Source organism: Melozone crissalis, unplaced genomic scaffold (genome assembly GCF_028551555.1).
Source record: "Melozone crissalis strain CALT ecotype California unplaced genomic scaffold, PUWL_Pcris_2 ptg000039l_1, whole genome shotgun sequence".
Classification (NCBI taxonomy): Eukaryota; Metazoa; Chordata; class Aves; order Passeriformes; family Passerellidae; genus Melozone; species Melozone crissalis.
Window position 1 is genome coordinate 6,779,816 of NW_026535817.1, and position 71,798 is coordinate 6,851,613.

Genomic DNA, 71,798 nt, shown 5'->3' on the forward strand with positions numbered 1-71,798 from the left:
AGAATTGAACAGCACGTAGCAGCCTTTCCTAATACTCTGCAAAAGATGTGGCAAATCATAAAAGATTTTTGCTGAACCCAGCCCCTCAGGTTTTTCCACTGTTACTGCAGACTTCTTAATGTTACAACTTTTTGTGCAATCTTTTCACTCAAGGTTTTGTTAGCCTTAACCAGTTAAATACAAAACCATACCTAAAATCATGCACAACACAAACATCCCATCATTTAAAATCAGGTGCCTCCATGAGGCTCAGATCAACCAGGAAGGTTCCCATAGCTTCAGACCACTGAAACAAAAGGTATAGAGTGTTTTTGAGTTGTTTTTTGTGGGGTTTTTTTTTCCAGATAGGAAATTTTGCTCTGTTTCATCTTCTTTTAGGCCTTATCTGTCAGCCCTGTAGCCTGCAAGGTTGCAGCCAATTAGATCACAGCTTGTTTGCTATCTGTGTCAAACTAAGTTATACAAAACCACAAAAATAAGGTTTGGTTCTTATCCTGATACTGTCTCATTAACTACAATGTTGCACAATTGTATCAGAAATAATCTGACCCTCAGCTATAATAATTCACCAGGGTGATGTCATCTGAGCTGTCACCTTAGGTATAGGAGGTACTACACAAATAATCTTGATAACAAAATGCCTCCCTTGCTTTTGAAGGTTGACTTCAGGGTCTTAGTTTCTTGTGTACAGATGAAAGATTGTGGCTGCTCCTCTTCATGACAACCTTGGGGTTTTTAACCCTTTGAACTTATGTTAAAGATTTTTTTTTTCTTTTTTCTAAAAACAAGGATTTACCACTGAAAGTGTATATGCTGTTGCTTCCTAGTAGTAATTTGCGGGGAGGGTCAGTGCAAGGCCATTCACCTTTAGCTTGTACATAGAAAGTTTTTGAAAGGTCACGCTTTGGACTTTGCAAGATTTTGCCTAATTATACTTTAGACCTGCCACTTTTTTATTTTCTAACTTCTGTTCCTCTCTCCTTTCCCCTCTCCTTCTTCCATTTGTTATTCCAGCAAGTATTTAATACTCCTGATATCAACTGCAGTAGTGATATCCTGAAGGGAAACTTAGCTGAGATGCAGTGGCCACCAGTCAGTTTTAGCGGGTCAATTATTTCATGTCCTCTGTGCCACGCTAAAATCAAATTATTGTCATCTGGTTTGGGATTTATGTATTAGCACAGAAAGGTTAACTATTTTCACAGTTATTATCTATAACTCCATCATGCTAAATATCTGATTTTAGCAAACCATGCTGTTATTCCACCTGCTTCACAATATTCACGCCGGATGCTGTGAAATCTGACAGAATGTTTTTATCTAAATGGGTTCTCACTTGTGTCTTGGTCATCAGAAAGGCAGAAGTTGCACTTTCCCCTGCATCTCATCATTGTCCAATTTCTTTTTTTTCCCTCCTTGGGTCACCAATCTAATACTTGTGCCAAGATCTCCTCCTTAACGTGTTGAATCTGCAATTATTTCTTGTGGGTTTTTACCTTTTTTTTTTCTCTCTGTCAACTTCTGTTTTTTCTCTATCCTGCTCAGCAGACTACAGCTGCAATCCCATCACTCCAACCATTATCTGTCTCTATTCCTTTATTGTTAAAAGAAAAAAAAAATGAAAAAAGAAAATATTTTACAGTTCAAAGTCTCTTGAACTTGTATTAGCATTAGTTTTGGAAGTCTTGAGTTTCCACAACATTTCGAAATGGAAGGGTGGTGCAGCTAAGAAGTAAAAAATAACAAGCCTAGAGAAGATTATTTGCCTAAAGTGTAGGGTTAAAAAAAACCAACCAAGTCAGAAAACTTTAAAAACCCCAAAACAAAACAACCACACAGCATTTCTTACTACTAATCTTATTTCTGTTTCTCCCCCACTCCCCATTGCTCTGCGAATTTGTAATTCACTGCTTCCAAAGGTTCTTCAAACTTGTTCTACTGGTTTTCAGAAGCAGACAGACTTGTTTTTCTAAGCTCTTCAGTACACCAACTGAATTTATTTGATTTTTCATTTTGCTCCTGCAAAGAACCCCGGGATGCTCCTTGAAGGGCCCTAAATCAATCACTCCGTTGTATCCTATGGATATATTCAGTGTGTACTCCACAATGCCATAATTACCTGGTGTACAAAACCACACAGAGCAGTGTTCAAATGAAGGCACTATTTAACAACCGTATAGACCTTGATCCTTGATGGAAAAGTGCTTTATCATAACTAATGCAGCCAGCTGCAAGGGGAGCAAATTTTAATGAAAATCCTTCCCTTGCTCTATCACAGAAAATAAAGGAGGAGAGCTATTGCTTTGCTGTCATGGGTGGAAGGGGCTTAACAAGGGCCTCGTAAAGGCGTCCTGGAGCGAGATCCACCCTGTTTTCTTCCATATCAAAGTTGTCCTGGAGGAAGTCCTACCCTGGTTTCTTCCATATTTAGGTCCCAAAAGTTGGTTGGGATTCCCCAACTGTACAGCTCAAGGGTCAGTTTAACGTGGCAGGATGCGGGATGCCCCTTTGGAGCTGTCAGAGCCTCGGAAACAAGATTTTTGCATGTGTGTAAACCCCGAAGCACAGTTGGGAAGGTAGAAAAGGTTCAGAACTGCTGCTACGATCTGGGGAGGCTGTCAGGGTAATTAATGGGAGTTGTGTCTGAAACGGGGCACGAGCAGGAAAGGCAGTGAGAAAGAAGATCAAGCTCTGAGGTCCGTGCTTGGTTCGGAGATTAGACTGAGCGAAGGGCCCGTGCCAGCCCCGCGGTGAGGGGGGCTCGTCCCCAGCCAGGACCTGTTCCGCGCGAGTCCCGCGGGCTGAGGCAGCGGGGCCGGGCCGGGCCGGATCCCCGGGCCCGCGGCGGGAGGGGAGGCGCGGCCGCCCCCTGCAGGGCCGCGCGGGGAGGCGCCGCGGGAGCGGGCGGGCCGGGGGCGGCCCCGGGGCCGGGACAAAGCCCGGGGCGGCGGCAGAGGCACCGCCCGTCTCCCTCCGCCCCAGATGTCCCCCTCGCCGGAGGGGAAGGGGGGCGGGCCGAGGCGGGGCCGGGGCGGGCGGAGCGGGGAGAGCACCGGGCGGGCTGAGGCAGCGGCGGAGCGGGGTGGCCGCGGCCCTGGCACGGCGGCGCCCGGGGGCGGGAGCCCAGGGGCCGGGCGGAGGAAGAGGAGGGGCGCGGGCAGCGGCGAGAGAAGCCGTCTGGAGCAGCCGCCGCGCCGAGGCGGCTACGGAGGTGAGCGAGCGGCGGGAGGAGGCCCCTGCCCGGGCGGGGCTGACACCGGCCCCGGGGCTGGGGGTCCCGGCCGGGTGCCCGTGCGGAGCCGGGTGTGTGCGCGGCGGCGGGCACGGGGCGCGGAGCCGGGGCAGGGCTGGGCGCTCCCAGCTGCTCGGGTTCCCCGGAGGGAGGGGGTCGCGCTGCCGGGCGGCTCCGCGCCGTGCCTGGCCGGGCGGGCAGGGCAGGGCAGGGCAGCGCCGAGCCCGGGCCGGCTCGGGCGGTGGCTCGGTGCGCGGTGCCGGCGGGGGTGCCACGGCGTGACCCCGGGGCTGCCGGGCGCCGCTGCTGCCGCCGCGAACAAAGAAGCGTGCGGGGAGCAGCGCTGCCCTGCTGCTGCTGCACAAAGTCCCGAAAACGCCCGCAGCCGGCAGCAGGAACGCGGGGTGAGGAGAGGATTCGCTGGTGGAGCCTCGCTAGGAGGAATGTTTCTAGCATGGGAGGATATATTCGGTTCTCCTCGGGAGAAAATGCAAGACTTGCTGTGGTTTTGTGGCCACTGTCATATCTGCTCATTGTTTGTTGTTGGGGATTTTTTTCTTGCATGTGGCTGATCACGCCTCGTAACGACAAATTTTCTTTAAAACGGCTCTCTTGATTAATTCGACAGTATTAGGAAGAATAAGGAATACGAGCCCTTGACTTTGGTCTTTGTTGTCTGCGTTTGCAGCTGACTGAATTATGACTTGCGTGTAGGGTTAAAAGTGCTGTCTCCTTTATTTCAGAGCTCTAGGGGAAGATGTTGTCTCTTCTGACATCTTGCGATTGAGATACCTGAGAACAGGTTCAGTAAGAATCAAGTTCCTGAAGAAGACACTACGAATGTATTGAAATAAGAAGCTGTAAACATTTCCCCCCCCCCCCGCCCGTCGCCTGTGCTGCATAAGAAACCATAATGTGAAGCACTTCTCGGACACTCTCCCAGATGTATGAAGTCTGCAAAGCTCGCCGGCCAGACTGGCTGCTTTAGTCAGTGGTACTTGCCACGTTTCTGGTGTGTATATAGTACTCTGAAGAGAAATCGCTTTTTTTATGCAATTCCCAGAAGGAACATTTTATTATGGACAGCTTTTTCTGTATGTATATCCAGAGAGATTAATGCCTAGAGTTGAAAGGCGTTCAGTATACACTGCAAAGTTGGCTTTCCCTCAGCTCTTCCAGATGCATTGTCTCCCCTGTACGCTGGGAACACGCACAGCTGCCTGAGCCACAGATGCAGCCATGGAGCTGCATGAACTTGTGAGCCACGCCAGGAGTCTCGCCCAGGGCTGGTCCCAGCCGCCGCTGCACGATGTCAGCTGAGCTGTGATGGTGCCGTGCTGGTCCCAGCACAGGGCACAGATGGAGTGACACCCGTCCTGCAGAGCAGAGGCTGCTGAGTTTTACCCTGAGCAAGGGTGCCCGGTTGCTGTCACCTCTGCCGAGTTCTGCGCACAAGATCGTCCCACGCCGGGATGTCTCCCCGCTCCTGAGATGCTGAAGGTGTGCTGCAGCTTATGACACGTCCAGGAGAAGAAGCTTTATAAAATGGCTCAAACCAGCTTGCTGCAGGGAAAGCAGTTTTACTGTAGGGAGTGGGTTTTCCACAAGCTTCAGCACTGCCTCCAGGAGAAAGCGAGCTGCGGCGGCAGCGCTGCCAACAAACCATCTCTTGTAGCCAATCCCGGGAATAACAGCGGTGTTGTCTCCGGGAAAGGAGCTGCCTGGGGTGTGCTGCTGGTAGGAGGGCCCGGCAGCGGCAAGACAGCCCTGTGCACTGAGTTGCTGTGGCCAAGCTCACCTGCCAGCCTGCAGCGAGGCTTGCATCGCCAGGCGCTGGCCTTCCATTTCTGCAGGGCCCAGGACTCGGACACGCTCTGTGTCGGAGGCTTCATCCGAGGGTTAATCACACAGATATGCCGCAGCGGACTGATCCAGGGCTTCGAGGACAAACTGAGAGATCCTGCTATTCAGAGTCTCTTGCAGCCCGGGGAATGCGAGAGGAACCCCGCTGAAGCGTTTAAAAGGTAAAAACAAATTTAAAAAAAAAAAAAAAAACAAAACCCCGACAAAACAGCCCTATTGAAAACAAACCCAAAATAAAACAAACAAGAAAAATCTGCTGTTTAGGTCTTCCTTCCAGTGAGCCTAAGATGCAGAGAGTTTAAAACATGTTTGTTTCATGGCTTGTTATCTCTGTCAGAGCGTGCAGACTTACCATGGAAAAATCTAACTTTGTCGTTATAGCTGACATAAATAAATATTTACTTTTAAAACAAAGTTTATTATTAATAGTGAATTTATTTACATTTGTGTGTTAGTACCCTCAGATGTAACTGGATGTTTTGAAAAGACTTGAAAGTAAGTGACTTCAGAGTGGAAAATACCTATTCCATGGTCTCTGTGTGCCATAAAGGTAGGGCAGTTGTCCTTCACAGACCTGGAACAGACCTTACAGGACCCTTGGAAAAGCTTCCAATAACATGCTCTGTCTAAGAGGAAACTGGGCTAATGGATTTCTGGGTCTCATCCAGCACATCGGTTTTATGTTTGTCTAAAAATATGTGGTAGGAAAATGTCAATTAACTCCTTATGTTTCTTCTCACAATATGCACAGATTGTGTCAAATCTTTATTGCTGCTTCTTCTGTAAGTACTTCAAAGTGTTGATGGGATCGGGAATTGATCAAGAAATTGATCAGCCTGCCCCTTAAGAGGTTTGTCAGCTGTCTAAGCTGAATGGCAAAGAAACAGACTTGTTTTGCTAGTGTTCCCTAGCAAACCATAATCTCCTGAGTGTGTCACTGACAATTCTGTTTCTGTGAGTATAAGGGTGTATGAAAGGATTAATTACATGTATATAAGTGTACATCCATAGATACACTTGGAACAATGTACAGTCTTGAGCACAGCCTGTGTCTACTGGTCTTTATTCCTTTGGGTCACAGTGAAGGAAAATTCATGAAGGGTAAGGCTTGTCTTCATCAACAGAGCTTCAGCTGAATGTGTTGCCAGCATAAAACTTGTCTGCAACATTGGTTAAACTGAATTTTTTTTGGTACTGTGTAGTGGGGTAACTTTTTGTGGTACTAGAGGGTTTATTGCCTGTTTCCAGTTTAAAATTCCTCTCCTCTATTTTTTTCTTTCCTGCCTGCTGGGATTGTGGAGGCAAGCACTGAGGTTGAACTGTGGTGCTTGCTCTCATTGTCATGGTGGTGTAAAAGTGCCTTCTAGTTCTGGGGGCTGTTATGTCCTTGCCTGCTGAATAAACAGGATGCATGTCCACATTGTTCTCAGCGTAGTGTCTTAAAGCAGATACTCTAAACCGAGACTGGTTCTGGATTTTTTTGTTTGCTGCTAAGCGAATATGTAACTCCAACAGATATTAGGGTCCTAATTTCAGAGGTATTAAGCCCTCTTAAATTCTAATGAATAAAAACTGGGTGCAATTAAGTGTCTATAAATGGAATAGCAGGCTGGCCATCTAGCTTCAGGCAGTCTTTTAAAATCATGAAAGTGGATTAATCTGGTGTGTAAGAGCCTGTTTATGTTTAAAAGTCCATTACAGGGAAATCTGACTAATTTAGTACAGCCAAGTTCTCAGTAAGAGCTGGAATCCTTCCTCTTCTGAAAGTGATTGCTTACTGCACTGAACAGGAGCTAGGTGAATGTCTTTAGACAAAAATGCAACCTAGAAATATAAAATACAAGAGATATTTGTTTAGACTGATTTTTATAAACATAGGGTTTATAAATGATGGGCTGGTTTGAAGAGGTCAATATACATGGTTCTTGGATTTGTACTAGAAAAATAAAATGAGCACAAGATCCAGCAATGGTCATTTCCTTCTCAAATTGTGCAGCACTGATTGTGCACTCCTGTTATTACACTAGAGATACTTATGGGGGTAGCACAGCAGCTTCAGTCGAGGAGGTTTTTCTTTTCACCCTTCATGTATTCCCTTACTCCCACTTATCCTGGTCTCCTGCTCTCAAAAGCAGCTGTGGTGGCTGCTCTTGGTGCTCCTGTTTGAGATTTGAGGGAGATGAGGTGTTGGAGACAAGGGAATATAAGTTTTCAGCACTGTGGCAGGGGACCAGGAGGTGGCTGCTGACAGCGGCACCCTGGGCTTGTTCTGCTGGGTGAAACAACCTCTGTCCACAAACAAGGGGCACTTGGCCACCCCCTTGCCACCATCAGACTCCTCAGTCATTTGTTTGAGTGACCTTTTGCTAGTTTATGAACCGTGCAGGGAATGTTTTAACAGAACTATAATTTAGGATGTTCCGTGGTTTCTAAGCCTTGCCACTGAGCACTTGGATGCTGGGCTCCGGTGTGTTGAGTTGAAGTGGAGGTTGTTTTCCGGTGTGAAATGAGTTCTAGGAAGACTTTCCTGTCAGATGATTGCATCCCTCATTGTGTAAAGGCACTGAAGAAACACAAAGTGCTTCATAGATTCTTGCCTTATTTCAGTTTATTCAGTAGAAGAGGAGAAAGATTTTTTTTCTTTAAAGGCACTGTCAAATTTTTGCTCTGCTTTACACAGCTGCTCCAGACCCAGCCATGTATTCATGGCCTAAAATGGAAAGACTTCTCTTCATAAGTGCTAAACAAGATGATACCACTCTATTTTTGTGCTGATTGTCCTGGAAATACTGAGAAAGAAAAGCTTCTTAATGTCTGGTAACATGCTAGTTTATAAACAATGTAAAGTTTGTTAGCTAAAATGGTGACATGTTTTCCTGAAGGATGTTTCTTAAATAGATTTTCAGCAGTCCTGATGGTCTTAGTGATACATGTGCAAGCGATGACCCTCAAAGTTAAGATGTTTCTCACACTGTTTAAATGTCTCCTCTTAAAAACTTCTTATGCGTTTATAAGCTTTAAATGCCCTAAAAATTCTTTCAGGGGCAGATCTTTCAAAGAACCAGAAAGGCTGAATTATACAAATGTATTTAGCATTTTGAGTTTGTTGCTGCACTGACAGCTGAGAGAAAGAACAGCTACTTACAGCCCTGCTCTTATCAGGCACTCAGTGCTGGAGCAGAAAGCAGCTTAAAATGTGAGGGAGAGTGCTGAACCCTCACACTCAGATTTTCAGTGAAAGTAAAGCAGAAGGGAAGGAAAAGATGTTACAGACACCAGAAGTTAAGAAATGATGTGATAAACAAAGAATTTAATTTAAAAGAACCATTAAGCTCTTCTTCCCTGTTGATACAGAAAAGTTAAATTCTGAATGATTTTGTAATGCTGTCTCTAGGGCTGTTTTGGTTTTACTGCAGCAAGTTTGTGCTCCCAGTGATTTGGTAGGAATACAGGCAGATACCACTTATCCAAGGCCATGAGGGCATAGAGCAGCTCTGATATAAACTGTGGCAATGCTGAGATTTGTGCAAACCAGGCTGTAGAAAGGCATTTCCCTGATGTTCCTGGCTGATGTTTTCCAGGCAGAGGAGATGACATTAAACACCCTCAGACAGCAGGGAAAGGCACATCATTCCCATGGGCTGTGCTGCAGTTGGGATTATTGGTGGGAGGCAGAGCTTGCTTCATTCACAGCACAGACAGTGTCTGTCACTAGGAGTGTGGGCATGGTTTACCCTGCAGAGCTGATTCTTGTTTGCAGCCATTGCTCTTGAGTTTTGAAAGGTACCCATGACCAGAGAATTTAGAGGTGGAAGGTATTAAATAACATCATGTTTTTAAACTCCTACCAAACTCACCTTCAGGGTGTGTTGGTCTGGTACAAACTTAAACCAAACTTTGAATTTTGCTTGAGTGTGTTGCTACAATTAATAAATCACCAAAAAATGGTAGATTTCTACATCTCCTCCCTGCATGATGATGCAGGTGGAGTTTTTTGCTCTCACTCAGGTGAAGTTTCTTTCCAGCTTCTGGGTGTCTTTTCAGGGAATTTCAAATCTTGTCAGACGTTTCACATCCTTATTTCTCACATACTGAATGTGGGTCAGTGGTGTCCAAGTGGTTTTTGCTTGTGAGGTATCCTAACATTTTATTACTAAAGTATTTCTCATACAACTATTTTAATGTAAGGGGGTCTAAGTGATTTTTATCTGGAAAAAGAATGAAGCCGTGAATTCAGATTTCCACTCTACTGCGTTGCTAAAGTTGCACTCCCATGCAAGTAGATGTCCCTGATCAGTAGAGACACAGAAAATCCAGACATTTAAAAGAAGTAAAGCCACAAAACCAAATCAGAAAGAGCTGCTGAACATATCTATTACTCTTTTAAGAGCTTCACAGAAGTTCTCTCAAGCTGATGTTACATCCTCTTTACCAAAAGTGAATATAGGAAAGCTGTATCCCAGAGCTTAAGTGTATATATATTTTTTTTTTTTTTTTTCAGAAAGGACACCAGATTCTATGCATGCTGGTGCTAAATTCAGTGCAGTGGTTCCTTTTTTGGATTCCCAGAGTATCAGAGCTTTTCTTCTGTTTCTAACTCCTCATCTCTTCATGAGCATCAGATTTGCCTTGTGATTTAACATGGCCAATAATGTGAAGTGGTTAATAGTTTTATAGTTCTCTAGAATATGCAAATACCTGTAGGCTTGAGTGTAAGAAAGAGGTGTGAGAGGTCATGTAAGGTTCTCTGCTGACTGCAAGTTTGAAGCAGGGGTTTATGTTGATTAAATTTGAAAGCCTTGTGTGAGTTGTGTGAGTCACTCCCTTGGACAGCGTTGAAGAGCAGCAGGGCCTGTGCCAAGTGTTGTTATCTATGTAAAGTTCCTTCTGCCTGCTTGGAGAACTCCAAGGGGTTGAGCCTCTGGTGTTTTGTCTTTGGCAATGTAATGGAAACCTCATAAAGGGCAGAATTCAGAGGAAAAGCCTCGGAGTGTCAGCCAGAGCTAACAAGTATTTCCTTCCCCCAGCCCTTCACCTGTATCGCCTTTCCATGCTACTAAGTTATTTATATTTTTCTTCCCTCTTCCCTCAAAAGTTGTGTATCATCAGAAAGTTGCAAATTGTAGGTGATAGAGTTCTTACTCCTATCTAAATGATATGGGGGTAACAAGTTTTATTCCAAGTTCTGGATTCTTTGTCTGACAATGTACTAAAACAGTGGTTTGTTCAGCAAACCTTCTGTGACTTCTGTCCAGGGACTTTCAATCTGCAGTACTGAAGTGCATTTTTCCTGCTTAGATGAGGGAAAAGATTCAGACATTGAGTTGTAAACGATGACAGATGAAGTGTGAAGAAGCTGTTCATTTTTAGAACTCTTTGTGCCATCTTTGAAGTCAGTAATATAATTAAAATTATAGTGGGTTGTGTAGGCTTTATTGAGCAATTAACTAGTGAGCTTTTTGTTGGTTTGGAGTAGCCTATTCTTAATTGCAAAAATCTGAGTGCATTTTGGAGTAAATTTGAGATGAATTAGGAGTATCCTGACTTTGTAGGGTACAACCCTACAAACATGGAAGTTTCCCTTTGCTAGTGACTTAACCGCAGTGTGTGCTTCTACTGCAGTTTGCAGCACCCCAGTTCCAAGACTGCTGTGAAAAGGTGAGAGGCAGCACATTGGAGACAGTTAAAGATACCTGAGCTTGGGCTACTGGAAACCCAAAAGCTGCTGGGATTTTTATCAATTTACTCTAGAGGACATTAGTAATTCAGTATAATCTTTCGTAGGTGATACATGACTCAGTTTTTGTCACCCAGGTCTCAGACTGTCTGGGAGTGATCTACTTTTTTTCCAATCTACTTCCTTGTGGAAAGGGCTGCTGCAGAGCCTTTCCCTGTGCTTCCAGAGCTACAGTGCAGTCTTGGGAGCTGTAGCTCTCCAGTGGTTGCAAGAGTAAATAGATTTTGTTAGACTCTCTTAATTTTGTAGAGCTACAAATGGTAGAAACAAGGGCAAGCACTGACTGTATCCTGTGTCGTGCCAAGAAGAATCTGAATGCATAATACATTAATTGCAAGATTCTTTAGGAAGTTAAACCTCCAGTGTGTTTGTTATACATTTACCACATGTAAAGTTCAAATGTGCAATTGACAATTGAGAAGGTTGGAAGGGGAGCTCAGGAAAATCAAGTCCACCATCTCCTTCACCAGACAGAAAAAGCTGAGGATGCTGCCTTCATCTGCTCTTATGCTTCACAGTTCTTCTAGAAAAAAAATCCATATGTTACTCTGAGTTGGTTTCTTCTTGCTATAATCCAAAATTTTTACTACTTAGTATGTTCTCCAGAAACATGGAGAATAAATTCTTTCTTTTCTTTTTGGGACAGCCTTTTACATCTTTAAATACAGCTTTTTTTCTCTTTCATCTCAGCCTGAAATTCAATAATTCATTTTGTTAGTGTGTCCTCAGAGGTCACACCTAAGAATGTGGCATTAAAAATCCCTTACCTAAATAAAAGGGTTTGGTTTCTAAAGGGAATTTTTTCTTACCAATGTTTGAGATGTGTAAATAGGCAGCATTCTATTTCTGTACTTTCCCAGATTTTTGTCCATTCCTGCATCTTTCACTTATGCTTGATTAGAATCCTGAAGCTAGTTAGACCCTAGCCCAGCAGATCTTGATCTAATAGAAGACCGAATTCTCCTTTTAGTAGGAGTTTTCAGTTAAAAACTATCTCATTACAGTTATAATCATGTTGTTTTGTTTATCTGGGGTTTATTTAATACTCAACAATGATGGAGGCAAGATACCAACTGAAGATCATACCAATTTATGGGTGAGGTGAGGAACTGTTTCTGTAAGAGCATGCCACAAGAGGGTTAAAAAGGATCTGCCAACTCAGCCTGTCTTTCCAGTGGAGTTGCAGAAGGTAAATTTGCATCTTGACTGTGCTGGAACATCGAAGTATTTCTGTGTAACTGTGTCTTTAGGCTTTTCACTGGTGCTGTGTTTGGTAGGAAACTCTGTGTTCTGGTGTTCTCCAGCCCATTAGAACCGCTGAGCATTGCCTGAAGCTTAAGTACTTTGTGGCATGTTTCTCTTTAGGCTTTTCCCTTAAATCTGTGGAGTTAACGGGTCACATAGCAGCAGTCAGTGTTTCTGCCAGAGCAAGCTGTATGTTCCTCTTTCATTGTATGGAAGCACAGCCTACAGACTGAACATAATACCGTTTAAGGTTTTAACCTTTTCAGATTAAATTACCATAAGAAAGTTTCCCTCAGGCATTTTAATAATGACAACTTACATAGACCTTTTTGTCTTCTACTTCTGTAGGCATTAACATTTTGGCTTTAATCAATGTGGCTCAGACTTAAACCTTACAGGTTTTCCTATAAGCTGTTTAGTTAGATGGACCTTCATAGCAATTCTTACTTGTTAATTATTTCCCTTCCCTTCAGTTTTCTGCGCACATGTTCATAGCTTGTGCAAGGGTTTAGGTTTCTTTTCCTGTCTTCTTTTTCAATGAAAAAATGAAAAGGATTTGGTGGATTGTGAAGCAGAAAGGATGTAGTGTGTCTTAAATACTGGGAGAAGGTAGTATTGAAATATTGCCTCCTGAAAGCCATGACTTGAGGAGGTTTCAGTTTCTTGTGTGTGATGATGTGTAACAATACACTGGGAATGGTGAGAAATCTTCTGTCTTTGTCCAGGAGCAGGACTGTCTCCAATAGTTTATGTCTTTACATTTTGTGATTGAAGAATGACTGCTGAAAAAGAAATAACTAGGCCAAAAAGGCAGGAAAATAATTACACTGACCCAAGGGTTGAGTTGTACAGAGGTGTTCAAAGTATTGCAGAGGAGGTGCCAGAAAGAAGGAGGTGGGTAAGGTTCCTGGTCTGCTTGTTAGCATCAAAATGTGAGAAAAAAGTGTGAAAATAGAACTGAAAATGAGATCATGAAAAGAAGGCAATTGGGGAAATGTACATAATGAAGAAATAAAAGGGGCAAAACAATTGCTATCAAATTCCTCTCTGTCACATTTGCAGATAACTTCACACAGAGTGAGGACCATGCAGGCAGGTAGGAGACATCAGACTTCTGGGCTCAGTTGTGGATGCTGCAGTTTAAATTGATGGGAGAGGAAGGTTGGAATCAAGGATCATATGTGATGAGTGGACTTTGAGTCCACAGACCACCAGCAGTGCCTTTTCCTTGTTTTTTTCCTTTGTCATGTCCTAATAAGAGCTGGTGGTGGTTATGTGGAGAAGGGAAGGTGGGCACCTTGCATAAGATGTGTGCTACAGATCTGTGATATCTTAGAACGTGAGAGAAGGAAGGGGCCATGGCAGCACCTTATTTTAGGTCCTGGAAGAAGGAGAGCTCTGCTCAGGAAAGGAAAGTACCAGCAGTGTAAGGATGACAGTAACAGGCAGGTAGGAATGAACCTCAGGAGGAAAATCTGTTCAGAGTGGGATTACAGCATGATCTCCATCTTAGAGCAGTTGATTAACAAGTCTTGGTGTAACTACATCAGCTCTCCTGCAGCAATAGTGAGCATGATACACTAAGCTGTCTGTCCTTGCTCTATACTTCCCTGGAGTAGAGTTCAGCAGGACATTAGAAAAAAAGCTCAGTTTATAGGTAAAGTGAAGCTGATCCATGATAAGAGAAATTGTGTCCTGTAGGGTCTTGGATTACCCTAAATGATCAAAGTCTAACAGATGGAAACTCCAGCAGTCAACAGCACAACACCAAATAATTCTGTGTTTCTATGCTTTTTTTTGTTAATACCTTCTTTAATTTTAAACGGTGCTTTTCATCCACAGTAAACAATTTGTGTATGAATAATTGGAGGGAGGAAGTGGAAGTTGGGGTTTCTGTCACTTGTTGTAATAAATGTGAGGCTACAAAAGCAGTTCCAGTACTAAATACAACAGTGCAGTAAGATTATAGAATCAGGGTTACACAGTGCTAACCTAACAGTGTTTCTTGAGAGTAAATTATGGTAACGATACAGAAAGCATCAATTGGAGCTTTACAGGCAAAACAGAAAAACTGTATCTGCTTGGGGCTGGGGATGGAAAAAACCCAAACTGCAAGGTAGCTGATAAGACCCCAGAGTGATGCCTGAGGAACATATGCTGTGAATTGTGCTTTGGGGAGTATGGGAGAATAATTCTGAATGGGACACACGAAAGCTGCTCCATCTGTTGCCTCTTCAACTGACTGCAATAAACATTAGGATAGTCTGTTTTACTAAGATGGAAAATGAGATGGATAAAGATACGTGGTAACAAACAGGAAAGCTGTCTTTAAGTGCGCTTGACTAGGAAGGTAAATTCTCAGCAGCTTTTCATCTGGTATTTGTGCAGAGGATTTTCTCAAAATGAGGTTGGGCAGTGTAATCCTGCAATCAGTTCAGCAGTGCAAGTGTGAGGTGCTTTGCGATGGTGTGCAGGACATGAGGCAGGCAGGTGTGGAGCAGCTTGGTGAGCGAATGATGATTTTAAAGTTTCAGGTGTTGATTAGCCTGGTTCTTCCAGGCTGGCAGTTCAGGAGCCCCCTGTCCTGAAGGAGCAGCTTAGTGCTCAAACAGCCACTGCAGCTCCTCTTCTTCCTGCTTCCCAAACAGTAATGTTGGGGTTTTTTTCCCTTTGGAATGCCTAGGACAAATCTAATTAATTTGGGGATTGTCAGACTGAGCTGCAGTAATGATGGTGGCTCTTTTATTGTGTGTATTAATCTACTGTATTCTCTTTTATGGGCGTGGAATAATAGAGCATAGTAAAGAAGCATATAGCCTGACAACAGGCACACAATTGAATTTATTCAGTGCAGTTTTCTACCTGCCTCATCTGGGAGTTTTTCTGTTTCTTTTTGTGCTTAGCATTTCTCTCATGCCAGCAAATACAATCATATACCTGGAAAGAAATATTTGTTCCTTCAGTTGTGTTTATGCACTGCATAAATAGAAACAGAAAAAAGAAAGGGATTTTTGTCTATCTCCAAAATGTAGAATAATACCTACAAATTCAAATGCCTGTAAAGGTACAATAATTTCAACTCTGTTGTGTAGTGATGTGTTCAGATATAGAAGCTTATAGAAGTTACATATTTGTTTAACAAAGAAATATTACTTTTGCTACAACTAGGGAATCAGGTAGTTAATAAGGAAAGCTGAAAAGACTGAATGTATGTGTGTGTATATATATATATTTCACTCACTGTACCTTTAATTTCATAAATGATTTAAAACTAACCTTGTAATTTTGATATATTCTGTTGCATATATAAACTTGGTCATTTTATTATTGTGGTGTCCCACTCTTTCATGTTGCATTTCAACAACAGGCTTTTGAATATTTGCAAAGCAAGTTGTTATTTAACTTTACATTTATGCAAAATGATGTGAAGTATAGGCAATTCTCTCATTTCTACTAATGATAGTTTTCAGTGAGTCTGATTGGATGCTTTCATCTCATGCATTTGATCTAAAGTGTACATTCTTTGGCACCTCCTTTTTTTTAAAAAAGAGATGGATTTGCAGGAAAAAATAACATTGAGAACTTAATTCATGCTTAATAGAAAGAAAAACGTTGATTTTTAACCCTAAGTAAAGAGCTTTAAACCAAAACCTGGTGGATGCCAAATTCCAGGAACAAATCTAAATAACTTAGACAACAACTCAAACTGGGGAGGGAGGAGGAGGGGAAATAGGCTTTAGTCATGTAGGTCATGGGACAGGCATGAAGATAAGTCAGGGAGTAATCAAATGCCTTAGGTGCCTTCATACTAATGGAAAAAAGGCAAGGGGTGAACAAGAAGAACTGGAAATTTTAGTGTACAGTCAAGATTGAGTTCAGTGCTCTAAAAGATCTGTCAGGATAACTTGTATAACAGGTATGTGTTTGAAAAAAGTAGCTTGTTTTGTACATAATATGCTTGCTTGTACTTCTAGACCAAAGCAAAGAAATTAAAGCACCTGGGAAATCTGAATAAAATAAATATATATGTTACATGTAGTGGTACCCCTACATGTGAGATTTCTGTTTGAAGGTTTCTTGGTCAGCCTGTTCTTCCATGGACTGTAAATCAAATTACCTATCAGACCACCTTGTGTGTCTGAGAGTTTACCTGCTTTGTCCAAATTGAGTTTGTGGTAATCAGAGAGATTCCCTTGCCTCAAAACTTCTGTAAAATTCCAAGTGCTTTACCCTACCAAAACAGCAAGCTCAAGTAAGCTAAGCTGCTTGAAGATAACAAGTGGTGTCACCCATGGCATAGAATTTGGATGATAATGTCTGTCTCTGGTAAAGATTTGAATAACAAATAGGAGATAAACATCAGCTGGGAAGGCGTGATACAAGCAGGAGTCTGCCAGTGACCATGCCTCTGATGTCAAAGGACAGAGAATAGTTAGTGGGGAGACACAAATTAGCTTCAGTCAGATTGGAAAAAATCAGCTGGGGAAGTGAAATCTTTTGGACATAGTGACTGTGAAATGATCTTAAATGCATGTGTTGGGTTAATGGTTGGACTCAAAGGTCTTTTCATAGAATCCTAAATGATTCTGTGAGCCTTTGCTTAGAAGGAGAGGAGAAAGAAAAAGAAATTTAAAAGGATGGAGAGGAGATGTTCACCATCTCAGAGGATTTGTGAGTAAGATCTGATGAAAACAAGTATAATGAAAGAAAGGAACTGGCTGGGAAGAGCACTGAGGTCTCAAAGCACTGTATTAAATGTCTGGTTCAGTGAAACTGAGCTCCTCCTCACTCACATGTTAAACTCCAGCAGGAAGAAAATAGAGCAGCCACTAAATGTGAAAGTGAAAGAGTAATGTAAAAATGAGAGCAAGACTGCAAGTTCAAGGTGCATTGATCATGTTTCCTGTGAGGTATGTTTTGCAAGAAGTAACTCCATTTATGTTAGCAGAAAAAAGACAATATCCACCAAGTGTTAGTCTGCTATTCCTTGGGGAGAAAAAACTGATAACAGTAGGAAAGATAAAATTTCAGTGCTCCTGTGTATTGCCCTTTCTTTAAAAACAGTAATTTTGCAGTCAGCTAACATAATTAAAAGTAACAAGAAATAGGTAAGGTCAAAGAAAAACAGCCCAGGCCAAAAACCTCAAACAGATATCTAATATAGAATTGGTGAGATGTTCTCAAACTGTTACTGATTGTCTGCAAAGGAGAGGTTATCTTTATCAGGATTGTTGAAAATTCAGAGTTGAAAGAAAAATGTGTGTATTTAGTGCCTTGATTTAAGAAGGATATAAAAGGCGTGGGGAATTAGAAGTGTGTCAGTCAAGATGAGAAATGCCAGAAGAAATTATCAGACAAACTATTTGCAGACAGCTGGGAGATAACAAAGAGGTGAAAAACAACTAACATGGTATGACGTGGTTTGGTTTTGATAAATTTAATCTAATGTCTGTTTGGCAGAGTCACAGGACTGGTGGATAAGAGATAACCATAAATGCCATCTTGTCTGCAGGAAGGCTTGACTTGCATGGGCCTGGTGCAAATAGCCCATGTGCAAGGTACAACTGTATGTGACTACATGGAATAAGAGACTAGTAACTGTACTTAATTATCAGTACTCCATTTCAAACTGACACAGCACATCAAGTTGGCTTCATACCAGCTTTTTCTTGTGGCTTTTTTTTTTTCTTTTCAATCTGTTCCTTAATTCTGTCAGGTGCCTGCAGAGAAATGGTTATAAATTTTGGGTGCTGCTGGCTTCCTTGTAATCACCCTGGTGTTATCTGTGGGGCAGAAGTTACAGGGCAGGTAGTACAAGGTTGGAATTGCAGGAAAGCAGGTAAAGGTTGGACACAGGAAGGGAAGGAGAAAACTTCCCAGTTTCAAGAATATTGAGGCCCTGGAATGGATTGCTTAGGGAGACAGTATTGATTTGTGGAGATCTTCAGGAGTGCCTGGGCTTGTATCTCAGGGATGGCAGATGTAGACCTGATCCTGCTGAAGGCGTGGCAGTGGACTAGGTGACCTCTCCATCGCTATAAAACAGAACCGTGAGAGTTTGTTTTGAATACATTGCCTTTTTTTTTTAATTACATGTTTGGGGAAAATCTTTTCATTGTCTTGTGTGCTGTTCTTCTCTTTGCCTTTGGGGACAAAGATTTTTGTATGTCAGACTCAGCATAATTTAGAATATATTTTATGTCTTAGGACATGTGGCAAGTATATTTCATTTAAACTACAGTCAGCCTGCTCCTGGTAGCAGTTGTGAGTGGTTTTCAGCCACAGTTGTCTGTGCTTTATAATAGCCAAGTTGTTTGCAAACTGTTCTGGGCAGTCCACTATTACACCAAAATATTTGCTCTTAATGCTTCTATTTTCTGAGGTCCCAGGTAAATGCACAAGTAGATCTGCTGGCTGTGCTTTGTAGCCAGAAATCACCTCTGTATTAGTGTGGGACTGTAGGAGGGCTCTAATCAATACCCAGGGTCCAGTATGGGCTGTTTCTGCGGGACCAGTGGCGCTGGTTCCACCATCAGCTCTGCTTTGTCTGGCCTGATGCCCTAGAGCTGCCTTTTGTGCTCTCCTGCTGGGGCTGCAAGCCTGCCTTACAATTGCAGATAAAATCCAGGTTGCTACAAGACATTGCAAAATCAGGTATTGAGTTGCACAAGACTTGCCTGCTGTTTCTAATTCACCACTTCTGAAAAGGCCAGACCCTCGATTTACATCTGTGTGCTTCACCTAGGGCTTTCCCAATAGGTGATTCTCAGGGTGGGTTTTGTTTGGTTTTTCTGCTTTCTGCCCCTTCCTTCATAGGATTAACCATGGTTGGGTGAAATTGTTAGAGCCAGTTTGTCTTCCTGTGCAGCCTGCAAATAAATAATTTACTAGAAACAATAACGTGTATTACACTGTAGCCCAGGAGCGTGCCTTAATTCCAGTATTACACTTAGTCAGAAAGTGATAATCAGCTGCAGTGCACTTTATCTTGTACTTGAGAAAGTACAGAACAAGTACCTCGATAACCAGATCAGATCTGTCCGTGTATACACAGCTGTGCCCGCATCCAGCTGGGTCACTTCACTTTTGCCTTATTATGGGTTCTATTTTTCAGCTTTTTAAAGTGTGGAATTGTTCTGTGCTTCACAGCCCTAGTATTTCATAAATATTCCCAGTTAGTTAAGGGCCCCATGTGTCTGGTTTTTTGGATGTTGTACCAGTATGAGCAGCTGGGCAGTTAGTAAGAAGGAAAGGCCTGTATTCCACATGTTTATAGTGACAAGAATTGGGGTGGTGATATACAGAAAACAGCTATTGATTTGATCATTAATTTCCCTTTTAATCATTAGCCAGAATGCATTATAAGGCAGGTAAATAACCTGTTTACTGTAAGTCATCCATAAGATGTAAATGCCTTGTCACAGGACAAAATAAAACTCATTCTTCTACAAACAGTGCTACAAGCAATTTGTAAGGATGCTCTGGTTTTTCTTTCTGTGTGAATACAGCTGCTAAAAGTACTTGGAATGAGGGTAATATTTCATCAGCTGAACAGCAGGAATTGTCAATTTTATTAGAAGTTAAATTCACCTTTTCTTTTTTTATTGCGACCTGTGGCCCAAATGCAGTTTGGAAAACAAAAGAGAAAAATGCAGCTATTGGTGTAAGTCTGTCTTTGCTGAAGCTGCTAACAGTCTTTAACAGCTTTATCTTCACTGGCTCCATGCTTTTAAATGCAAATTGAGAACTGGGGGTGGTGGGGACAGACAGCTTTAATGGATTATGCTCCCTGCTAACCAACCCCTGGATTATTACAATATACAAATGAACATGTGTCTGTAAGCATAGGAGAAGTGAGCTCTGGTGTTTGCTGTCACTTCTGACAATTTTTCAGGTAGGGATGATTACAAAATACTTGGAGTTTAGCATTTTGTTTTTTAGGCATTTAGAAGCTCTTGGGTTTACTCCATGAACAGTGGAAGTAGTGAAACCCCTATTGTATAGATTTGTGCCCTTGGGTACCTCTGTACTCAGGTGTCCCGCACTGGCCTGAGCTCCCCTCTGGAGTGTCTGCACAACATAATTCCTTCCCCTTTCCCTGGCATGCAGCTCCTAACTGCCCTGCAGAGCCTTCTCCTTGCCTGTGTGTTCCCCTGGGCACAGCAGAGCTGTGCAGCAGCATCACCTTTCCCCTCAGTGCTTGGGATTTTTGCTAGGTCTCAGTGTGTGGTTTTCAGGCAAAAATCCCACTGCTGCTTATGTCGCTGGCAAAAATTACTGCAACATTATGTAAAAATAGTTGGCTTATTTACAGTCTCACTGTGCACTTTATTTTCAGTTTTTGCCAATGCAACATAAATGGAGGTAAGTGTCTTAAAAATCACATTGTGAAGGGCTGTGATGTATCATTTTGTAAACCACTGACAAGAAGGAAGATGCTTGATAGCTTTTCTGGAAATTGAGATGTGTGCTTGGAGAATTATTTTGTTATACACCAAGTATTGTTAAACTCTTTATATATAAATGCATAAAGACATCGATCCAATATCTACAGAGGCGTATTCCTGATCAATATGCAGGGTTCAGGAATATGACAAATAACTGGTGAACTTCTTCAAGGAATCTGGTGTAGAAACATGGGGAAAAGCAGGAGGAGGCTGTGTGGAGTAACAATATTGTCTGCTTCTTTACGAATTTTCATTGGAAAGAACAGAGTTTGTAAATTCCTGATGCAGACCTCTGGGATGGTGCTTCTCAGGAATACGAGTTGGAAATATTGAGATATAATCCCTTGGGAGGTGTCCCAAGAAGCACTTTGTTAAAATATTGTTACGCTGTTTAGAAAAGGAAAGGTAAGAGCTCAGTAGTAGTAGTACAGCAGATTTCCAAGTATGTCATTTCTGTCATAAAATTTGAAGCGTGTCATGCTTTGCTAAAAGTAGCAGCACTTGGAGTCTGACAAATCAGGGGTAGTGGTTGTGAGTTTTTTTGGGTTTTCTTTTTTTTTTTTTTTTTTTTTTTTTTTTTTTTTTTTTTTTTTTGCCCTGTGGCTGCTGGCCTGCTTAGGAGATGATTTTTGTACCCTTGTTCTGTGTGTTTGTCAGCAGAGAATGCTGGCAGCTGGGTAGAGAAACAGGAGCCCTTCTAGGATGCTGCACTCCCAATTGAAGTGGGACATAGCTTTTTTATACACCAGAGACAGTCAAATATGAGGAACATATTATGATTTCTTTTGCCCTTAGAGCCACTCATTAATTGCTATTTGGCAATGTGCTTGTTTTATTCTTTTTTTCTCTTTTTAAATAAGTATGTGCACTCCTCTGTGACTCTTTTCAGCCTTTGTGGACAGCACTGCTGTCTTTCTGCTCTGTTCTGTTGTGTCTTTGTGTTTTTGTGGATCCAATCAAAATCTCAAGGCCAGCCATAAGCAGAACTTCAGCATAGCCTGTATATATTCCTTTCATGTGTGGAAAATCATGCTTGCATGGGTTGAGTCAACTCAGTAGCAATCCTGAAGAATTCTATGGGATGGCTCATTGTTCTGAGGAATTCTTGTTTGCTGCAGAGCATGTAAAACATCTTTGCTCTGCATAAGTAAGTCATTAGATTGCCATTAAAATGAACTCCATCTTTTAAAATACCTAATCGTGCTGTTTTCTCTGGAGATTTTGTATTGTTACAAATATCCAGGTTAACTTGGGACTTTTTAATGATCACCACTTTATAAATATATTAAATATAAAAGTTGTAAAGATAAAGCTGTTACCCTTTCAGAAGGTAAAGAAAACCAACTTCCAATCTTTTGAGAGGCACTCTGCAATTAAGCAATCTGTTACAACAATCTGCAGATGAATCACCCTTGAGGGAAGTGCTTTAAAGACCTTGTTAATTCCGTGTTGATTTATGTTATTTTCCTGAGCAATCAAGAAATGGTAGGGGAGTGGAATTGCCGAGTCCTGTTATGGAGGCAAACACAGACTCATAGGATGGTGCAGAAGAGACTTTTGAGATCATGGACCCACTACTGCCCAGTCCATCACTGGCACTTGAGCACAGCACTTCCCAAAAAGTTTCACTGCTATGCTCCTTGGCATCTGCTCTGAACTCGTGATGTAAAGTGTCTCAGAAGAACAGAATTTTATCAAACAGTTTCCAAGGGCACTTAAAGAGAAAGCCTGATCAATATCTTGCTAATGACACACTTTTATTAATATTGCTCTAAGCTGGGAGAAATCATTGTGCCTCATTTCTTATGTGCATATATTTTTCCTAGTGTAATTTAAATTATGTTAAGATTCAGAAGTACAAGTTTTGTGAAGTGGAAAGAAGCAGAGCACAGGGAGACAAGGGGCTGAGGAATAGCATTTTGTGGAGCAGCTTCAATATGCTAGGACTTGTCTGCCTGGGAAAAAATAGCTCAGAGAGGCTGTGGTACAAATGGCATAGATAGCGGGAATATGACATTACTGCTCACTGCCTCTTCCAGTCAGAAGTTGAAGAATGTCAAATGGAACAAGGACAATTTAGTTTTTGAACCACAGAAGGAAGGGTTATTTCATGCAGTGTGCAGCTAAGCTGCAGACAGCCTTGCTGTTGTGTGTGCCAGAGCCTTAAACCAGCTCCTGCAAGACTTGGACAGACCTGTGGAAGGAAGTGTGGTCAGTTAAGGGATGTTAAATGTAAAGGCTGAATCTCAGAAAGTCCCTGGAAGCAGTGATAACCGAGAATAATGGTAAAATTTGGTCTTCTAGTGCTTGCCCAGTGCTTCTATTATTCCTTAGACATCTGCTTCCAGCCCTGTTTGGAGGCAGAGGGATTTGGGAATCTTTCCCAGACAAGACTGCTTGCTTTTCTTGGTGGTGTTCCCAACAGGTAAAAACTGACACAAGAATGTTCCTGGATGCTCCTAAAGTATTTCATAGGCATTTTGTATGGATTTTAAGTGAGATTTTTAATTTAAGATAACCGTTACCATTTCTTCATATCTCATAGTAACATTCATTCTCAAAAAGTAATTTCATACAGAGAACTATGTGAGAAGAAAATTAGTTTTGATAGGGAAAGAAATGTTGCAGGAAAAATGCCTTGACACAAATAGCTGAGGGGGCAAGGCAGCATTTTGGTGGGGGAAGGGGTGGAAAATGTGGTCATTTCCAGCTGCCTCCTTTCATTGTGGGATTGGCATCACTTGGGAAAGTCATTTTAACCTCATGGCTACTTTAATTTCCTGTTCTGTAAATTGGTAGCTGCTTAACTTCCCAGCCTGGTGGGCAGTGATTTCACTTGGAAGTCAGGCATCCTCTGAAGGAGTCCCTAGCTGGGAAACTACCAAAGAGTTCCAGAAGTCTTTTGCTTCTGAAAAAAAGCGGGGGAGGCCATGTTTTCAGATCCATGTAATGCCAAATATTTTTAGATCACAAGTATTCTGTATTTCCTTTTCATACCTCTGAGGAAATTTCCCCTCTAGTCTGTTCTGCTAGATTCTGTTGTTACTGTCAGACATGAAAAGTGCACCACTGTTTCCATTTTGCTTTTTTTTCTCTGTCAGAAAACCAGAAAATAACAAACCTCCCCCTAACAAGGCTTATGAATAATTTCTGAAGTGGGTTAAATTCTTGCATTAACAGGCAGGATTTTCCTGTATTCCCATTTGAATGCTTGGTAGGTGATAATGTGTTGGCCAAAGTCTTCTGAAGGTAAATTTGTTCAGTAAAATAAATGAAAAAAGGTTATTATGGTCTTGAGTAAAACAAAAAATACTTATGATGGGTATGCCTTCTGGACATGTGCAAACAGCAAATTTACAAGAGAGTAAACTGTCAGATACTTATTTTTCTCACCTCGTGTCATTTTCCAAATCCTTGTACTATAAAGTCAAAGTTTACTTGCCAAGTGTATTTAAAGATAATTTAGTCAGTGAAATTTACAGGCCTAAATCACTCTGAAGTTTCCCAAAAAATAGTAGTGTAGTGTGGAAATACTGAATAGATGCATGAGGGTTATGTAGTGCTATTTAAAGATACATGTTGATGCAGTGAGGTACATTTTTAAGAGCCACCTGCTAAAGAGAGCAACAGTAGATGCAAATTTGAAATTGTTAGCCACACAATCAGATGTGTTGTTAGAGCTGCATCCCAAGGATGCAGATAATCCTTTCCCAGTAACAGGAGCTTGACAACTTCAATATAAATAAAAGCTAATACATCAAAATTACTACCAAATGCCTCAGTCTGCTACTAATTTGCATTTTATTTGTGAAGATAGGGCAGAAATTCTGTTCTTTGTAATAGTGTTATTCATTCTGACTTGAACTATCTTTGAGCTTTGATATTTCATGTGTCTTTCAGATTTTTGTTTCATGACCAGCTATTGTTCACTATTAGTTTCTGATAAGCAGTAGCAACAGCTTTGGCAGAGACAACAGTAGTGAAGTTCTTAAGCTTTAGGCCAAGTAGCTTCTTAGTGAAGCAATATTTTCCAAGTATTCTAATTGAACGCTATTACATAATTTTAAAGTATTGTTATAAATTAGAAGTTCATGAAAAATAATGCTGCCTAAGCAAGAACTACATCACTACCTGTTCAAAGTATTTCTTTTAGTCTACCTCAGTATTTTGGATGGTAGCTATTTTTAAAAAGTAACTTTGCATTTTAAGTTGATCATAGCTTTGCCCTGGATGCCTGTGACAGTCAATGTATTGTTAAATGCATTTAAAACACCGATTTTGTGCTGTGTTCCTTCCAGGTGCATTCTGCTGCCTCTCTTGGGAGTGAAGCCCCCTCAGCAGAGCCTCTTCATGCTGGTGGACTCGGTGGATGAGGGCTGTAACGTTTCTGAGGGTGAACAGACCTCCACAAGTTTGTCTGGGACCATAGCAGAGATTTTAGCCAGCCACTTCGAGTTCTTCCCTCCCTGGCTGCTCCTCCTGTGTTCTGCCCGCAAGCAGAGTAAAGCTGTTACAAAAATGTTTACAGGTGAGCACAGAGCACAGGAATTGTTTGGCACCTGTACCTAGGATGTTGTATTTACCAGCCCTGGGGACGGTGGGAAGCACTGCTGCATGCTTAGTTCTAAAAAAATGACAATAGCAAAAGTAGTAATTGTAAAAAACATACATCCCTATGTGGTATTTTCGGGATCCTCCATGGCAGGAAGGAAATTATGAATCTGATTCCATGTTCTTAGAAGGCTAATTTATTATTTTATGGTATTATATTATTTATAGAATACTCTACTAAAACTATACTAAAGAATAGAGAAAGGATGCTTACAGAAGGCCTAACAAGATACTAATGGAAAACTCATGACTCTGCAGAATTCCAGCACAGCCTGACCATGACTGGTCATTAAGTCACAGCAATTCACAGGTTGGATAAGCAATCTCCAGCCACATTCCAAAGCAGCAAAACACAGGAGAAGCAAATGAGATAATTATTGTTTTCCTTTTTCTCTGAGGCTTCTCAGCTTCCCAGGAGAGAAATCCTGACGAAGGGATTTTTCAGAAAATATGATGGTGACATCCCTGTTTCCCAGGGACTATGGAAAGCTTAAATCCAAACATGTTAAATTTTACCTTTGCAAAGCATCCATGTTCTCTTCAGTGTCTTAAATTTTCCTCTTGCTTTGCTCATTTTAGGAAGCTTCAAACAGCATAGGTGATGTGTAACTGCAGATTTCAGCTGCATGCACCCATTCCTTACAACCTCAGAAGGTTTTCCTTTCATCTGCCATTAAAATCTCTCCCCATGTTTGCAGAAAGTGGGTAACAATGTCTGAAGGTGAAATTGGAGAGAGGAACAATGTAGATGTGAATTCTTGGACTGTGCTTTTGGCAAAGGTTGCACAGTAAAAAAAAATTTTACAGCTTCTTCATCCAGGCTTTACTGTGTCATGAGAACATTTCTTCACTGAAATGACATTGTTACTGGAAGTTCTCTGAAATTTAATAAAAGGCAATATCTGGACTGGATTCCAGGCCTATGTATAAAGCCTGTGTGTATTAAGGACACAATTAGGACAAAAAATGTGATTATAGAACTTAGACCCATAGGCTTGCTGGTTGCCACAGTGGCAGAAGGTCAATGGGATAATTGCGCTTTGGAATGAAGTACTGTACTGATCAGAGGCAGACATGAAGACTGGTATTTGGGAGTATGTGACAACTAAAAGAAACTTTGGGGTGGCTTCACAGGGTTCCTTCAGGCATTCCTATGGGACTGGTTTTGTCTGAGTTTGGCTGATTAGATATGTTGTTATTGCCAAAAAGCCAGACAAGACTTTCTCACAACAGTCCTATTTCCTTTCCATTGAATCATACAGTGTTTCAGACCAGCCCTAAAAAATTGCTCTTGTCTTTTAAGTATATTTCCAGATGGAATTTCTGACAGGAAAAATCAGCAGAACTAATGGATAAGCCTTTAAAATAAATTTAATTCCAGTGAGTTAATTTTTCATTTCCACAGAGTATGACTTGATGAATAGCATAAAGGAAATTGGTGTGTGATACTATAATCCCATCTTCACTGTGGAAAAGGTACAGCAAAGAAAGAATTGGATATATATTGAGAAGAAAATTTAGGGTCTATTTGGAGGCAGTTGTGGTTTAGCCTGTATGAAAGGAAAATGTGACATTACAGCCAATGTGCTGGCTGCCCATTTAATTCACTGTTGGAGGATTTTCCTGTTACCAGCCAGTATTCAGGTTTGCAGAAGGTGTAGTAAGGATATATGAGGAGCATGGCTGAAGCTTCTATTGACTTCAGAAACTGTGCAACTTGGTGTTGTAAAACTGCAAATAACAAGGATTTATTTTTGGATTCTGGCCTGCAAAGGATTGACTGACATTCACTCTTCTACTGGGGCAAACTCCTCTCCTCCTTTGTGGTATTTGAACGTTTACTTTTAGCTGAGCCAGTTTTTAAAGCTATTTACATTTAGTTGGTGGGCAGGCAGAAGTGGAGATTAACAATAAGTATTTGGACCAAATAAAAGTCAGTTGCACTGTAACTTGGTGAGAGAGATTGGGATCCTTTCAGAATTTATTAAGAAAATGTGTCCCATCTGTACTTTTTCTGTTAAAAAAGTTTTGGAGTATGGTATGAAAAGTACATTGACCAGTATTAATTTGTTTGCAGTGAGTTTGTATCTGTTTTCGCTTAGAATTTTCATTCAGTGAACGAGTCTTCTGAGTCTGTCTGACAAATAGGTTTAGCTCTCGTGTCAGCAAAGTGTTCTGCATAACTGGAAGCAGGCTTGCTGCAGTGGCTTCTCCTGATGATGCTCTTTTTTGGGTGTGCAGTACAGATGGGAGTTGTGCAAGCAGCTCCTGAGCCAAAAATAGTGATGACATGGAAGAGAGAGTCCAGTCTTTCTCATCCACTGTCATCCTGAGGCTGCCAGTGGTGAATAATCGTCCCTAGTGCTCTTAAGAATGAGAAAAAGAGCAGGGTGTTTGTTCTGGTCCTCTTTGTTCTTTCACTTCTGGTGGCAACTAATTTATGAAAACTGAATAGCCGTGCCTGCTTCTGCTGCAGCTTGTGCTCTGGGCCCTTCTGTATTCCCAGATTCTGTAGTAGCACAATGTGCTACGGATTTTTCCCCCTTGCTCAGATTCTCAGCTTTCATTAATTTAAAAAAAAAAAAAAGGAAAAAAAAAGTTTTGCCTCTTGTGGCTACAGAGACAACCTCAAAAATAAGAACCAAATGCGAGATGATGCCTGGCTGAGTCTGCGGTCACCCTCCGCAGTGAGCAAATGCCAAATGAGTTTAAAAAGGAGGGGGACAGATAACTGCCTTCTCTCCATGTGCTCTGTCACCAACTGCCGCATGCTGCCTGCTTGCTCTCCCTAATGGCTTTTCCCCTGAATTTAAAAATTTTGTCTTGCACCCATAGTTATCCACGTTGCCTCCCACATCATCGTTTGTTATCATTTGGCTCCAAGTGTGGGCACTCAAGCAGCTGCATCAACACAGCCTTTCCAACATGAAAGTGGCACAGAGCATAAAATGTGCCAAAAAAATTACTTTTTTTTTTTCCTTTTTAGCTAATGAGCTAATTCTAATGCTTCTTCTAAAATGAGACTAAATCTTGAAAGCATAGGAGTCATGCTTTTCAAAACCTGTTTTGAAAATCCCTCATAGCACTTGTAGAATTTGAGGCATTTTAAAATCAGGCAATTTGACATAGATGAGTTGGAGCGAACAGCAGATAATTTCTCACTAACAGTATAAAGGTAAATAGGAAAAAGTGCATATGTACAAATGGTTTTAAAAGGCTTCTTTTTTTAATAGGCATTTACCTAATTTCTTCTTTTCTGCTAGACACATAAATCAAGTATCTGTGCATGTGGCAGCACAACCTGTGCAGGGTCACATCTCAGGGACCCACAGTTCTCATGAAGTTAATGGCAAATACCAGAAAGATACTGGAAAATTCAATTAAAAAACCAAAAGTGGAGGTGAAAGGGTTCAGTTTAGCCTCAGAGGCAACTTTTAAGGTGCATTCACCCACTTGTCCATAGGCAGGAACTGACAATGTCATCCATTTTTCACTCATCCTTTTATTTTTCATTCAGTTCAAGACAGACAGGAACTTTTAGGAGTTGGTATTTATCTGAATTTGTTCTTGGTTGGAAATCTCAGGAACATGTTTTTCTCATGTTTCTGCTGTTTAAATGTCTGAATAGATGTGGAGTGTTGTTTTCCTTACAGTCTTACCAAAAAAATCAAAAAATAAGCAAAAATGTGAAAAGTTTAGAGAAATATAGTAAAAAAATCGCAGTGTAGCTTCTCTCAGAAACCTCTCTGTTTGGTGATTAGAGCTACTAAGGTAGTTGTATTGCTGAATCCCCAAAGCAAATCAGTTGCCAGATTTGAAGCTGAGCCTTTCTGCCATTCCAGAAAATAAATTGCATGAGACTACTTCAGGAGAGATTGCTTCCAAAATAAAAAATCTAAGTTGTCCTCTAATTTTTCATTGTAGGTTGGAATTTATTTGGATGATTTCATGTTTCTTTGAAGTCTTTATGGGAGTCGGGTTCTTACTGTAAAAGATAAACTAAATATTTATGTGGTTGTAAAATTTACTTTTATAATACTGAAGCTTTGAAAAAGTTTATTTCTTGTTTAGGTTTGGGGTTTGGAAAGAAAAATTCTTTAGAATGCTTGGGAAAAATATAGGGAGCTTTTAATTACTGTGTCCTTTCTTTTCATTACCGCTTTGAAAGCATTGTACTAGGGAATTTCATATTTCCTTGTAAAAAGTTGTGTGTGAACTTGGAGTTTAATTGCCTTGTAATTAAAGAGGGAAGACTAAATTGTTTTGAATGGACTATTACCTGTAGATCTAATTAAATAAACTTCTGTGCAGTGACACGGACCAGTGAGAGCAGCAGATTTCAGCCTCAGTGTCTCGTAGCACCTGCAGAAGAGGCAGAGACATTTGTAATGCACAATATACTGCAAATGCACTAAAAGCCAAGTGTGCTGCCTCAGTCTCCAGGTGCCCTTTGCTCTGCTGGATAAGTTATTCTTTGTGAGCAGGTATGCATAAATGGCCTCAGAAGTACCTAATTCAGTGCGTGTTTAGATCAGCAGCATAAATTATTAATGCCAAATTACTGCCATGTTTGTAATAATTTGGATTTCTCTAAAGCTTACAATTCAGTTAAATACATTAAAATGTATTTTAAACTTCTGTTATGTGCTTATGTAAATCCATTTAGAGATATGAAAGTGGAAGGATATTTTTAAGTATTGAAACTTGCTAGTTAATAGCTTTTTTACTATTAAAATATGAAAAGGTTGACATGCTATAAAAGTATTTATAACCAAGATACTTTTTTCCCCCCTTTTGAATGGCCCTAGGTCTTGCCAAGGAATACATTTGGAACAGATTTGTTTACAGAACTGCCAGAAATGCAATAAATTAGAACAATCCATATTGGAGCTCCCATTGGGTTGAAAGTGATGTGTTGTAAGAAAAATTTTAACAATGCAAGAAGCAGGGTCGTGGGACTGCAAGTTCTGTCTACTGTAACTTCTGTTTTGCTGAGCTTAAGTAGTTCATGGGAATGCATCTGAAACAAAATGAGCCTTCTCTTAATATTTTGGTACTTCTTACCCATGAAAGTGAGTTATTGTATGGAGCAGGGTTGAAAAGCAAGTTTGCAGGACCTTTGTTTGGAAATGTAAAATTACTTCGTTTAGGCAGATATTTGGGAGGAAAAAACATAGCTTTGTTTTCCTTCTTCAAGCTAGCAATAAAAAATTCAGACTTTAAAAAATTCAGTTCTATCTATAAGGCTTCTTTTGAATTATTTGCTTATTATGGTATGGCCTGATGCAGAGGTTAAAATTAACATCATGTTTTGTGTCCAAAAGTCTGTTACAGTGGCAATTTGTTAATCCTAGCCCTTAAAGGGTGTTTCATCCCTGGGATGTGTGAAGGTCTGTATGAGTGTACTGTGCTTCTTGCTACCCAAGCTTAATTTCAGATACAATATATAGGATCTCATTAGTAAAGAATGTATGGAAATACTGCAGAAAAGGTGGGGAAAAGCAATTATTGGCTTCCATTAACATATAGCCAATCAAATAGTTTAAAACTGCTCTGAAGCCTTCTGAAATGTATTTCCCTGTCTGAAGTGTTTAGATATTTGGTGTACCTCAGGTAAGAACAGATCAGGGTAGTATTTTTAGCTCTAGTATGGAATAAAGTAATCAGATCATCTTGGAATGTTTTGTGTTGGAAGAGACCTTAAAGATCATCTCACTCCAACCCTGTGCCATGGGCAGGGACACCTTCCACTCTCCCAGGTTATTCAAAGCCCCATCCAACCTGGCCTTGAACACTGCCAGGAATGGAGCATCCACAGCTTCTCTGGGTACTGATACATCATTTAAAGGGAAAAAACAAATGCCAAACATACATACCCTTCCTTTTTTACTTTTTTATTTGGAGGGCTTAGGGGTTTTTTTTTGTTCACTCTCCCACTCATTTTGGAAAGCAAAATGAAAATTGTTTTTCAAAGAATGCTTGCAAGACAGGCAAGAGTCTTTTGTTTTTACAGCAGGGATGCAGAGACTGAGGCAGAGGCGCTTAAACAGTTATCACTGCAAGTTTTCCTGGGAAGGCTGGGAGTCAGGGGAGGTGAAGTGTAATCATTAGTCAGGCAACACTGAACATCAGCTGAAATCTCAGGATTGCTATTGTGCCAGTCCATGGGGGTTTTCTCATTGCAGGGAAATGAAATCTGCTACTCAAAAAACAAACCATGTAAAAATAAAAACAGCTTACGTTTGCAGGTATATATTGGGAGGCAGGATGTGGGCATGGGATTAATGTGAGGGGTTGGGGATTTTGTGAGCAGGGTCACTTAGGTCTAAAGACACAGAGAATGGTTTTGCAGAGCTCCCTGCCTGTTCCTGTTGAGCCAAGAGATGGGGACAGATCTGTGTGAGGCGAAGCAGGGCAGTTCAGGGGAAGGTGAGAGAGCAGGGTGGCTGTGTCTGCTCCAGATGGAGCAAACCAGAGCTGTTCCCTCTGCACACATGAGCCAGGCAAAGGGACACTTGTCCCTAATTACAGCTCCTTGGGTGCATGTGACTGTGGGTCCATGAACCAAGCAATGGCTTTGGTGTTATTTTTTCACTTCTGTGTCTTCTGAAGGATCCTGACCTAGAAACAGCCTTTCACTTCAAGTGGGAGCTTGGGATCTGCAGAATCACAGGGCACTGTCTGCTCTTACTCAGCAAAGTTTTTTATTTGGGTTGTGTGCAAGAATTTAGGGCTTCACAAAGTTACATACAGAATATTTTATTAAAATACATAGTAAAGCAATGAATTATGCCATTCTACAGGTCAGGTAAGGACATTACATGAATTTGTGGCACATTATAGTGGGTAAAGCTGTTTCTGTGTTTCCTTTTAGAGACAAAAAAAGAGAAGAAGCCTCTGGAATGGACAAAATAAGCTTGCTTATTTGTGGCCTTTTGATTAAAAAATCTTCAAGCAGTCAATCTTGCTTGTGTAATCTTATCCTCTGAACTGACTGTGCAAAAGTGTCCTCTGCAGTGATTTCATTTCATGGAGAAGCATCATTTTGTTTTAGGTATTCTATTGGTTCAGTCCTGTTTGTAGTGCTTCCATAATTACTAAGGGAAGCAGAAATATTTTAGCAACACTTCCATAGTTGGCCTCTCTGTTCTCATCTGTGGTATTTGTACAGTGCTGATGTAAACTAAACAATTAACAGAGTGACCTTAAGGGGACTCTGCTGAAGCCACCAGGCAGCAAAAACCACAGCTCTGTTACCAGCCTGAATTTGCTGTCAGAACAACCTCACAGACTGAGCGCTGTGATCCACAGCGTGTTTAAATACAATAAAAACATAATACTAGAAGGAGCATCCTACAGAGGCTCACTTAAAATGACTTTTTTCTGTGGAGATGGGGCTGGAATTGATCTGAACACATCGATCTACGGTTGCTTTTCCTTCAGTGTAATTTAGAGATCAGTAACTCAGCTTTGGTTTGAAGAGCAGTTGGTTGTGTGTCTGACTAGCTGAGCTGGCTGTAAGGAAGGGATGACAGGCTGTCCCTGGAGAGGTGAGGTGCCGTTCTGGCCTGAAATGCAGTCACTGCAGCCACTGTGACCGCTGTGGTTTTCCCGTAACTTCCGCAAGGGCAGCGTTCAAACACGCGGCGTGTTGTTAATCAGGGAGGGCAGGTCCCCATCGAGTGCTTACCTTGGCCATGCCAGAGCAAATGTTTGAGATGGCAGAGGCAGCCCTGCATCCACACGGCTCTGCCTGGGTTCAGCCCCATTCCTGAGAGTCCTACAGCGGCACAGGGAACTTCCCTGCACGTGCTGCTGGGAACGGTGTCCCTTTCCTTGAGTGGGGAGGGGACAGACACTGTCTGTGTGTATGAAATAATGCCCCTTTTCCCTCTAAAGAGTAAACAGGCTGGGAAAGCAAAGAGATATGACTATGAGAGAACCTATGTCTTTATACATTGAGTCACCTACCCAAGAACCAGCGTGTTTATCTAGAACTCAGTCCTCACTTGCAAAAAGTTGGTAATTTCAGTGTGCACAGGTCTGAAGATGTTTAAAACTATTTCTGAGTGTCTCTCTTGTATCATAAAAGCTTTCAAAAGAAGCTGTGGTGGTCAAGTTAGTAATTTATATGCATTTAATCATGCATATGCAGCAGGTGTGAATACCCTCTTCTGTAATTAAATAAACATAATAATTGTCTTAAGCTAAATAGCTGAAAATTACTTAGAATTCCATTGTTAACCACACTGGAGAAGGGATTATTTCTTTAATAATATAATAATACTTAATAATCTTATTTCAGTTGCAGTTCTGATGGTTTTGCTTAGGTGTTTAGTGTTGTCCAAGGCAGACACACAATGCCTAATTCAGAGTGATTTTCAATATTATTTGTGTTAATAGCACCTATTTTTTCTTACAATAGATGATAACAGTGCATCTAATCATCAAAGTTTTCTGCTATTATAATTAATTTATATTCACTGTGTTTACAGGGGAAAATATTTTACTGTGGGTGTTCCCCAACCAAAAATGTCTTGGCTTTTATTTACTCTTCTTTCAACATTGAGTTAAGCAGAGCGGGATCATAAATAATTACAACTTCCTCTCCTCTCAACAGGTTTTCGAAAAATAAGTCTGGATGACCTCCGAAAGGCTTACATTGTGAAAGATGTGCAGCAATATATTCTGCATCGTTTGGACCAGGAAGAAGCCCTGAGACAACACCTCACAAAGGAAACAGCAGAAATGCTGAATCAGCTTCACATCAAAAGCAGCGGTTGCTTTTTGTACCTGGAGCGTGTCCTAGATGGAGTTGTGGAGAATTTTATCATGTTGCGGGAGATCCGTGATATTCCAGGAACATTAAATGGCCTCTACCTTTGGCTCTGTCAGAGACTTTTTGTGAGAAAACAGTTTGCAAAGGTCCAGCCCATCCTTAATGTAATTCTTGCAGCCTGCAGGCCCTTGACCACCACAGAATTGTATCAAGCAGTGTGGACCAAAAACATGACGATGACGATGGAGGACTTTCAACGCAAATTGGATGTCCTGTCCAAAGTCCTTATCGATGGCCTTGGAAATACAAAAATCTTGTTTCATTACAGTTTTGCAGAGTGGTTGCTGGATGTGAAGCACTGCACACAGAAATACTTGTGTAACGCCGCAGAGGGACACAGAATGCTGGCCATGAGTTACACCTGCCGGGCAAAGAATTTATCGCCGTTAGAAGCGCAAGAGTTTGCGTTGCATCTCATTAATTCTAATTTACAGTTGGAGACTTCGGAGCTGGCTTTGTGGATGATCTGGAATGGCACGCCTGTCAAAGATTCCCTGTCCACCTTAATTCCTAAAGAGCAAGAGGTGCTACAGCTGCTGGTAAAGGCCGGCGCTCACGTCAACAGCGAAGACGACCGCACGTCTTGCATCGTCCGGCAGGCCCTGGAGAGGGAGGACTCCATCCGCACCTTGCTGGACAACGGCGCGTCCGTGAACCAGTGCGATTCCAACGGGAGAACGCTGCTGGCCAACGCGGCCTACAGCGGCAACCTCGACGTGGTCAACCTGCTGGTGTCCAGGGGCGCCGACCTGGAGATCGAAGACGCCCACGGGCAGACGGCGCTGACCTTGGCTTCCCGGCAGGGCCACACCAAGGTGGTCAACTGCCTCATCGGCTGCGGGGCCAACGTCAACCACACGGACCACGACGGCTGGACGGCGCTGCGCTCGGCCGCCTGGGGAGGGCACACCGAGGTGGTGTCCGCGCTCCTCTACGCCGGCGTCAAGGTGGACTGCGCCGACGCCGACAGCCGCACGGCGCTGAGGGCGGCGGCGTGGGGAGGGCACGAGGACATCGTGCTGAACCTGCTCCAGCACGGGGCCGAGGTGAATAAAGCCGACAACGAGGGCAGGACGGCTCTGATCGCCGCTGCCTACATGGGGCACAAGGAGATCGTGGAGCACCTGCTGGACCACGGCGCAGAGGTGAACCACGAGGACGTGGACGGCAGGACGGCGCTGTCCGTGGCCGCGCTCTGCGTGCCGGCCAGCAAGGGCCACGCCTCGGTGGTCAGCCTCCTCATCGACCGCGGCGCTGAGGTCGACCACTGCGACAAGGATGGCATGACTCCGCTGCTGGTGGCCGCCTATGAGGGACACGTGGATGTGGTTGATCTGCTCCTGGAAGGAGGAGCTGACGTTGATCACACGGACAACAACGGCCGGACGCCGCTTCTGGCAGCAGCCTCCATGGGCCACGCCTCGGTGGTGAATACTCTCTTGTTTTGGGGTGCAGCTGTTGACAGCATCGACAGTGAAGGTAGAACAGTCCTGAGCATAGCATCTGCACAGGGCAATGTTGAGGTAGTACGGACTCTGCTGGACAGGGGGCTAGATGAAAATCACAGAGACGATGCAGGCTGGACACCTTTGCACATGGCAGCCTTTGAAGGTCACAGGTTGATCTGTGAAGCTCTTATAGAACAAGGTGCTAGAACAAATGAAATTGATAATGATGGACGGATACCTTTCATATTAGCTGCGCAGGAAGGTCACTATGATTGTGTGCAGATGTTGCTGGAAAACAAATCCAACATTGATCAGAGAGGCTATGATGGGAGAAACGCTCTCCGGGTTGCTGCCTTAGAAGGTCATAGAGATATAGTCGAGCTACTGCTCAGCCATGGAGCAGATGTGAACTACAAAGATGCTGATGGCCGGCCAACACTTTATATCCTAGCATTAGAAAACCAGCTTACAATGGCTGAGTATTTTTTAGAAAATGGTGCAAACGTCGAAGCCAGCGATGCTGAAGGAAGAACAGCGCTCCATGTTTCCTGCTGGCAGGGCCATTTGGAGATGGTGCAGGTGCTGATAACGTACCACGCTGACGTGAACGCTGCAGACAACGAGAAGAGATCTGCTCTGCAGTCTGCTGCATGGCAAGGCCACGTGAAGGTCGTGCAGCTTCTCATCGAGCATGGGGCTCTGGTCGACCACACTTGTAATCAAGGTGCTACTGGACTCTGCATTGCAGCCCAAGAGGGGCACATTGACGTTGTCCAGATATTACTGGAGCATGGTGCTGATCCCAATCACGCTGACCAATTCGGGCGCACTGCTATGCGGGTTGCAGCCAAAAATGGACACTCTCAGATTATCAAATTACTGGAAAAATATGGTGCATCGACTCTGAATGGTTGTACGCCGTCTCCAGTCCACACAATGGAGCAGAAGCCCTTACAATCAGTCTCCTCTAAAATGCAGTCCTTAACCATGAAGTCCAATAGTTCAGGGAGTACTGGAGGGGACATGCAGCCTGGGATGCGGGGATTATCCAATGGGCCTGCACACGCCTTCAGTTCTCCTTCGGAGTCTCCCGATTCTACGGTTGACCGTCAGAAATCATCTTTATCAAATAATTCCCTGAAAAGCTCCAAAAATTCCTCTCTCCGCACCACGTCCTCGACGGCCACCGCTCAGACGGTGCCCATCGATAGTTTCCACAGCCTGTCCTTCACGGAGCAAATCCAGCAGCATTCCCTGCCACGCAGCAGAAGCAGGCAGTCCATTGTCTCCCCTTCTTCCACAACTCATTCCCTAAGTCAAAATCACAATTCACCCAGCAGCGAGTTTGAATGGAGCCAAGTGAAACCTAGCTTGAAATCAACTAAAGCGAGCAAAGGGGGCAAAACAGACAACTCCAGCAAGTCTGGGTCAGCTGGAAAAAAAATAAAGCAGAGTAGTTCCTCCCAACCCAAAGTGCTAGAGTATGAAATGACTCAGTTTGATAAACGAGTACCTATTGCCAAATCTGGCACAAGCATGCCACTGAAATCGATGCCTCCAGAGCCACAGTGCAAGATTTTGGTCCCTCCAGCTCAGCAAGAAGTTGGTCGATCTCAGCAGCAGTTCCTGATTCACCAACAGAGTGGGGAGCAGAAGAAGAGAAATGGCATTATGACAAATCCAAATTACCACCTTCAGAGCAATCAGGTTTTTCTTGGCAGGGTTTCTGTCCCACGAACAGTGCAGGACAGAGGGCATCAGGATGTGTTGGAAGGCTATCCCCCCGCAGAGACAGAACTCAGCCTTAAGCAAGCCTTAAAACTTCAGATTGAAGGTAGCGACCCGAGCTTCAACTACAAGAAGGAAACACCATTGTAAAAGGTAACTTACCCAGTCACAAAGGAACAAAACGCCTGCATTTCATTTAAAATGTGCTAAAATTGCATTTTATTATCATTTACCATCATAATTGCTTACGTGATGGATGTTAAAATCTTAACCTGTTAAGTATTTCCTTCGCTGTCATTTAGAAGTGCCAGCCATAGAGGAATTGGATCGCTGTCATGTTGTCTGTTGAATTCACTCACTCAAATTGTGCCCCACTGTCTTTGATAAGTGAGTTTCAGGTGGCAATGATTTGGAATTGGATTTTCATATGTAAGGACAGATGAGAATTTCAGTTCTTTATATTTTCAGATACAGTCTTTATTTCATTATTTACAAAAATGCTCCTCTGAAAGTTTCTGAAGGTTCTTATAAGTTATAGGCAACCATTTCTCTGAATGTGGATTTCAAGAGCGAGCATAAGTATAAAATACTATTCTAAAGCTTTGATTTTATGTTTCTGTTACTGCAGTGGTAATCCTCCTATAAAAGAGGTGGTTTTTCTTAGTGTAAGATTATAATCTATGTTATAGTACCAATTTTCTGACCATTCTGTTGTTCTCAATCAGTGGAGGTCATTTAGATATCTCACCTTCTCTCCAATATTGAATTTTAAGCTGAAAAATAATTATAAGTCTCTTTTCAGACATGAATTGTCAGTGAGTCAGCTAAAATAGGAAGAGGGAGAAAAATAGAACTGTTGAGGTGTATGTTTTTTAGGATATTCGGGATGTGTTAATATGTTTCCTTTTGGAATTTCGGAGAAGCAGAATAAGAGGTGTGCCCACCTCTTATCGCTTGCTCACTTATTTTTGAAAGCATTTTTTTGTGTGTGAATGCAGCATTTTGGACAGCTCAGGCTGCTCTTCCTTAGAACAAGGATGTTCTTGCCAGTTCTGACTCAGTTCTGCTGCAGGTCATCAGAGACAGAGTGTTTCTAGGACAGTTGCAGGTGGTGCAGAACCCATACATGGAAGGTCTTCAGCTGTCAAAAACACATAAATAGACATTTTCCAAAATGTCCTGGAAATTGATTTTAATAGAATATATCTGTAGACACAGCTGAGGTGAATTGCAGAGCTATAGAATATTGTGCAGGACCCTGTTGGGCTGGCATTTTGGTTCAATTAAAATGATTGAAACAATACAGTGTTTCAGAAACATCTCCACTACAGCCTGCGCATTTGTAAAATGCAAATTTTACCAAAGGGTCTGATGAGCTGTGGGGCAGGACAGCAGGAACAGGCATAGAGAGGAATCATCAGGTGGGAGAGAAAAGTCCTTAAATCTTCATAAAAGTTACAAGGACTTCAGATTCCCATAGTAGCACATCATTCCCAGACAGGATTAGAATTTATTTGTAATTTTTTCCTGCTTCTGTGAAACTTTAAAACATGTAATTAAGGATTGTATTTCCTAACTCTTACGTGCCTCCACCTGATGTTCACTGCTTGCTTTCATGTTATACTTTATTGTAAATCCATTGCGTGGTTCTGATGTGGAATGTGTTCATCTGACCTGACCTGTCATCAAAAGACTGGTTTGGGTGAATCTTTCCATCTTCCTTTATTTTAAAATATAATCAGCATGTAAAGAAATCTGAACATTCCACATATAATACTAAAATTTGGCTTTGCTTTGTCTGGAACAAATGGTGTGTTACTGAAAATTCGAGGTTTCTCTCAGTGAAGTTCTTGGTTGTGCAAATGGCTAAAAAATGAGGTGTGGATAACCAAATGGTTTCTTTTGCTTTTCTCTTGACACTTTCCAGAGCGTCACCATAAAGATGGGAGTTTAGAACAAATCTGTGTGGATTATGAAGTGCTTGGCACAGGCTGTAATTTACCTCCTCTTTTGCCAAATCTCAAGCAGAAAAATGGGTAATTTCCCTGACTGGTGGATAAATGAGTCACCTGTGGGGAATCACATCAGAAATACTCCATGGGAGCACCAGAGGAATGGCTTTCCTTTCCGGGCTGCTGCTTCCCAGCCTTTCCAGGAAGATCTCCTGTTGTGGGGACTTTGTAGGAGCTTGGGTTGGCAGAGGGCACAGGGAATCGATCACAGGACTGGCGTTAGGCAGGAAGCACTTTTCCTCATCAGGTTGTTGTTTTGTGCTTTTGACTTTAATTGGGGATGACACAGCTCCATTTCTGACAGTGCTGCTTGTGTTACAGACTATTTCAAAGCTCAGTGTTTTTATTTTGTACTTCCAGGCCAATTCCATGATGCTGTGAACAGAAGCGCTTCTGCTCCCGATGATTTATCAGCTGGCTGGGATGAAAGCAAACAGTGCTTGTTTAGTCCACCTAGAAATTCAAGAATGTGATTCCTCCAGTTCAGTTACCTTAATTACTGTAACGTGCCTACATTTTCAGGCTGCCTTCTCAGTATAACTCTCTGTGCTTCGAAATTTTATTTTGTGTACTTTGTATTTAATACACAGAATGAGCACTTTTTTAAATTGCAGAAAGATATATGCTGTATTTCCCTGAGCACAGCTGAAAATGGTAAGAACCAGGAATTCTGATTTCCTGTTCCAGATCGCTTGGTAGAGGTGCATGTGCCACAGTGAACTGTGTTATGGAAAAGGCAGTGCTTTTTTTTTGTATTTATTTTTCTGTGGCTAAAGAAAACAAGCAACGAGTTTGTCACATTTGCATTGTTGTCATGTATTGTCAGTTCCCCGTGTACTTCAAAAGGTTCCCTCCAGAATTACAAGTCTTGTAACAGTATTTTATAAATACTGTACTTGTGTGTTCTGTCTGTGTGATTGCTGTTCAGTGGTGGCAATGAAGTCGGACTGCAACCACCTGCAGTGTCTTTGGAATTTTTAAGAGGCAAAAATCTACTCTGGTACTACAGCACCAAATCTGGATGGCAGACTGGGACCACTGAAAGCAATAGGCAAATTTTGGACACTTGGTCTTCAATAGGCTCTGTTATTGCTACGGTGATGAGGTAACTAATATGGGTATATCTGAGGTGCTAAAAGGTCTGATCCTGCTTTCTTGGATATCTCTATACATTAGAAACAGCTCTTTCTCTTTTCCAAGGTAAAGGACTATTTTTGGGAATGTCAGTAAAGCAAACCATGGGAAATACAGACCCTTTGTGAGCGAGGCTGAGAGAATAGCCAGCGGGAGTGCAGTGGAAAAGCACAGCGACAGCGTTGCCTGGGGAGTACAGAGGAGGCTGAGCTAGCCCTGGCCTGAGACAATGACTCCTTAAAGCACAAACTTGTATGAGTGTGGGTACTGCTTCACGGGGATTAGGCAGAGCCAGCGTGTCTCTGTACCTGGAGCACGGTGAGTCAGCAGTCAGGAGAGCCCAGCCATGGACAGTGGAAAGCTGGCTTCCTGCTCCCACAGCAGAACTGTTTTACTGGTGTGAAAGAGAGCAAAGTCAAGGTCAGTGTTGTGAAAGTGAGCAGTGTGGGTTTTCCCTTTGAATGTGCACATCTCACTTGCACAGTTCTGCAAGTGATAAAACAAAACAAGTGGGTTCTTTTCTCCTACAAATGGAAGCTATATTCTACTATATTCACCATTACACAGCCTTGCTCTTTAGAAAATAAGCCTATTTTTGTATGCAAGTGTTTCTTCTAAAGGCTTGGGTTTCATCTTTTTCATACTCTAATTCTGATCATTCCAGAAATAAGATGATGGAGAGCTGAGGTTATTTTTCGTAGATGAATAATTAGATCCTTAAACTTTGATAAATGGCCCCTGGATGTAGATGTAGTGCATATTCTGAGGCACTGAAGGGCTCCATGTCTGATTATTATGATCAACTGTCATCAGAATACTTTTTTGCTTTTAAATCTTGCACCTCCATTCTTATTTGCTTTTTCCTAAATGTCAAAAAAGAATCTTTTATAGTCAGGCATTCAGCGTATAGTAAAATTAGATGTTAGAAGCTGACACACAGCAATATGGATTATTCTGAATGTTTCATGTATTGAATTTCTTGTCCCCGTGGGACAATTATAAAATAAACATAACAGGAGTCTGGCAGAATGGCCTTAAGAGGGTTAGTGGTTTAGAAAAGAGAAAGTACCAAAATGTTCTCAGCAAACTTGTTGCAAACCTCAAGAGTAGGACTTTTGCAATACTGTGCAAGAATATGACTTTCCTTAGTGATTAGATGTATGTTTTGTTCTGTGGAAAGGGATCCCTGAATGCCAACATTTTTTCTACTGACCTTGACTGTCATTGGGATTATATTTATTTAATTTTATTGTGTTGTTATTAGTTGCACCTTGTGGACAGAGGACGTAAAAATATGGCCAATTTCACAAGGGGCCACAGCTTGCAGATAGTCTGGTGGGTTTTGTGTGAGTAGTATTTACATTTGAAACAGTCACTGGGGAAACCCCTCTCTCCAAATGAGCAGAAAGTGACCTGTCAAAAACGTTTTCAGAATGACAGTACTGCCACATTGGAATATCCCTTTGGAACGGGGCAGGAATTGCTTTAAATCATCCATTTTCTCAGACGGTCTGTGTAATCCCACGTTGCTGAGTGTGATTTTTAGCATCGCCATTTGTGAGGGGTTTGTGTGCCAAGCAAAGTTGCTGTTCCCCCATTGTTCCCTCTGCCCTGCCCTCTCCCATCTGTAAATGGAGTGGAGGTGACTCAGCGCAGCTGCTTCTGCCAGGGCAGCACTTCCCACCACCCAAAAAACCCGAATAAAACAGGAATCCTGTTTCTCTTCATCCCATTTCGCTGGTCCTTCCAAGAATTTTGCATCTCCACAAGGCATCCAAAATTCTTGGTTGGGAGAGCTGGGGAAAAAGACTGTTTTGTGGACATGGATATCAATACTGTGTGCATGTGGAAAAACTCATCTGGAGAGAAATGCATTAAGAGATACCGAGGCACAATTGATGCATTTTTGTCTTCTCTGTGATCAGTATTGAAAACATTACCATTTTTTAAAAACTAAAAAGGTGTTTTCCCTCCTCAGTTACTCTGCTATGCAAATGTCTGTTATGCTTAATATTTCCCATCTGAACTCCTCAGTTAACTTGGTTTGCAGATAGACTGTTTTTTCCTGGAGTGGGTTGTAAATAGCCTTTAATGTACATTGAATGAATTTCACATTGTAAAATTTTTATTTTATTCCTTGTATTATATTAAGCGAAAATCCCTGTGTATATTAAAGTGCATAATAAATATATTTGCTTTTCAGCAGACATCTAACTGTTTTAATTTTTCTACCTCATTTCCTGGGACATTTCAAAGGAAAAGGTTATTAAACTTGATTAACTTTCATGTAGTACTAAATGAAGCGTGATGTGTGTTTCCAGTAAGCAGCCCAGGCTAGCCAACCTCAGAGCCTGGCACTAATTCCTGTGGCTTTGAGCATATGCAGGAGAAGATTTGCTGCATGTCCTTCTCTTCAAAGTGACCATTATATACTGTAAATACCACAAGGACCAATAAATTAACTATTTCAGTTGCTGTAAGTTCTTAACAAGTTCAAATGGGTTTTGTTAATTATTGCCTTGATGAGTGTTTCTCTGCAGTATTTTCAGCTGAAGCAAAAACTCTCTTACTGATGGTGGCTACTCATTTTTCTGGAATGTGTTATTAGAAAAGGTAGGGAAGTTTTCTGGTCCTTGCAGTAACAATACCCTTTGGCCCTGTGATCTTGTCTCGCTTCTTCAGATGGTAGAGCCACCATGATTTCTCTGCAGAGTGTGCAGGAGGACTTTGTGCCTTCTGCAAATGATGCTTCATGAAGGTTTCTCCCCCAGGTTTTCTGGTTCACACAGATCCCAGCAGCCGGTACACACAGCTCCACTGATTCCTGAGATTAGGTGAATAGCAAAATTGTCACTATCTGCTGACTTGTTTATGTGGATTTCTGTTGTTTCTCACAGCAATTATTGGCCCTCTTTTGTTAAGTTTTCAGTCTGAAATAACAAAGTATGAGATGCTTTAATTCGGTGGCTGTTTTTTATTGCAGCAAAGAATTTTCACTTAATTGATCTTTGAATAAGTTTTATTATGTCCCAGAGACAGACATTTTCTTCAGATAAGCACTGTAATAATATTTAAATAAAATTACTCAACACCTGTTTTAAATCTCTTTTTCTATGGAACATACACAATCCCATTCAATAATGCTTCACCTCCTCTGTGAGATCCCTGCTACAGTTTGGCTTGTGTATTACATGCATTTTCCACAAGAAGGCTGAGATTGTTTGGCAGAGCAAACTAAAGCCTTTCAGTTGGAGGCCCTTGGGGAGACAGCAATGAGAGTTTGGCCTTGATCTAAATCCTAATCATCTTGTGCTACAAAGAGTCACAGAAACAGGGTATGGGACTCCATATCCTATTGGCAACAGAGTCCAAATATGTGTGTAGGTAATATAAACAGATTGACCTTTAGAATTAAAATGTAATTTGCTGGTTGCAGGGAGAGAGTAAGGCATTGGGGTCTGGTTGTTGTTTTGGTTTTTTATTTTCCTCAATGTTACATTTTTTAATGGAACAACTTTTAAGCCTGCATCTCTTAGGGAAAAAGTTGTTTTGAAATATTAAGGTAAGTAAAAAAATTCTCTCCTCTTAGAGTTAAGGGTGTGAGCAGAGGTATTGTGTGTTGGTTATGTCTTGGTCCGCATTAGGCAGTCTCAGAGAGAGACTTTAAAACTCAAAACTTTATCCATAAATGACAGTGTGGGCCTTTGTTTTGATTTATTCTGTCATTTTCCATTATGTTGGCTATCTAGTTCACATTGTGTTTTCCCCAAGAATAAAGCCCTCCAGTCTTGCTCCAGCTTTAATAAGAGTGTGGTAGTTCTGTTGCTCTCACAAAAGGTGTTACTATTCGCCAGGAAATCCCAAAGCACTTCACAGAAAACACAGGAGGAATACAGAGATGAGGATGCATTTGCTCTGTCAGTCACTGAACAGGCTCAAAACAACGTCAGGAAAAGCCCCTGGGCCTCTCCCAGCGCTAGGCAATTCTGCTGCCTTGAATAACCTGTTGTCTGGCATTAACTCCTCTCCTGCTTTTTTTTCCTTTTTTTCCTTTTTTTTTCCCCCTGTTGCTTTTTTTAGCTGCTTTTTGTGCATTTGCAGTGCAGCTGGCTGGAGGCTGTCCATGCAGCTGTGTGCTGCCAGCTCCAGCTCCTGGCTGGCTGCTGGAGCTGTGGCAGAGGAGTCAGCTCCACTCTGGAGCCTGCCCTGCCAGCAGATTCCTGCCCATTGGGCTGGGGACCAGGGCCCACCTCGCTGCATCTGGCCCGTGGCACAGGGGGACAGCCTGCCAAGCTCTCTCTGGAGCTCTGCTCGTTTTTCCCCTACTCCAATCAGAGCTTTCAGAAAAAAAAATATAAATAGAAAAAATGCCAGGCTTATCCGTGGGCCTTGTTGACAGGTGAGAGCGCTGTGAGAGGCAGTACGGAGAATGCATCCAAGCCTTTGTGTCCTGGTGCCAGTTTTCTGCTAATGTAACACTCTGAATTGAAGGGGGGATAAGGCAGGCTGAATGTTTCTGTCTGTGCTAACATTTCACATCTCCCCTGTGCCCTGGTTAGCTGTCAGCCTGCTGATGAGTTAATGGGGATGCCTGCTTCTGAAGGCTGTCATTTGATGGTATTTATGGTGTGGAGAGACAAGATCCTTCCACAGGCACGGTGCTCAAAGCAGGGAAGGTTTTCAGAAGCTGAGCAGTTGCATACTCTCCCTTCCATCTGGACTTCTCCCTGCAGCAAAAAGCACCTGGAGCACTGATGTACAAGGTTTAGTTACATGGGAAGAAAGCAGGGAGGAAAGGTTCACGTCATCTCTGAAGCCTTCAAAATGCAGCTCACTCTTTGCCACGTCTAAAAACTTCGCTGCTAAAGCAAATCTTGAGATGATTAGAGGGTGCATAATTAAGAGTCCTCATTTGGCTGCCAGAGCTGTTCACTGCAGACCCAGAGCGAGGCAGAGGCGCATTTGCTCTGACTCTGTTGCAATGCTGGCCCTGGTAACACCGAGGTTAATTCACTCTGCTTGTGCTGAGGTTTCCCACAAGAACACTGGATGGAGTTGGTTTTGAAATTAGCTTTTGCTAATTACTTTTTTTTTAACATGTGAAATTAATGAACAATTATTCACAGACATTCTTATTTACATGGGTCAAGACTTCAGCAGTTCCAATCCACTTCCATAGCAGTATTTAAAAAGTCTTATTCCCTTCACCTGAGGAAAGGTAGCAAAATCTGTGCCTAAATTGATACTAAAGTGCTTTTTGGCTCACACTGCTGGCTCATTTACATGCAGCCTATTTTCTAAAAAGGGTAAGTCTTTCCTCTTTGCCAGGATGGGATGATGGATTTAAGAACAGCCATTTCAGGACACACCAGAAATTCATCCAGCCCTGCAATCTGTCATTAGCAATGACCAATATCAGATGTGAATAGAAAAGTACAACAACAGGGTAAATTTTCAATTATTTATTTCCTCTGAATGTTCTCTAGCTGTTTGTGGTTCTGGGATTTCCCAACCCAGAGACAATGTTTTTATCATTAGTATTTTCTGTGTCAATCAGTGCTAACTAAACCAGGAACAAGTGGCTGAGATTGAAAAAGTGCACTGTAATTTATAAATAATATTTGTTCTTTAAGGGTAAGGCCACTGGACAATCAGCTACTGAACACAAGTTTTAAGCTGTGAGTAGATTGATACCTGGTCTCTGTATGTCCAAAGGAATTTGATCTGCAATAAATGTGGAGCAGTTCACATGAGCATTATACAGCGCAAAAAGTGAAGATACTATTTGAAGCATAAGAATTTCATTGCATCTGCTGAAAACCTGTTTTGCAACAAACTAGAAGGAGCATTTCTGTGCCCCAGATCCGTGTAGGGAAGTTGGTTGATCTTTTTGCATGGAGACAAGACGATCCCAAGAACATCAGAGTTGTTCTTCCCTCATTAACAACATGAACAAACTTGAATACTGATTCACCACCTCTCCAACTCTTAGCCAAAGCCATCAGATGCTGGTAATGGGGAATGTTATTTTCTGACTCTTAACATTTATAGTTTTCTAAAAGTGACAGTGTATTGGAGGATGAAAGTGCCACCTCTCCAATGACACTGGACAAGCTAACAGTTTGTCAAATTTCTCTTCTTCTATAAAAGCATGCAAAACAATAAGTTATTTACAGAAAGTGTGTGAGAAAGTTTGCTGCAAGAATGTAAACATCAAAAAACTTAAAAAATCAAAGCAACACAGGGGTGTGTAAGTTTTGGCACAGTGTGGTCGCTGCATCCAGAGCTGGAGCTTTCCTATGGGGATAACTGCAGCCACTGCCCGGAATGCCAGGAGGCTTGGCTCCCCTGGGAACCAGCTGAGGGCTATTCAGAGAGCTCGAATCTCTCTCCAACCATGAAATGCAGCCAGGTTATGACACACAGTTCATCCTCTGTTAGCTGAGATGAATCAGGGAGTCTCCAGGTACACTCCCTGTGCCATCAGCGCTGCGGGGTGTGCGTGGGAATGCCGAGCGCACACATCCACACGGAGAACAGCGGGATTGCCGGCCCCAGGGCAGCGCCGGCTTCTCCTGAGCTGTGCTGGCTCCTACAGGGCACATCCATGCCGGCAGGAGGAGGTGGAGAGACCCAGCGTGTCTCAGCCAGGGCTGCCACCACCGCAGTGCCCATCTCCACCTTCTTGGCAGGATTCCCCCTCCAGCACCAGGTCCAGAACAACATCTCTGCTCGTTTTCCATGCCCTCTTTAATCCCCAAATAACCGTGCAGACTGAAGTTCACTGCATAGTGCAAATTTATTTAGTTTAAGGTAATCCAAACCGAGCATGATGGAATAAACACTGCTTCACTCACTGTTACTGTTTCATCTGGCAGTGGGTGAACGGCTGACTAAAAGAGGAAAGCCACTTCACACAGCAAGAATTTCCATATTGCTTTTAAAAATTAGTTAAATAAAATGAAAGAAAGCAACCCTGAGTCCCTTTCGTCCCAGCAGACTGCAGCATCTCAGAAAGAACAATGCAGTATCATGTGTGAAAGTGCAGGCGTAACTCCCAAATGCTTTCCCTATCTCTGTTTTTATTGCTTCAATGGCAGCTTATGAAACATTAGTGAAAAAAGACTCAAAGCGTGAGTCTGAAAAGAGGCAGAAAACAATAAAGAAAATCCCACGGGAGCAACTGTCACTGTCCTTCAGCATTCCATTGTTCAGTGTACAGGACCAGAATGTCAGTCATTTATCACTTATTGATCACTTTAATACTAGGCATTAGTATAGGAGTTCTGTGGCTGAAATTCCACTGAAAGAACAGTGTTTTATTGCCCAGTTCAAAACCCATGAAAAAAAACTTCCAGAAACATTTATGATTGCATTTAATCTGTGACAAATCACAGCAGAATACGGTTTGGCCAGTCCTTGGCTTTAACCAGATGCAGAGGGATCCAGGCTTCTCCATTGTACAAGAAAATGACTCACATGTTCCCCTTTCATCCTAGGGGACAGATCAAAAACTGATTGCAGGCTTTCTTGCCACTATCCTTTTTTTTGCTCTTGGACCAGTCCTGTGCTCAAGCTGGGTTTAAGGAAAATAAAAGATGTTTATGTCTGAGAGATTAAACATGCTTTGGCTGTAGCCATGAGTTAGTTCCAGCTGTGGCACTGTGCTAAACTTGTGCAGTATCTCAATCCTGAGGCATGGTGACAGGGAAAAACCTTGAGCATTTGCCCCATGCCATTTTAATGCTGTTTTTCCTCCACTAGCTTTGCAGACTTTCATAACCACAAGACACTGGAGATTGTGCTGGCAAATTGCAATACAGATTTAAAACATATCTATATATACACTCTGTTTTCAAAATCCTTACATTCAGTGGAAGTTTGGCCCCGTGAAATGATGTTTATAGTACAGTATTTTGATGACTATAAATGCTGCTGAGACTTGGAGCCCAATACAGCTGCAGTCATTACAGACCCAGAGAAATTGTTTCCAGGCTAGTGCCAACAAATTGTGATTAATTTCTTTGTTGTGGTGCAAGCTGGTTTCTGAACACGTTCCCCATTAGCTCTGTGAGCAGCCTGTGCAGTCACTGGCACGCTCCATAGGGCTCATCCATCCTCCCTTCCCCATCACTGCCTGCAAAATGCAGTGGGCAAAGCTCTGCCTGCCTTCCTTCCCTCCATCCTTCCCTCCAAACTAGAAACTGCTTCTTTTTTAACTCCTCTGAGGAGGCATTTGAGACCAGCAAAGATGAGGGTACTGCTGCTTTTTATAGCAATTACATATATAATTATATACATTTTTGTTATGCATTGCTGTATATGTGAAAATAGCAGCAATTCATCTAAATCAAAACTCTTCTGTGGAAAGAAGACTCAGAGTCAGCTCCAATTTTAATTTTCTGCAAAGTTTGAAATCAACGAAGCGTTTTCTTTTGTGATTTTGTTACTTCAGTTTTTTTAAGTAAAACTTACCAGTTCTTGGGTTTTTTTACAAGTAAAAGGCAGGCATAAAAATGGGGGGCTTGGGATGAGCAGGCAGCATTTTTCGGCTGATTTGGTGCAGGTTCTTCCCCTTTAGATCTCTGGGTCAGGGTGGCTTTTGGGTGTTGAGCCTGAAGTCTTTAAACACAAAAAGTTTAATCTTCACCCAGCTTTAATTCTCCAGTCTTTTCACCACATGAGCTTGTAAATCTGCCATGTGCCAGGTTTTCCAGAGTGTAGGGTTTTACCTGCTTTTAACTTGTTCTATTCATCAAAAACACTCAGAAGTATGAGCAAGCATATTCCAGTCTCTCATGCTCTGTTTCCTGGCTTTCCTCTGGCTGCCATCCATCAGGGACATGGGAAGAGACACAAACACAGCTTTGTGGGGAACAGTGGTGAGGCTTAAAAGCAGGGTGAGATGGCACCAGGGAGCGTGGGGGAGGAAGCTCATTCCCCCCTCTGGCATATTTTTCCCTTGATTTAATCATTCCGAGCACCCTATGGATCTAAAACCTGAGCACGGGCATCTTATCTCACCCTATGGATCTAAAACCTGAGCACGGGCATCTTATCTGCTGAGGTGTAACATTTCAGAGCTTCTGCTTAGAATAAACAAAATAAGGCATGTGTGCTTTCACAGAATATATTAGTTTGTATTTTTGGAGCATTTTTGGTCCAGCTGAGGGGAGTCAGGTTCATAGTCATAAAAAACACATAGGCCTGGAACCTGGTGTGTCCAACAGGCAGGGAATATAAATCCTGATGCCTTGTGCAGGGAAAAAAGCTACAAGGGGAGGTCATGCATTTGTAAGGGAAAAGTTTTCAGGATGAGGATGGTGAAACAGGTTGCCCAGAGAGGTGGTGGAGGCCTCGTCCCTGGAAACATTCAAGGCTTTGTTAGATGGGGATCTGAGCAACCTGAGCTAATTGAGGATGCTCCTCTCATTGCAGGGGGGGTGATCCTTTCCAACCCACACCATGCTATGATTCTTTCATCTCAAATTGCCCAGAAAAACCATCAGGTTTATATTCCTCAGGTATAACCATATTTCCTTTACATCTAGAGTAGCTTAATTGAACTCAACTTTAGATTGGTGCAGTTGGAGCCATCAGGGGTGAGGAAAAGAAAGGTAATCTCTATTTATAGGAAAATGTTATGGTGAACTGTGCTGAGCTGATTAATAAGAACAGAAATAATGCCTTTGTTCCTCCATAAGAGTGGATAATTATGTTTATTTTACTCACAGCAAACTGTCTGGAGCTGACTACGGGAGATGAAGTAGCTGCTGTGTGATCTCCCTCTCCACGGGTCAGGACTCACATTCCTCTGTCTTAAAACCTCCATCAGTAGCAGCTTCTGAGCAGTTAACGAGCCTGGTAGAAGATCACACAAATTTGGCATCTAAGGCAGCTTTAATCAGCCTGAAAGTCATGTTGTACAGAGCTTCTGGTGCTGTTATTTACTGCACTGCAGCCATTCCTCTCTTCCTTAGAGGCACGGCTCTGCCTAAAGTCATATCACCTACTGCTGTGATCAGATTTCACAAGTCAAGCAGAGTCACACCAGATCTGTAGGTGATGCAAAAAATCCCTTAAAAATACATCTGGTGCTGCAGGCAAAGGCATCTGATGGATGCTGGATGCCTGTGCTGCTTCTTGGGGGTCTCTCAAGAAGAATTAAAAGATATTTTTTGCACACAGCATGACTGCAATATGAAGGAAGAAGGGTGCAGGAAATGCTCCTTCTCTTTTTTGTCATTTTAATCCCTTTCTACTTTTTTTCCTCCTGTTGTCCCCATGCCTTGTGAATGAAAAGCTTCTCCTGAGATGCTCTGTAACCTCATCTAGGGGACGGGGGTTTGTGGTGATGCCTCCCCAGAACTGATAAGGTGTCTCTCTACCTCCTTGGTGGTGCTTCTACATTCCTCACCACCCACTTTTTGACAGACAGAAATGTCATTACAAACCAAACCTAGTTCCTAATGTTGTTATTATTATTATTATTATTATTATTATTATTATTATTAATAATCTTAATTAGGGGAACAGAAATGTCTTTCTCCCTAGCAGAAGGAAACTAGCAGAGGTTCCTTGAATACTCAGGACCTGCAGAAAATGATAGTTCACATCCTCCTGTATCCTTCTTTTATTAAAGCAAGTGTTAAAGCTAATTATATAGACCCCAGGGCAATTGCTGGCTCCATTCAGACACAATGAGTGTTAATGAGAACGATGCCTTTTTTTTTAATTCACCATAAAACAAGGCCTGTTGCCTCCAGCTCTCTGCTGCATAAACCCTGGGATGTATTTTTATACCTTTCCATTTGGTTTAGCATTGTCTTGCAGAGAGTGTTTGACAGTAACCTTTAATTTGAGGAGATGCTGCTGCACACTGTAATTAAGGCAGCCAGTTGGGTGTTGGGGTTTTAAAATTTTTTTATTATTTAAAAAAAAGGTAATAAACCATCAGCAGAATATTTTTAAAGAGCAGGAGACCTCCTCCTTGTTGAGGTGTTTAGAAAGGAGGTCTCCTAGAGCTTTTTTTCTTGAGAAAATAACCTTCTTTTTAAATACATTAAATATATCAAGGTATTCTATAGATTGTCTTCTTAAAGGTGACTTCTTAAGGTTTTGCTGATGTAACAAAAACAAAACTGGGAAGTGTTTTGATTGTAGCTGAGCTCAAATTTCATTTTGAAGGGGAAAAAAGCCTTTTAATTATTTCTGAAATAATTGCTTGTGATAATACAATCTCCTTTGTAATGTTTAGACAGAAATAGTTTCTATATAAATAGAGACATTTAGGGTAAGAGTAACCTAATCTTTGTTTTGAGCACTGTGATACTTCAAGCCCTATTATAGGATCAAAAGGTTTTCATATCAGCAGATAGCTGTTAAAAAAACAATTTTAATGATAATTGAAGGTCTAATTAGTTAGTTTGTAATGCCTAACTAATATCTTTACTACTTCAAGACTTTCTAAGAGAGACAATTGCTCTGCCAATTTAAGCTAAAGGAACTCATAAAATATGAATTTGAAAGGGCTGCTAGAAAACAAAAAGTAAAGGTTCTCTTATTTAAAAAAAAAAAGAAACCTTTCTAAATTGAGCTAAATTAGCATGTACTTTCAGCTTTGGAGGTTCTGAGAGTGGCAGTAACTGCATCAAACCACAGAGGAGGGCAGGAATTGTGGCTCTTGTTTTGCAGAGAGGAAAGTTAAAGAGGGGAGGAGGAGGTGCTGTGGAGGGCATCCCATCCAGACGCCAAGGAATGGCCAAGTTCTCACCCTGCCAGTGTGGAAAAGAGGATATCAATGTGATATTTCCATTTCTTTTGCAACCATGGGCTTGTTCCATCCGTGAGGATTATCAGTGGTTCTGACAAGAGCAGGAGATTTCAGAGCAAACAAATAAAAGGGATGATGTTTGTTGTCACTAGGATGATTTCTGGGTGGAGAACAAGGGAAGATGTGAGACTTATGGTGTGGAAACCAAAATTCAGGCAAGGTTTTCAGCTTGGTTTTATCAATGCTGCTCAACATTACACTCTCTACTCTGCATCACCTGCTTTCTCCAAAACAAGCTCATCCTCATCATGGAGACATGAACTTGTGGAAAATCACAAACCTTTTCTGCAAATGTTTTTATTTGTAGGGTTCTAAAACAGAACCATGGAACGTTTTGGGTTGGAAGAGACCTTAAACATCCTCCAGTTCCCCAGCTCCCATCCTGCCATGGGCAGGGAATGTGAGCTGCATAAGTACCAGGTGAAAAAATAAATCATCTTCAAATATGCTTCAAGAGGGCTTTCTGGGCTGCTAGGAAAATGGTTTAAAGCCTAAAAGCTTCAGCTATATACAAGTTGAGCATCTCTGATGGGGCTTCTGATCCTGGCTATAGTGTCCTGTGTCAGGGATTATGAACTCCCATATGTATGGTGCTAAATTTCTTGTGCCTTGGTTTAGCAGAGGGAAAAAAAGCTCTGACATTGCACCAGCTACTTTTGATAGAGTCACAACAGTTCATGCTAGCCAGCTCAGAGCCATTGTGCAGGAGAAATGGAAAATGGGATGGTTTAGATGGGATAGCAGAGTGCTGAAGAGAGCTAGGCACAGCAATTATGATATATGTATTTTTAATTAAATTTCATAGATTTTAAATGTCGTTCCAAGCAGGGAGAATTCCCAAGGCTACCAATCATTTTGCACCACTTATAATATCCGTAAAGTGCTGCTGCCTTTCATCAAGCCACTATAAAAAAAAAGAAAAAAAAAAAAAGAAAAGAAAATCCTTGAGCAAAATGGGGAAGATTTATAGCTCTGGAAAAGTTTGCAAGAATGACAGTGTTGATATCCAAACTTTTGGCACTGTTTGCTGTTCATTTAATCTTTCTGCTTTTATCTCAGCAAATGAAATCGACTTAAAACCTCTGATTTTTGTTACTCTCCAAGCTAATTCTAGGGCCAAAAAAAAAAATCTGTGATGAATATGCCTGAAGGATAATGGAAATTGCTGTGCTTGGTGTTTGCATTAGTGTGGGGTGTGCTTTGTACTATATATGCAAAAGTGCTACTGCTTTATCATCATATGTGATCTTCTGCTATAATACTTCCCTAGTGTTTCTGTTTGTATTTAATTTCTCCTTGATATCTGTAGAATACAACTTTCCAGTGGCAATATCCTGGCAAAGAAAAGCTCAGGGATATATTTCTACTGAGCAAAACCTCTGAAAAGAAAGGGAAAACAGATAAAGTCCCCCCGCAAGAAACAGCTCCTCTAGAAGATTCTGCCATTGGAGATATATAATTACCTAATCACTCCCATCCTGGTATGAAGCATATAATTAGCTGACATCCTCCCTCCTCTTGAAAGGGAACAAATACTGCATATATTCAATTAGAAAATGATTAAATAAAGTATTGCTGGAGCTCAGTGCAAGGAGGAACCTGAAGGACTCTGATATTTCCTCTCAGTATCTCATCACCTAAGACAATCACATCCATTGTATCTTCTAAGTTGCTCAAAGCAAGGGCTCCAGCAATCCAGGGAGGCAAAACATGAATCAGGAAAAACTGTTGTGTAAATAAACTGGCAGACAGTGCCAATGAGAATACATTTTAAATAATAAATGTTATAATGACTCCTGTTCACCTCTGAACTTGAGCTTTTCTTTAGCATGGCCAAGAAAAACTACCTGAGCAAGTTCCATGGCCTCTTTAACAACGACTCTTTAACAACAGTCGTTAGTGTTGTTTACATCCCTTTGAATGGAATTATGAGAGCAATGTGGAAAGGCTACAATAATTGTTAAAAACTAATAACACATATGGTATTTGATGATTTGTTAAATTAATGAATCATTATATACCTCAGATGTGCAGTAACTGTGACTCTGGCAAGTATCAATTTATAACTTAACTGTAGCAAGATTGAACTTAATGGGAAAACTATTAAAGTAAGAATGTGAAATCCCAGAAAATAATGCTGCCATGTGCAGTGAAGACTGCAGAGCCTCTATCTTCTAATCTCTTCCCTGGCTTCCCCATATCTGAAGCACATCTTTTGTTAAGTCAATGAATGAAATTAAATTATAAGTTAAAGAGAACTGCTGGAGAAAATATTCCTTATAACTCATTTATACGTAGGTGATAGATAAAAAATATGAGAAAACTTGAGCAATTCTATTCCATGCACTGTGCTAAACAGTTACAGCCGTGATGAGCTTTCATTTGCTTATGGAGGTACAGCTAGCTCAAATGGCAGCTCCGCACTTCATTTCCAGAGATGAGCAGCCCCAGCCCTGGGTGTTTGTGCCCAGCCAATCTGGAGGTGCACAGGTGGTGCTGATTGGGAGCATCATCCCGAATTGGCTACAGCTGTGAGCAGCAGGTGAATGCCATTGAAGGTAACGAGAGCCCAGGGCACTGCCCAACCACCAAAGGGAGCAGAGGGCACACAGGTGCAGGGCATCAGCAGGAGGGGATAAAAGGCTGGGCTGAGGGACAAGATGAGCAGATCCTTGTGGCCTTTTGGAGTGGTGTTACTCTGTGTGTGCAGATGCCTGAAGCCTTCTGTGAGGTAAGTTGTGACTCTATGGGTGAATATTTGAAGCCTTCTGAAATTCTATGGTGACGCTGTGCATGTCATGCCTGTCTCAGCTGTCACACGTGTGGTGACACAAATCCTTATCTGTAATCTGGAGTAGGCCGCAAGAGTTGTTTTTCCACAATCATGGTTATTTTTTCCAGCCCATGAGCCCTGAATCTGGCTCTGGTTTTCCTGGCTGTGTGCATGGAGTGTTATTCCTGACAAATGCTGTCTCTCTGAGTGGTTTGGGGCTTGCCATGTGCCAGCAGGAGCCCTGTGGCCAACTGCAGGCTCCGTCCTTGGCACGGTGCGGCCTGTGTGGAAAATGCCAATTATTTCTGCTCCCACAGCACAGATATGGAGATTTACAGAGAGACCTGCATATCTCTGTGGGTTAGGTCTGTGTGGTACACAGTAAGAAGAGAAACTGAGAAAGGATTTGAGAACTCGGCCTTTCCTCCAAACTCAGGGGTGCACCAGCCTGGCAGCACTGTGTGACACATGTTTATGGTGACAACTGTGGGGTTTCTGGTGGTATTATGTTGATTTACTAGGAAAAATCTCTCTATGTCTTTTAAGATGGGCTTTTGTTAACCCTAAACTTCAAAGAACTGGTTTCTAAGTTGGTAAGCAGGTTTTACTGGGCTACATCATGGAATTTCTGTAAATATCATCCTGTGCTGGCACAATGCTATCTGTTCTGCTGTGGGTTTAAAACAGACTTTGTCTTCCTGCTGTAATTCCTGATTTTTCTCTGCTAGCATCCAGATTTTTTGCTTATGGCAATACATATAGGAGAGGTAGAGGAATATTAGCAGGAATGGAGTTTTATGACAGCTGTAAAAATAGTTGATTCCATATACCTTTGTGCCTTGCAAAGCATTAGTAACTGGATCCTGGCTACAGCATGTAATTACATTGCTTGATGCATTGTTGGGCATTAGTAGGATTCCTTCCATCTGTCTAATGTTTCCCATCCAAGAGTACTATCACATTTTATTACAGCCATTTAAAAATTCCTGATCCTTTTCCAGGCTCACTCTGGGTGTGATGATACAGAATTTCACCCAAAATATTTCAAAGGCGAACTGAGCATTAAAAACCAGGCATGGGTAGTATTTTTTTATTACCAATGTCTCAAATTTATGCTTATGCATTAGATATGACCAATTCTTTTATTTTTATTTTCATGGAATTATAAGTTAAATACAAAAATGCTTATCAGTGACTGAGGACTTCAAAAAATAAAAAAATTAATGAGTCCATATTCTCTCATGTTCATTACCTGTTAAATTATCTCACTCCATAGGCAAACAACTTAAAATCAGATCTGAAGAGATGTCAGTTGCATCTAAATATGAATTAATTTAACAGAGCAAGGCAAACACACAGCCCCAGATCACTCACCCTCCCTCATCCTTTGTTCCTCAGGCAGCAGCTGGAGGTACCACATGTGCATGAGATAAAAAGGAAAGATTCAGCCTTTGCTGCTGGTGTTTGAGGCATCCCTGTACTTTGCAGGGGGAACACAGGTTGGGTTGGCCTTTAGGGCTGAAGGGCTCTGTGCTGCTCCCCCTCTGCAAGTGCCACCAGAGCCTCCCCTGGCCCTGTCCAGTGCCATTATTGGTGTTGTCCTGGTAAAAGCCTTCAGGGGTTTGGTCTGAGCTGAAAATGATCTCAGATGGTTTTGTAAAAAAGTTGAAGGTGTGGGGTTTTTTGCCAATGTTTTGGTTTTAAATGTAATTATTGAATGTAAAGGAAAGAAACCTCACAGCCTATCAGCTTTCTGTTGATCTGGAGGAGGTATTGCTCCTTAAAAAATCCCACATGTTTGCTCTTTAACATCTCACTTTTGGGATAAACCGTTTTAAAATTACCCTTGACATCCCAATGCTAATCAATTTCAGGGTCAAATTACTTTTTTTTTTTCTTAATACACCCCCCACACACACACACACACTTTTTTGTGGGCCATCACACTTGATGGCCCAGTTGAGAGAAATAGGCAAAATACACTCCCTGTGCATTTTTGCCCTGAAGGATTAGGCAGCATGGTAAATTCTCTAATTACAATAGGCTGAAAAAAGCTGTCAGGAATTTCCAAGGCAGGATCTGCTTGTGGTCTGCAGTTGGTTTTCATATAGTGGGATGAAGATTTCATTAACATGTTGAAGTGGCACCTTTCTGCCCCAGATCAGGGAAGGTTGGAGTGAGAACTATCTGTTGCTGTCTTCGTGCATAATTATCCAGAAAATTTTTTTGTTAACTGGCAGAAGATATTGCATGTATATGGTGGTTTAGGGAGATGGAGGTGCTAAATTTCCTGTATATAATCTTTTTTATGGACGCTCATCTAGCAGTACCATTGCATGGTTCCATTGAAATCTGAGCAGGAATACTATTTCCTGCCCAGCTCCTCAGTACTTTTCCTATTGTTTCAGCTGTCTCCAGCATCTTGCTTTGAATCCTTGACTATAAATGACCTAAATTCTCAAATTACCATTTTTGTATTTTCTTCAGGAAGCTTCTGTCAGATTCCAGGACATAATATTTTAGGATGAAGAGCTTAAAATAGACACATATGATTTTGATAAATAAAAGAAAAACACTGCAGTCTGCAAAGCCATCTGAATATAAAAGTGGTTTGTCTTTTGCCACTCTAATTAAGCTATCAAAAATAGAAATATTGAGCCAGGCACATCCAATTAAGTTTGCCATTCACCAAGCTTGAGGCTTTCTTATGGAGACTTGTACCGTAATGATAAGGAGATGGAAAAAGAAAGCAGTCATTAGCAATGCTCAGGGATTTGATTTTCTTGATGTGACCGGCGGCTGTGGTAGATCTGGGAGGCGGCAGGACTTGCTGGCTTTTTCTTAGACAGTTCTGTTGGTGGTGCAGAGTATAATGATGGTCTTCTAGAGGCATCAAAGAATGTTGGTGCTGCTACTGAAATGGGTTTGCAGGCTGGAGCGATCACCATGCTCATGTTCACTAGGCTGTGTAAGATTACGGGGCTGGGAGGGACTGATTTACTTTGATGGCTGCCAAAGAGCAAAAGTGTGGGGTCCTGGAGCAGCTCAGAAGCCTTCCAGGGGCTTGGATTTTGTGTTTACAAGGAGGTGAGAGAGGAAGGGTTGACCAAACTCACTCACAAGGTCCCTTCCATGCCATGGTTCAGTTGAGGTGTCAGGGAACAGGTTGGACTCAATGGTTTTGGAGGTCTCTTCCAGCCTTGTGCTTCTGTGATTCCAGCTGAAACTTTTCCGTGGTATTTCTGTAAGATCTTGAGCTGATAAGGATTGCTTGGAGATAATGGTGGAGGATTGCTTGGGCTTCATAATCATCCTCTCATTCCCATAAGATCCTTTTGCCCAATGGAGTTCATTCAGCACCACTTTAAATGAGCAAAAATCACTTTTTGAATGGTGCTGGCTGGTGCCAGGAAGCTGTCATTCCCTGGGGGAACCAGGGCTCTCTGAACAGGGTGGTTTTTGTAGTCACAATCTTCAAAGAAAGAAAACCAGTGTGACCTGTGTGTGAGTGAATGAAATGTTGTCACCCCCAAGACAGGCTGAGAATCGTTTTCTAGTAAGTGTCAGAGGTTTTGGAAGACAATATGTCACTGAGAGATTAATTAGTACACAGAATTTAAAAAAAAGAAACTCACCTGAAGCAACCTTGATAAGCTCTAAGACTAAACAATTCATCAGTGCTCATTTGCTGCAGGGAATTGGTAAATTATTGGGGTAATTTCTATCTGCTGAAGTAGTTCACCAGCACACAAAGAAGAATATATCATACTAAGGGCTGGCTCACATTTCCAGCTGTGGATTAATAACAACTGCATGCATGCTGGCACATAATTTAGATTCCAGCCATGAAGTCTCTGAATTGTGGGCTGGAAGCTGCAATAATGTATTTCATAAATACAGCTATTGTTTTTGCTGGCATGGTGTTGCACATAGCAGTTAGGAGAGCACAGTGCAACATTTAGCAAGCTGAAAGGCCAGGGAACTGTCTAAAAATCAAGTTTGCATTATTTGGGGGATTGAAAAGCTGTTCCAAATTGAACTGAAATGCACAGATCAAATTGCTAAAATGGAAAGTGTGCGTCTATGGGTTTGAGGCATTCCCTAATTTGAAACTTGGACTTATAAGGGAGTATTTTATTTTAGAAGTTATTCCTAAGATTGAATATTTCTATAAATATCAGGCTGTAGTTCCTCCCCAGCCCCTAAAAGAAACATTTGCAGATCTTGAATATTTGGTATCAAGCACAAATTCAAAGGGAATCAAAACATATCACAGAAGTGAGCAATTGCTGAGCCCAGGCAGCTTCACTTCCCTCCTCCAATGACATGCTCATGTACAAATCACAGCTTTTAGAAATTAAATAACTTTGTTAGTTTGGGTTAGGTGTTTTTTTAGATCTAGAAACAGAATCACTGCCACTGAGCCTTAAAGCAAGTTTTAACCTAAACACCATGAATTCCCTTTAAAATGTAGTTTTTGTAGCTGTAATTCTCTGTGCTGACTAATGCAATTTCATTTTAGGTAAGAGATATATCTGAATACTTAGATCAATAAGTATTCCTCTTTTGTAAGAAATTTTTGGAGCATGTTGTTCTTAGATTTTAAATCATATAAAATAATGAGGAGGATGAAATTCTTTTTCAACTTTTTTCACAGCATGATTCCCTGTGGTTAAGCTTTTGCTTATTTATGTGAATATAAAATGGGATTTAAAAAAAAATGTTTTGGTTTTACTCATCCATATTCTAAAACTGATGAAAGAGCTTAGGCATGAATCAGATGCGCTTAATTCAAGGCAAACAGAGATAAGGAGGAGCAGCAGTTCTGTCCCCTGAGCAGAGATTAAATCAAAATTAGCCTAGTAGGTGTTGTCCATCCTACTCAAAAAGTTTCTGTTGATTTCTGAGGGGTTTTCCAAAAAGAAAACAGCACACGCTACAGGAATAGTGCCTTGACACCCATGAAGGAGCTTAAGGACTCAAGTAAAACACAGAAGCTTTGAGCAGCCACACTGCAGGCCCAAATTCACACAGCACTTATGTTACCAGTGGTTTCACCAAGAAACTTTGGCATGAGGCGGTTAAATTGACACAAAAAAGAAGCTTTAAAATTCACATGATCCATAAGTCAGGCTCAGGGATGCAGCAGGAACATGTAGAACTCCCCACTCCTGGAGCAGGTCTGTGCCCACGTGCGGCCAGTCACGCATGGGAAGAGTCAGATATCCAAGAAGGAAACTTGGAGAAAGCTGAGCAGGAAAGGCCAGGATGCAAGTTTTAGCTTCCAGTCCGTCTTTCAAAGACACTTGGAAGCCTCATTGCAGACTAAGGAGATGCATTTAACCCTAAAATGAGATGACAGCTGTGAATCCTCCTCTGCAGTTAATCACTGGAGATGGCCTTTCTCAGCATCCATCTCGGTATTCCAGGAGGGAGGAATGAACCCTGTGCAGCAGGGCTTTCCCTTGGGGTTAGATGCTGACTGATGAGAAAACAAAAGCAAAATTGAGACAATTTTGTGTATCCATTTAGACATTCAACATGAGCAGATGCAATCTCCTCTGACCATTCCAAAACTGTTAAATTTCCTCAGTTTGCCAGGGGGATTCCTGGCACAGGTCAGAGCTGTAACTTAAAGCAAGTTAGTTATTTATGCTTGAATACTCTTGTGAACAACTGATAAACACATCTGGAAATATTTATCTCTCAGTAACCACTGATCTGCTCCTCCCAAGCATAAAACAATATTTGTTGCACTCTTGTTTATTGAGATTTCTTACCAAATTCACATCACTGAGTCATGGGAGGGAAGTACTCAAGTATAAACTTCATTGCCTGTGAAAAGCCACACTTAATTCACTGATCTTCCCAATTGCTGTGTCCAGAGCAGGATTAATGGAGCAGTGCTTAGGAACTTCTCAAAACCACTTGGAGATTTGTTTTCCCTTTGTCTCAGTTAAAAACAGGAGTATTAACTTTCTCAATAGGAGTATTGATTTCCAGATAATTTACAGGTGGAACTTGCATCCTTATGAATGCATCCATAATGAAATGAGAGAACCATTCAGAGAAGCTGTCTGGAATTAACAGCATATACGCTGTTGGCAATCCAGCCACTTCTGCTCAAATCTGGGAAGTTTGAAGTCTTTTATCACTGATATCATCTCTCTCAGGAGGGGCACACTCCTCCCACAGGATGTTGTGGCAGCAGGGCTCCCTACCTGCTGCTTCCCCTCTCTTATTTCCACAGAGAAAGCTGCTGCAGGACATGCTCTCCCCATCTGTCCTCCAGACCTTATACATGCATTCATCCACAAGAAATGATGCATGAAGCAGAGTGCTTGCAGCCCTTGGAGTCAGGGGACTGAGTTGTCTGGTGTGTTCTTGTTTAGTCTTGTTTACTAAACACATCATCGCACAGCCACGGCTTAAACATTGATTCTTCACGGGCCAGGGAGCACTCCCAGCCCTTTCTGTGACATTTGGACAAAGCCAGAGTGGCTGAAACTGATGGTGTCAGGCTGCAGGTCTGTGATTGATCAAATAGCATCAATCCATCAGCATGCAGGGAGAGAAGGAAGGACACGTCACAAATAATAGACATTGTGGTGTTGTAAAGCACGCTGAGAATTGAGCTGTGAGTATAAATCCCTTTCTCCCTCTGTATGGAGCTCCAAAAGCAAGCAGTAATTGGAATTATCTGATAAATGTTATTAAAGTGAAGAATTGTTACAGCTTTTAGTGCTGAAGTCTCCCAGAGCACATTCTCTGTGGGCTTACTCAGCCCTAGAGAGGTCAATAACCTTGAATGCAAACCATTGGGGAAACAGAAATGTCAGAACTATAAAGTAGCCTGTATCCATTTCCAAATAACTGGTTTGACCTATGGATCTAAATATTGGAAATAAATGGGAGTCTTGAGCCACAGAGATGCCAGCCACCTCCACACTGCAGAAATGACCATTTTGGCAAGGATGCCAGCTATCATTCAATAGTGATGAGTGGCCATTTTTCATTATTATTGCTTTTTCATTGCTGTGCTGCCCTCAGAGTCAGTGACATGTAAGTCATTTGGCTGACATTTTAATAAACATCTGTTTTTTTCAGAGCAAGACACAACGGTCATCTTTGTTAGGGTTTCCTGGCATTCTGATGTTGTCTCCATGGATATTTGCAGTCTGTTCCTGCAGAAACAAAACAAACATAAAACCAACCAGCCCCATCGGAGCTTGCAGTGGGATGGGAAGTCCTTGAAAGTTTTTGCCCCTCTCCATCCATGTTTCTCACCCACAGCTCTGCTGGGGTAAGAGCTCACAAGAGCTTAGCACTTGCTTCCTCAAGTGATGTCTTCCTGATGTAGAGCAAGGTTTGTGGACCCTCCAGGGTCAGAAAACTTGGGAAGAGTGACATTATTCCTCATGATCATTGATGGGTTTCCAACAGCCCGAGGGGCTTAAAGGTGGTGCCTCAGGACAAAGGGCTTAGTTTTAATTTAGTTACATTATAATATCCACATCAGCTTGTGTTTAGGGTTTAAGTGGGTGCAGTTGTCTTGCCCTGAAAATGCACATATTTTTCATAGTGTGGGATGGTGGGAGTAACACTGTTTGAGGTGGTGCAAGAGAGAGACTTTCTCATAAATTGCCAACTTAAGCAAATAGTGAGAGTGCCAGACAACCAAACCTGTGAAAATAGTTTTGTTTCACTGCTTCTTAATCCCCCCTGGCCAGGAAATATTGAGAGAGTTCAGCAGTGAGAGTGGTGCTGTGCTGTGGAAATATGCTGTTATGACTTAGAGTTCCTGTCAGAGAAACTGAAGTGCTTTCTGAGGTCACAAGGTGAGAAACTTTAGAAAGTGAGAAACTCTCTTATTTATGAAAGGATATGGGCTCACATTAAATGTTTTCATCTGATAACAAGTGTAATTAAAAAATCTCAGTTTCCAAACTGAGGGTTGGAAATCCCAGCCTATACTTTTTGTATTAAAGGGCAAAAATGCACATTGAAAAACCTAAGCAGACTATTTAATCACTGAGCATGTGTGAATTTACGTTGTCTTTGCTTTTATCAGAAGTTACAGAGGACAGGGGTAACAGCAGCAAGTGTCTGGACTAAGCAATTGCAAAATATAATTCAGTGAGCAGTGTGCCTGGAGAATTGTAAATAACCTCCTACATGCCCATACAGAGCAGAAACTAACCACAATTTGTCATATGAAAATGAGTTTTCCTCCAGCACCAAGCCTGATCATCACAGAAAGTCTTGCAGTGTTTTGCCTGAAGAAGAAAGTCAGACTAAACACTGCACCCATTTTTTCAAGGTTCAACCAGATTGCTAAAGGAGGTCTAAAGTGGGTTTTTTGATTTTTGTGTTGGGGCATTTTATTTGTCTTAATTTTTAGGATATACCACTTGGTGGCTGCTTTGTAGAGCTGGGTCTGAGTGCCTTGGAGCTGTGCTGGTTTTATGGCAGATTCAGGAAGGAATAGAAATAGGCCAAAACACTTAAGGCAGCTGGAAGATAACGAACTTCAAGGCAAGGGGAATCATTAAAAAAAGTCAGAAAGGAGGCAGGGCCCCAGGTTATCCTGAGAGTAGTTAAGAAATAATAGTGCATAGGACTTACAGGTAACTGCTTGGCTATGGATTGAAATGTGCCTGAGGAAAAGGTCCAGGGCTTAATCCACATTCTGTTTTCGATGGAGAAGCTGGCACAGTGAGTGGCAGGGGATTTGCAGCATCTGCGGGCAGTCAGGGTGCCTGTGCAGCCCCACAGGCACTGGCTGGGTGGGGTTACAAGTGCTGCCCTTCACTTGTGGGGCAGCCCCTCACTCCAGGCGCAGCCAAGTGCAGCTCAGGGCCAGTGGAACACAAACACATCCACCAGTGACATTGCCCAGCTTAGAGGGAAATTAATGCTGCTGTGTTAATTGCTGCTTTGGCAAGTGCTTAATCTGGAGCTGTCCTCCAGCTCCCACCAGTGCTCTGGGCAAGCTTTCCTCTCATCATGTCTGTGCTGAGCCCTTGAGCTGAGCTCTGCACATTGCAGTAGCCAGATCCAAGACTCCCATCCATCCCCTAGGAATGCCATTGCTCATCCCTATCTCCTCACATGGCAAGCTGTGAGGTAACTGTGAAAGCTGCCACGTTTTCTGTTCCACTCAGGCTCTCCTTCCTCTTGGCACTCTTCCATGATGTCCACCAAGGTCCAAGGAAAGGCAAATGTGTGTTAGTAGTGATACAGCTCCAGCTAAAACCCCTCAGCTGGCCCAATGCACAGAGCTCTGCCTCTCAAGCATTTCCTTCTCACTGGCTCCTCTTCCAGGGAGGAGAAATTGAGGGCAGGGAGTTTGGAACTGGGTGGTATTTAAGGTTCTTCTCAACCCAAACCATTCTGTGGTGGTTCTGTGGTATTGTGCATTGTCCTGGGTACTGCAGTAAAGCTTATCTTTGAAAGTCAGTGTCAGCAGGCCCAGACTGTGCCCCTGCTCCTGGAGGAGAGGGAAGGAGAAAAGAGACTGAGCAGCTCTTTGCATGTGTGCTGATTTGACCAAAATTAAAAATACTGCCTTTCTAACATCTGATTTGTTGAAGAAACAAAAGACTCTTGCTAGCTTGCAACCTTGCAAGCTATTACCCCTCAGCTGGCCTAATGCAGAGCTCTGCCTCTCAAGCATTTCCTTCTCACTGGCTCCTCTTCCAGGGAGGAGAAATTGAGGGCAGGGAACTGGGTGGTATTTAAGGTTCTTCTCAACCCAAACCATTCTGTGGTGGTTCTGTGGTTTTGTGCGTTGTCCTGGGTACTGCAGTAAAGCTTATCTTTGAAAGTCAGTGTCAGCAGGCCCAGACTGTGCCCCTGCTCCTGGAGGAGAGGGAAGGAGAAATGACACAGAGCAGCTCTTTGCATGTGTGCTGACCAGACAGAAAACAGAAATACTGCCATTCTAACATCTGATTTGTTGAAGAAACAAGACTTGCTATCAAGAATTGGCTTTAAAACAGTTTAGGGCAGAGGAAGGGTACTAATGGGGTAAAAATAACTGGATGAGGTGGCACTACCTGACACCCTTTCCTCAGCTACAATTTCTGCCTTACAGTGCAAATACGCCCAGCAGCACAGATCTAGTCAATTACTGCCAAAGCAGGTATTCCTGATCCCTCTTCTCAGCCCACAGAGAGGTTCAGCTCCACCACATGCCTGTAGTGAGGAATGCCTACACCATTGGAGTTCTGGAAGAGAAATAGCTGGCAGCAGCACCATTCACCATTTGTTGAGCTATTATTCTGCATTCAGCCAGGAAGCACAAAAATACTGCACAACCCCAGTGTCCACGTGGCACACAGGGAGAATATCTGGAGCAAACATACTATGCACTGAAAAAATATTTTCCTACACTCTGCAGAAAGGGTTTGTGAATAACAAACAGATTTTTCCCTCATCTGAGCAGTCTGAAATTACTTTCTGATGCAGAAATAGCATAGACATTTCAGATAATTTACATGTAATAAATTAACCAATAGTTCTGTTTCTCTATGTTTAAGGGGTAGCAGACCTCCTTACAGATCCAAGGTGTGATAACTTACAGCAGGGAGTGATAATTTCAGATAACCTACTTATATTGTACTTATTATAGCCAGAATATGGTCATAATAGAATAAATTGGAAGCTGAGAGACAGAAGGTTGGGAAGATAGAGGTTTGAAGTAATTTTTCAGTCAGGAGAAACCTGTCCTTCTGCCCACCAACCATCTAAGACTACTGAATTTCATTGCCAGAATGAAAGCTGCTTTCTCCTTTTCAGAGTGCCCCTTTGGCTAGACAAGCACTTTTGTCAAGTGGCAAACAGAGCAGCACAGAGCAAACAGGACCATTCATTGCTTAATTTCTCAGTGCTCTGGTGATTCCACCCACATCTGCTCAGATGGGTCTGAACGTGATCCAGGCTCCACTGAATCCCCAGCAGAAGATTTTTAGATCTAGCTGGTTCCCAAGGCAGAAAGAGCATTTTTGACCCGTGCTCTTTAAGGTGTTAATGTGATGTAATTGCAGCTGCCCTGAGACAGAGTTTAAGAAGGTGAAAAAATCTGATTCTGTGGCTCAATTCCAAACTGAACTGCAACAAACCTGGCGTTATATTAAGATATGAACACTGCACAGTGAATCTTCTCTGCTGAATTAAAACCAGCTGCAGCACCTTGTGAAAGTTGTTGGTTAACATAATGATAAAAATTTGGGTGTTCTCACTGCATTATTTAAAAATTATTGACATTTTTTCAGAGATCTTCTTGTCTAGCATACTTAGATATCCCCATTTACATGTTTTAATGTGGCACCTATTATCCATGTACTGGGTGATGAGTCTGGCAAAATGATGATATTCCTGGAAGACAAATGGCTTCTGGTTGTATTTTTTTTTGTTCCAAAACCTCACAACAAATAGCTGCATAACCCTCTGTAATTTCAATATAGTAGAAATGGACATCTGAGGATTCAGAGCAAAAGCAAATTTGGCCTGGTCTGCAGCTGAGCTTTGAATTCTGCCAATTAGTTTGTCAAGCAGAATTTAAAGTTTACAGAGTAATCTGGAAATTATCAAAGCACCAAATGCTCTGTATTTTTGGGACTGGACAAAACACATTTAGGTTTCATTTTTATTTTTAAAAACCCTGCATTTTCATCAAAAATTAAACTGTACATCGATAATTAATTTTTTTTTTCTGTGTCACTGTTAGAATTCTGCATGTCTTAATCACTTCTCAGCGTTAAGAATGTTACTTACTTGGGACTGGCAGGAAGCACATTGTGTTCAACATTTTCCCTTTGCAGTGCCTGGGGTCTGGCAGGTTTTACACTGTGGCTTTCCCTCCTTGGTGCTATTTTTTGGGGTGTGCCTTCCATGGCACAAGGCAGAAATGCAGAACAAATCTTCTGAATGGAAAAACTGGGCAGGCAAGTCTGACATTTCTGTGGTTTATATTACCTGTTAGTCAAAACAAGCAAACCCCAGCCACATGATGGAGGGAAAGAGAATAATTTATGCACAAATTTTCAGTCTCTCAGCATTTTTAATTTCCCAGCTTTAGTTCTTCGCTTCTCATTTTCCTAGACTGAAAAAGCACACTCTAATGATCTCTGCTAAAAACAACTGTAAACCCCTCTAATGGTTTTGCATTTGTTGCAATGGCATCAATTATTTATGGGTTGTTATTCCTGAGTAGAAATGAGGAAACCTTTCATTATGCTTTTGTATCAATCCCCTTCGGCTAGGTGGTTCAGTGTATCTTTGTATCCAAATCCTTGAGGACGGCTTTAGCCCTCATTTCTCACATCCTGGCTGTATTGATCTGAAGGCTGCACTCCTGCACTGAAGTGGATTCTTGTTTTTGGGAGAGGGAATGTTGCCAACTGATTAATAAGGGGCTGACTGTAATACCTCAGCAATGTGGACTTTTTTTCAGAAGCTCAGTCGACATTTGAAAGGCAAATGCTGCAATATACAACCTGCAGCTCAGAAAACATGTTCACAGCAAATATCCTGCTAACTCATACCAAGTTATACCCAATAAGAACTCTCACTTTGTGATCTTGGCAGCTTAAGACTTCAGTGGTTTACTATGGAAAATGCCAAATGTTTTCTTGTATGAAAGCCAAATTAGACACAGTGCCATTTCATACATGGGGTCATTCTGACATGGGAGATGTTTTGATGTTTTTTTCCCGTTTTGAGACCAGTGAAGTACAAATGCCTTCTGTACTTATTTATATATTTCACATTTATTTACAGTACCTTATATTTTTCATGTGTAGTTTGTTTCTACCTGTCTAGCTCTAAAATGTCCTTCAAATACACCCAGTTAGGTGTTCCTTTGAAAAATAAATGAGGGCAGGACTTCAAACCTTTATGCAAAAAAAAAAAAAAAAAAAAAAAAGTTAGTGTGTACAAGTAGAAAATAAAAAGGGTTTCTGTGATGTAGAAAGTCTGGCCAAGATCCTTGCCTTGGGTGGAGGAGCCTGTCACTCCTACCTGTTACAGTCGGATTGTGTGGTGAGGTCTGTGTGGATGTCCAGGGCCACTGCCACTTGTGCAGGCAGAGGGAATAGAAATGAGGTGTGTTTTTGGTGTGTCAGCAACAGAGCTGCATCACCATGGCAAATAACAAACGTTTCTGCAGATGTGTCAGGTTCAGTGCCTCACCCCAGCCAAGCTCAGCCGTTTGCAGCCCAGCTGAGGCCACAAAAGGCAGTGCCACCCACAGGAGCTGCCTGCAGGCTCCATCCAGGGCCCCCAGGGAGGGACAGGGCAGAGAGAGCTGGCAGCTTTCCCTGGGGGCAGCAGGGAGCTCCTCCCAAGCACCAGGAGCAGGAGTCACCCTCCATCCACCCCTTCCAGGTCAGGACAGGTTCCAGGCCAGGGGAGGGAGAAATAGCAGCTACACTGCTAATTCCTAAACTTATGTCCCATTTTTTTTTCCCCCATTAAAATTGCCTTTTAGCTGTGCAAAATATGTGCTGTCAGTGCAATGGAAGCAGCTCCACCTTGGAGAGGGGATCATTCATTTTCCCAGACTCTGGGAGCTGGATTTGTTGTTTGTTCTGGCTTCAGGAGGACCCTGACCTGTCTGCTGCTTTGCTGAGCAGAGAAGAGAATTTCTCCTGAAAACTGCCCTTATCATGAAACCTGCCTCCAATGCTGATCCAATCTGTGTCAGGCAATTCCTACAGTGCAGGAGTAAAGCTGGAAAGTTATCTACAGAGATCCATCATTTGGAGAAACTGCCACAACCTTGTTTTTGCAGAAATATTCGTTCCACTGGACAAGTATTTTGTGCTGTAGTCCACCATGTCCTCCAATTCTTGTATAAATCATAGGGATAATGTATTTTCACTTTGTCAGACTATTGTAACTACATCTCTCAGCTTTAATTTCTGTGGTAACTTTTGTTTTCAGCCCAAAGTACTTTTAATTAGATTTAGATTAATTTAGACAGCACAAACAAGTCCCAAATACATGGAACAGCTGCTCTGTCTGCTGTGATAAGCAAACCAGAGAGGTCATATTTGCATTTGTCACAGCCCAGGATCAGGCGGCAGGGATAGATTGCAAAGGTGGGATGGTTTCTTCTCCAGCAGATGCAGACCATGAACATGAAAGGATGCCACCAAACTGGTGGCATCCTTAGTGTCACTAGACTTAGTGACAGCACAGAGTTCCTTGGCACAGGAGAGCTGTCTCCCAGCCATGCTGGCAGCAGGAAATGTGCACACCAGCACGCAGGATGTCTCTGAGTCTTGCTTGCCAGCACAGAGGTGAAAGCTGAGCATAAATCACCTGGGGAAACTTCTTGGTGGGTTACCTTAGGGAGAGTAGAGGTGTTTGGGGGAAAGGTGTGGAGAAGGCAAATTATAGGAGGTCTAATACTCTTGTCACAAAAATAATGGCACTGTTATGGGCCTAGAAATCAGGACACAGGTCCTCATCCACAATTTGATCCATACCCAGCCCTGGAGGAGTTTCCATGCAGGGCTTTGGTTTGGTCCCATATGAGATCTGCCTCCAAATTGTCAGTCTTAACCTGGATTCACTGTGTGTGCAGCACATTTCTCCACGTCACAGTGGTATCTTCAGTTTGAACTGTTCCACTCATTTACCTCTTAATTCTGATTCTAAAATCAAGACCAGGGATTTTTTCAGATTCTGTTTTCAGTGACAAAACAGACTGCAAAAGTAAAAATGCCTTGTCTTCATTGTTTGGAGAGAGGAAGTGGAAGGTTCTGGTGCTGCTGCTGCTCCTAAAGCTGGAATGTAGCTCTACCTTTTTTCCCCATTACTACCTTTCTCCCTACTGCTCTTTCTTCCTCTTCCATCCTGCAGATGTCATTAAGCTGGCTGTGAGCTAGAGATTTCTAAAAAGCAGGTCTGGCTGACTCCTTCAGTGCCAGGAGAAGCGTTTGTATAATTGAGTCTCGCTCTGTTGGTGCATATCCATGTAAGGAATCCGTAGCTATCGTGCATGGGCATGTGCTGTCTTGCATGTCTGAGTATTTGAGGGCTCCCTTTTGTGGTTTCTTTTATTAAAAATAAATTTTTAAAGCCCCAAAAACTTCCTTCCTTCCTTGGCACACTTAAGAACAATAGCTCTGTTTAATTTAAAAGGATTTTCTTTCTTAGATGCTGAAGAGAAGATATTCTAATGAGAAAAAAATACTAAAAGAAGAGAATTTCACGTTTACTTCTGGATGCAGTAAAATCCTAACTGTTTCCTGAGAACTGAATTTTCTCTTCTGGTGAAAAAAACTCTCAAGAATGTTTGAGTATAGATGTCTTTAAATGTACTTCCTTTATTATTCTATAAAACTCTTCTAAAAATGAGGACAGTAGCTATGACTGTTCAGCATCTTTTTCTATATTATTTCAGTACTTCCTACCTTAGGATTTGGAAAAAAAAATTGCATCCCTGTCATAATGCAGTCTCCTGACAGCATTGGCAGTGGCAAACTTTAGAAATGGACAAAAACTGTGTCTTCACATTGTGGATGGTGCAGAAGGTGATAAAAAGCTTAGAGGATAAAATAGCTTGGAGGAAAGGAGGATTAACCTCTCTTACTGAGAGTGGAACAGATACCAAGAAATTTTATTTTGCCTGAATTGCATTCCTAGTTTGAATGCATTCAGATTTGTGGGAGGATGTTCTGGGGGAGGGTGTGTGGGAAGGATCTGTAGTTCTTGGATTCTGCACTCTGGCTGCATTGGCAGAGCAGGCTCGGGAGCTGATAGGGAGCTCTTTCACTTAAGTAATGTGTTTTTCTTACTGGGAAGGGTAATTAATTTTAAAAAAAGGAAAAGGTTAAAAAGGCACCTCCATTCCTGGTAACTTTTCCTTCCTGATCTGCCCTGTCTTTCTTTGGGCTGTTCCTCAGAATCAGCTCTTGGCCTGGGTGAATCCACCAGCGAATGTCCCGGGCAGCCACAGCTGACCCCCAGCTGTTGGTCTTGGCTGGGACCAGGAAACACAATCCTCTTTTGTGGGGGATCTCGAGCCTGATCATTTTGGTGCTGCTCCAAGCCAAACCAAAACTCAAACATCTTGGAATTCTGCATGAAAGGCAGCAGTGCCTGAGGGGAAGGGAGCTGTGCTGGCCGTCCTGGAGCTGTGGGTTTTCAAAGTGTATAAGTATCTGAAGGGAGGAGGTCAAGAGCATGGCGCCAGGCTCTTCTTGGTGGTGCTGAGCAACAGGATGAGAGGGAGAGAGTGGAAACTTCATGGGAAGTTCCACCCGAATGTGAGGAAGAATTTCTTTGCTGTGCAGGTGACTGAGCCCTGGAACAGGTTGTCCAGGGAGAGAGTGGAGTCTCCTTCTCTGAGCGTGTCCCAAAGGGAGCTGGACACAGTCCTGAGTGACAGGGGTGCTCTAGGGGATCCTGCTTGAGCAGGTAGCTTGGACTAGGTGATCTCCAGTGGTTCCTTCCAGCTTTCCCTTTCCTGTGATCCTGAGCTCTCCTTGACTCTGTGAAGTAGGCAGGCAGGGAGCCAGGCAGATCCCTAACAGACCCCTCAGTTCCATGGAACCTGCAGTGGGAGATTCATAGTGCTGAGAGCACCTCTGCCAGGTTGGTCTGATTGATTAGACTATCAAAACAAATCAGAGGCTCTGAACTGGCACCTGGAGTCAGTTAGGATGCCAATGCAAAGTGGGGGATTTCAGGCATTTAAGCTGGAGCTCCCCAAGCTCCTGACCCCAGCTCTCCCCCACCTGGGCAGAGGCCAGGCTCTCCACATGGGTGGCTGGGACACCACAGTTCCCTTCAGGCTCAGAGACCAGCCTTGTCCCTGCTCAAGATGGTCAGCATTCTCCTCTTGCTTCTTCTGCTCAGGACTTTTCATCCCACTCATGGCAC

General features: G+C 42.2%; 1 protein-coding gene across 1 annotated transcript; it reads left to right on the top strand.

The window, feature by feature from the left end:
* Positions 1-3,135: 3,135 nt before the first annotated feature.
* Positions 3,136-43,111, top strand: ANKRD50 (ankyrin repeat domain containing 50). The gene is made up of 5 exons (XM_054283816.1): positions 3,136-3,211; positions 3,976-5,256; positions 24,823-25,052; positions 33,756-37,303; positions 39,523-43,111. Exons 2-4 carry the CDS (start codon positions 4,778-4,780, stop codon positions 37,298-37,300), a joined length of 4,254 nt encoding a protein of 1,417 aa, XP_054139791.1. The 5' UTR covers positions 3,136-3,211; positions 3,976-4,777; the 3' UTR covers positions 37,301-37,303; positions 39,523-43,111.
* Positions 43,112-71,798: the final 28,687 nt, after the last annotated feature.

What these genes read in the sequence shown, in the direction of transcription:
- ANKRD50 (XM_054283816.1), top strand. Translation starts at nt 4,778, where the DNA reads ATGGCTCAAACCAGCTTGCTGCAGGGAAAGCAGTTTTACTGTAGGGAG. An exon ending in CCCGCTGAAGCGTTTAAAAG is followed by an intron (nt 5,257 to 24,822) that starts GTAAAAACAAAT and finishes TGTTCCTTCCAG; the next exon opens with GTGCATTCTGCTGCCTCTCT. An exon ending in TGTTACAAAAATGTTTACAG is followed by an intron (nt 25,053 to 33,755) that starts GTGAGCACAGAG and finishes TCCTCTCAACAG; the next exon opens with GTTTTCGAAAAATAAGTCTG.